This window comes from Paroedura picta, chromosome 4, assembly GCF_049243985.1.
Source record: "Paroedura picta isolate Pp20150507F chromosome 4, Ppicta_v3.0, whole genome shotgun sequence".
Lineage (NCBI taxonomy): Eukaryota > Metazoa > Chordata > Lepidosauria > Squamata > Gekkonidae > Paroedura > Paroedura picta.
Window position 1 is genome coordinate 23,652,517 of NC_135372.1, and position 72,089 is coordinate 23,724,605.

The window sequence follows — 72,089 nt, forward strand, 5'->3', positions numbered from 1 at the left end:
GAACCGTTCACTGGGCACTTATCCGTACGAAAATCCCTATTAATTTACCTGTTTTAACAAGGAAATAAAATGTGAAAAAAATATATCTACATCCCATGGCCTTTCCCAACCATTTAAATTTTTCTCTTACAGAGCTAACACTTCCGAAAAACCAATACAACACCCACCCGGAACAATATATAAAGCTAAACGAACCGTTCACTTGGTACTTATCCGTAAGAAAATCCCTATTGATTTATCTGTTTTTACAAGGAAGTAAAATGTGAAAAAAATATTTCTACATTCCATGGCCTTTCCCAACCATTTAAATTTTTCTCTTACAGGTCTAACACTTCCGAAAAACCAATACAACGCCCACCCGGAACAATATATAAAGCTAAACGAACCATTCACTGGGGACTTATCCGTACGAAAATCCCTATTGATTTACCTGTTTTTACAAGGAAATAAAATGTGAAAAAAATATTTCTACATCCCATGGCCTTTCCCAACCATTTAAATTTTTCTCTTACAGGTCTAACACTTCCAAAAAACTAATACAACGCACACCCGGAACAATATATAAAGCTAAACGAACCGTTCACTGGGCACTTATCCTTACGAAAATCCCTATTAATTTACCTGTTTTTACAAGGAAATAAAATGTGAAAAAATATTTCTACATCCCATGGCCTTTCCCAACCATTTAAATTTTTCTCTTACAGGTCTAACACTTCCGAAAAACCAATACAACGCCCACCCGGAACAATATATAAAGCTAAACGAACCGTTCACTGGGTACTTACACGTACGAAAATCCCTATTGATTTACCTGATTTTACAAGGAAATAAAATGTGAAAAAAATCTTTCTACATCCCATGGCCTTTCCCAACCATTTAAACTTTTCTCTTACAGGTCTAATACTTCCGAAAAACCAATACAACGACCACCCGGAACAATATCTAAAGCTAAACGAACCGTTCACTGGGTACATATCTGTAAGAAAATCCCTATTGATTTACCAGTTTTTACAAGGAAATAAAATGTGAAAAAATATTTCTACATCCCATGGCCTTTCCCAACCATTTACATTTTTCTCTTACAGGTCTAATACTTCCGAAAAACCAATACAACGCCCACCCGGAACAATATCTAAAACTAAACAAACCGTTCACTGGGTACTTATCCGTAAGAAAATCCCTATTGATTTACTTGTTTTTACAAGGAAATAAAATGAGAAAAAATATTTCTACATCCCATGGCCTTTCCCAACCATTTAAATTTTTCTCTTACAGTTCTAACACTTCCGAAAAACCAATACAACGCCCACCCGGAACAATATATAAAGCTAAACGAACCGTTCACTGGGCACTTATCCGTACGAAAATCCCTATTGATTTACCTGTTTTTACAAGGAAATAAAATGTGAAAAAAATATTTCTACATCCCATGGCCTTTCCCAACCATTTAAATTTTTCTCTTACAGGTCTAACACTTCCAAAAAACTAATACAACGCACACCCGGAACAATATATAAAGCTAAACGAACCGTTCACTGGGCACTTATCCTTACGAAAATCCCTATTAATTTACCTGTTTTTACAAGGAAATAAAATGTGAAAAAATATTTCTACATCCCATGGCCTTTCCCAACCATTTAAATTTTTCTCTTACAGGTCTAACACTTCCGAAAAACCAATACAACGCCCACCCGGAACAATATATAAAGCTAAACGAACCGTTCACTGGGTACTTACACGTACGAAAATCCCTATTGATTTACCTGATTTTACAAGGAAATAAAATGTGAAAAAAATCTTTCTACATCCCATGGCCTTTCCCAACCATTTAAACTTTTCTCTTACAGGTCTAATACTTCCGAAAAACCAATACAACGACCACCCGGAACAATATCTAAAGCTAAACGAACCGTTCACTGGGTACATATCTGTAAGAAAATCCCTATTGATTTACCAGTTTTTACAAGGAAATAAAATGTGAAAAAATATTTCTACATCCCATGGCCTTTCCCAACCATTTACATTTTTCTCTTACAGGTCTAATACTTCCGAAAAACCAATACAACGCCCACCCGGAACAATATCTAAAACTAAACAAACCGTTCACTGGGTACTTATCCGTAAGAAAATCCCTATTGATTTACCTGTTTTTACAAGGAAATAAAATGAGAAAAAATATTTCTACATCCCATGGCCTTTCCCAACCATTTAAATTTTTCTCTTACAGTTCTAACACTTCCGAAAAACCAATACAACGCCCACCCGGAACAATATATAAAGCTAAACGAACCGTTCACTGGGTACTTACACGTACGAAAATCCCTATTGATTTACCTGATTTTACAAGGAAATAAAATGTGAAAAAAATCTTTCTACATCCCATGGCCTTTCCCAACCATTTAAACTTTTCTCTTACAGGTCTAATACTTCCGAAAAACCAATACAACGACCACCCGGAACAATATCTAAAGCTAAACGAACCGTTCACTGGGTACATATCTGTAAGAAAATCCCTATTGATTTACCAGTTTTTACAAGGAAATAAAATGTGAAAAAATATTTCTACATCCCATGGCCTTTCCCAACCATTTACATTTTTCTCTTACAGGTCTAATACTTCCGAAAAACCAATACAACGCCCACCCGGAACAATATCTAAAACTAAACAAACCGTTCACTGGGTACTTATCCGTAAGAAAATCCCTATTGATTTACCTGTTTTTACAAGGAAATAAAATGAGAAAAAATATTTCTACATCCCATGGCCTTTCCCAACCATTTAAATTTTTCTCTTACAGTTCTAACACTTCCGAAAAACCAAAACAACGCCCACCCGGAACAATATATAAAGCTAAACGAACCGTTCACTGGGCACTTATCCGTACGAAAATCCCTATTGATTTACCTGTTTTAACAAGGAAATAAAATGTGAAAAAAATATTTCTACATCCCATGGCCTTTCCCAACCATTTAAATTTTTCTCTTACAGGGCTAACACTTCCGAAAAACCAATACAACACCCACCCGGAACAATATATAAAGCTAAACGAACCGTTCACTTGGTACTTATCCGTAAGAAAATCCCTATTGATTTATCTGTTTTTACAAGGAAGTAAAATGTGAAAAAAATATTTCTACATTCCATGGCCTTTCCCAACCATTTAAATTTTTCTCTTACAGGTCTAACACTTCCGAAAAACCAATACAACGCCCACCCGGAACAATATATAAAGCTAAACGAACCGTTCACTGGGCACTTATCCGTACGAAAATCCCTATTGATTTACCTGTTTTTACAAGGAAATAAAATGTGAAAAAAATATTTCTACATCCCATGGCCTTTCCCAACCATTTAAATTTTTCTCTTACAGGTCTAACACTTCCAAAAAACCAATACAACGCCCACCCGGAACAATATATAAAGCTAAAAGAACCGTTCACTGGGCACTTATCCGTACGAAAATCCCTATTGTTTTACCTGTTTTTACAAGGAAATAAAATGTGAAAAAAATATTTCTACATCCCATGGCCTTTCCCAACCATTTAAATTTTTCTCTTACAGGTCTAACACTTCCGAAAAACCAATACAACGCCCACCCGGAACAATATATAAAGCTAAACGAACCGTTCACTGGGCACTTATCCTTACGAAAATCCCTATTAATTTACCTGTTTTTACAAGGAAATAAAATGTGAAAAAATATTTCTACATCCCATGGCCTTTCCCAACCATTTAAATTTTTCTCTTACAGGTCTAATACTTCCGAAAAACCAATACAACGACCACCCGGAACAATATCTAAAGCTAAACGAACCGTTCACTGGGTACATATCTGTAAGAAAATCCCTATTGATTTACCAGTTTTTACAAGGAAATAAAATGTGAAAAAATATTTCTACATCCCATGGCCTTTCCCAACCATTTACATTTTTCTCTTACAGGTCTAATACTTCCGAAAAACCAATACAACGCCCACCCGGAACAATATCTAAAACTAAACAAACCGTTCACTGGGTACTTATCCGTAAGAAAATCCCTATTGATTTACCTGTTTTTACAAGGAAATAAAATGAGAAAAAATATTTCTACATCCCATGGCCTTTCCCAACCATTTAAATTTTTCTCTTACAGGCTAACACTTCCGAAAAACCAAAACAACGCCCACCCGGAACAATATATAAAGCTAAACGAACCGTTCACTGGGCACTTATCCGTACGAAAATCCCTATTGATTTACCTGTTTTAACAAGGAAATAAAATGTGAAAAAAATATTTCTACATCCCATGGCCTTTCCCAACCATTTAAATTTTTCTCCTACAGGGCTAACACTTCCGAAATACCAATACAACACCCACCCGGAACAATATATAAAGCTAAACGAACCGTTCACTTGGTACTTATCCGTAAGAAAATCCCTATTGATTTATCTGTTTTTACAAGGAAGTAAAATGTGAAAAAAATATTTCTACATTCCATGGCCTTTCCCAACCATTTAAATTTTTCTCTTACAGGTCTAACACTTCCGAAAAACCAATACAACGCCCACCCGGAACAATATATAAAGCTAAACGAACCGTTCACTGGGCACTTATCCGTACGAAAATCCCTATTGATTTACCTGTTTTTACAAGGAAATAAAATGTGAAAAAAATATTTCTACATCCCATGGCCTTTCCCAACCATTTAAATTTTTCTCTTACAGGTCTAACACTTCCAAAAAACCAATACAACGCCCACCCGGAACAATATATAAAGCTAAAAGAACCGTTCACTGGGCACTTATCCGTACGAAAATCCCTGTTGTTTTACCTGTTTTTACAAGGAAATAAAATGTGAAAAAAATATTTCTACATCCCATGGCCTTTCCCAACCATTTAAATTTTTCTCTTACAGGTCTAACACTTCCGAAAAACCAATACAACGCCCACCCGGAACAATATATAAAGCTAAACGAACCGTTCACTGGGCACTTATCCTTACGAAAATCCCTATTAATTTACCAGTTTTTACAAGGAAATAAAATGTGAAAAAATATTTCTACATCCCATGGCCTTTCCCAACCATTTAAATTTTTCTCTTACAGGTCTAATACTTCCGAAAAACCAATACAACGCCCACCCGGAACAATATCTAAAACTAAACGAACCGTTCACTGGGTACTTATCCGTAAGAAAATCCCTATTGATTTACCTGTTTTTACAAGGAAATAAAATGTGAAAAAAATATTTCTACATCCCATGGCCTTTCCCAACCATTTAAATTTTTCTCTTACAAGTCTAACACTTCCGAAAAACCAATACAACGCCCACCCGGAACAATATATAAAGCTAAACGAACCGTTCACTGGGCACTTATCTGTACGAAAATCCCTATTGATTTACCTGATTTTACAAGGAAATAAAATGTGAAAAAAATATTTCTACATCCCATGGCCTTTCCCAACCATTTAAATTGTTCTCTTACAGGTCTAACACTTCCAAAAAACCAATACAACGCCCACCCGGAACAATATATAAAGCTAAAAGAACCGTTCACTAGGCACTTATCCGTATGAAAATCCCTATGGATTTACCTGATTTTACAAGGAAATAAAATGTGAAAAAAATATTTCTACATCCCATGGCCTTTCCCATCCATTTAAATTTTTCACTTACAGGTCTAACACTTCCGAAAAACCAATACAACGCCCTCCCAGAACAATATATAAAGCTAAACGAACCGTTCACTGGGCACTTATCCGTACAAAAATCCCTACTGATTTACCTGTTTTTACAAGGAAATAAAATGTGAAAAAAATATTTCTACATCCCATGGCCTTTCCCAACCATTTAAATTTTTGTCTTACAGGTCTAACCCTTCAAAAAAACCAATACAACGCCCACCCGGAACAATATATAAAGCTAAACGAACCGTTCACTGGGCACTTATCCTTACGAAAATCCCTATTAATTTACCTGTTTTTACAAGGAAATAAAATGTGAAAAAATATTTCTACATCCCATGGCCTTTCCCAACCATTTAAATTTTTCTCTTACAGGTCTAACACTTCCGAAAAACCAATACAACGCCCACCCGGAACAATATATAAAGCTAAATGAACCGTTCACTGGGTACTTACACGTACGAAAATCCCTATTGATTTACCAGATTTTACAAGGAAATAAAATGTGAAAAAAATATTTCTACATCCCATGGCCTTTCCCAACCATTTAAACTTTTCTCTTACAGGTCTAATACTTCCGAAAAACCAATACAACGACCACCCGGAACAATATCTAAAGCTAAACTAACCGTTCACTGGGTACATATCTGTAAGAAAATCCCTATTGATTTACCAGTTTTTACAAGGAAATAAAATGTGAAAAAATATTTCTACATCCCATGGCCTTTCCCAACCATTTAAATTTTTCTCTTACAGGTCTAATACTTCCGAAAAACCAATACAACGCCCACCCGGAACAATATCTAAAACTAAACAAACCGTTCACTGGGTACTTATCCGTAAGAAAATCCCTATTCATTTACCTGTTTTTACAAGGAAATAAAATGAGAAAAAATATTTCTACATTCCATGGCCTTTCCCAACCATTTAAATTTTTCTCTTACAGGTCTAACACTTCCGAAAAACCAATACAACGCCCACCCGGAACAATATATAAAGCTAAACGAACCGTTCACTGGGGACTTATCCGTACGAAAATCCCTATTGATTTACCTGTTTTTAAAAGGAAATAAAATGTGAAAAAAATATTTCTACATCCCATGGCCTTTCCCAACCATTTAAATTTTTCTCTTACAGGTCTAACACTTCCAAAAAACCAATACAACGCCCACCCGGAACAATATATAAAGCTAAACGAACCGTTCACTGGGCACTTATCCGTACGAAAATCCCTATTGTTTTACCTGTTTTTACAAGGAAATAAAATGTGAAAAAAATATTTCTACATCCCATGGCCTTTCCCAACCATTTAAATTTTTCTCTTACAGGTCTAACACTTCCGAAAAACCAATACAACGCCCACCCGGAACAATATATAAAGCTAAACAAACCGTTCACTGGGCACTTATCCTTACGAAAATCCCTATTAATTTACCTGTTTTTACAAGGAAATAAAATGTGAAAAAATATTTCTACATCCCATGGCCTTTCCCAACCATTTAAATTTTTCTCTTACAGGTCTAACACTTCCGAAAAACCAATACAACGCCCACCCGGAACAATATATAAAGCTAAACGAACCGTTCACTGGGTACATATCTGTAAGAAAATCCCTATTGATTTACCAGTTTTTACAAGGAAATAAAATGTGAAAAAATATTTCTACATCCCATGGCCTTTCCCAACCATTTAAATTTTTCTCTTACAGGTCTAATACTTCCGAAAAACCAATACAACGCCCACCCGGAACAATATCTAAAACTAAACGAACCGTTCACTGGGTACTTATCCGTAAGAAAATCCCTATTGATTTACCTGTTTTTACAAGGACATAAAATGTGAAAAAAATATTTCTACATCCCATGGCCTTTCCCAACCATTTAAATTTTTCTCTTACAAGTCTAACACTTCCGAAAAACCAATACAACGCCCACCCGGAACAATATATAAAGCTAAACGAACCGTTCACTGGGCACTTATCTGTATGAAAATCCCTATTGATTTACCTGATTTTACAAGGAAATAAAATGTGAAAAAAATATTTCTACATCCCATGGCCTTTCCCAACCATTTAAATTGTTCTCTTACAGGTCTAACACTTCCAAAAAACCAATACAACGCCCACCCGGAACAATATATAAAGCTAAAAGAACCGTTCACTAGGCACTTATCCGTATGAAAATCCCTATGGATTTACCTGATTTTACAAGGAAATAAAATGTGAAAAAAATATTTCTACATCCCATGGCCTTTCCCATCCATTTAAATTTTTCACTTACAGGTCTAACACTTCCGAAAAACCAATACAACGCCCTCCCAGAACAATATATAAAGCTAAACGAACCGTTCACTGGGCACTTATCCGTACAAAAATCCCTACTGATTTACCTGTTTTTACAAGGAAATAAAATGTGAAAAAAATATTTCTACATCCCATGGCCTTTCCCAACCATTTAAATTTTTGTCTTACAGGTCTAACCCTTCAAAAAAACCAATACAACGCCCACCCGGAACAATATATAAAGCTAAACAAACCGTTCACTGGGCACTTATCCGTACGAAAATCCCTATTGATTTACCTGATTTTACAAGGAAATAAAAAGTGAAAAAAATATTTCTACATCCCATGGCCTTTCCCAACCATTTAAATTTTTCTCTTACAGGTCTAACCCTTCCAAAAAACCAATACAACGCCCACCTGGAACAATATATAAAGCTAAACAAACCGTTCACTGGGCAGTTATCCGTACGAAAATCCCTATTGATTTACCTGTTTTTACACGGAAATAAAATGTGAAAAAAATATTTCTACATCCCATGGCCTTTCCCAACCATTTAAATTTGTCTCTTAAAGGTCTAACACTTCCGAAAAACCAATACAACGCCCACGGGGAACAATATATAACGCTAAACGAACCGTTCACTGGGCACTTATCCGTACGAAAATCCCTATTGATTTACCTGATTTTACAAGGAAATAAAATGTGAAAAAATATTTCTACATCCCATGGCCTTTCCCAACCATTTAAATTTTTCTCTTACATGTCTAACACTTCCGAAAAACCAATACAACGCCCTCCCAGAACAATATATAAAGCTAAACGAACCGTTCACTGGGCACTTATCCGTACGAAAATCCCTATTGTTTTACCTGATTTTACAAGGAAATAAAATGTGAAAAAAATATTTCTACATCCCATGGCCTTTCCCAACCATTTAAATTGTTCTCTTACAGGTCTAACACTTCCAAAAAACCAATACAACGCCCACCCAGAACAATATATAAAGCTAAACAAACCATTCACTGGGCACTTATCCGTACGAAAATCCCTATTGATTTACCTGTTTTTACAAGGAAATAAAATGTGAAAAAAATATTTCTACATCCCATGGCCTTTCCCAACCATTTAAATTTTTCTCTTACAGGTCTAACACTTCCAAAAAACCAATACAACGCCCACCCGGAACAATATATAAAGCTAAACAAACCGTTCACTGGGCACTTATCCGTACGAAAATCCCTATTGATTTACCTGTTTTTACAAGGAAATAAAATGTGAAAAAAATATTTCTACATCCCATGGCCTTTCCCAACCATTTAAATTTGTCTCTTACAGGTCTAACACTTCCGAAAAACCAATACAACGCCCACCCGGAACAATATATAAAGCTAAACGAACCGTTCACTGGGCACTTATCCGTACGAAAATCCCTATTGATTTACCTGATTTTACAAGGAAATAAAATGTGAAAAAATATTTCTACATCCCATGGCCTTTCCCAACCATTTAAATTTTTCTCTTACAGGTCTAATACTTCCGAAAAACCAATACAACGCCCACCCGGAACAATATATAAAGCTAAACGAACCGTTCACTGGGTACTTACACGTACGAAAATCCCTATGGATTTACCTGATTTTACAAGGAAATAAAATGTGAAAAAAATATTTCTACATCCCATGGCCTTTCCCAACCATTTAAATTTTTCTCTTACAGGTCTAACACTTCCGAAAAACCAATACAACGCAAAGCCGGAACAATATATAAAGCTAAACGAACCGTTCACTGGGTACTTACACGTACGAAAATCCCTATTGATTTACCTGATTTTACAAGGAAATAAAATGTGAAAAAAATATTTCTACATCCCATGGCCTTTCCCAACCATTTAAACTTTTCTCTTACAGGTCTAACACTTCCGAAAAAACAATACAACGCAAAGCCGGAACAATATATAAAGCTAAACGAACCGTTCACTGGGTACTTACACGTACGAAAATCCCTATTGATTTACCTGATTTTACAAGGAAATAAAATGTGAAAAAATATTTCTACATCCCATGGCCTTTCCCAAGCATTTAAATTTTTCTCTTACAGGTCTAATACTTCCGAAAAACCAATACAACGCCCACCCGGAACAATATCTAAAACTAAACAAACCGTTCACTGGGTACTTATCCGTAAGAAAATCCCTATTGATTTACCTGTTTTTACAAGGAAATAAAATGAGAAAAAATATTTCTACATCCCATGGCCTTTCCCAACCATTTAAATTTTTCTCTTACAGGTCTAACACTTCCGAAAAACCAAAACAACGCCCACCCGGAACAATATATAAAGCTAAACGAACCGTTCATTGGGCACTTATCCGTACGAAAATCCCTATTGATTTACCTGTTTTAAAAAGGAAATAAAATGTGAAAAAAATATATCTACATCCCATGGCCTTTCCCAACCATTTAAATTTTTCTCTTACAGGGCTAACACTTCCGAAAAACCAATACAACACCCACCCGGAACAATATATAAAGCTAAACGAACCGTTCACTTGGTACTTATCCGTAAGAAAATCCCTATTGATTTATCTGTTTTTACAAGGAAGTAAAATGTGAAAAAAATATTTCTACATTCCATGGCCTTTCCCAACCATTTAAATTTTTCTCTTACAGGTCTAACACTTCCGAAAAACCAATACAACGCCCACCCGGAACAATATATAAAGCTAAACGAACCGTTCACTGGGTACTTACACGTACGAAAATCCCTATTGATTTACCTGATTTTACAAGGAAATAAAATGTGAAAAAAATATTTCTACATCCCATGGCCTTTCCCAACCATTTAAATTTTTCTCTTACAGGTCTAACACTTCCGAAAAACCAAAACAACGCCCACCCGGAACAATATATAAAGTTAAACGAACCGTTCACTGGGCACTTATCCGTACGAAAATCCCTATTAATTTACCTGTTTTAACAAGGAAATAAAATGTGAAAAAAATATATCTACATCCCATGGCCTTTCCCAACCATTTAAATTTTTCTCTTACAGGGCTAACACTTCCGAAAAACCAATACAACACCCACCCGGAACAATATATAAAGCTAAACGAACCGTTCACTTGGTACTTATCCGTAAGAAAATCCCTATTGATTTATCTGTTTTTACAAGGAAGTAAAATGTGAAAAAAATATTTCTACATTCCATGGCCTTTCCCAACCATTTAAATTTTTCTCTTACAGGTCTAACACTTCCGAAAAACCAATACAACGCCCACCCGGAACAATATATAAAGCTAAACGAACCGTTCACTGGGGACTTATCCGTACGAAAATCCCTATTGATTTACCTGTTTTTACAAGGAAATAAAATGTGAAAAAAATATTTCTACATCCCATGGCCTTTCCCAACCATTTAAATTTTTCTCTTACAGGTCTAACACTTCCAAAAAACCAATACAACGCCCACCCGGAACAATATATAAAGCTAAACAAACCGTTCACTGGGCAGTTATCCGTACGAAAATCCCTATTGATTTACCTGTTTTTACACGGAAATAAAATGTGAAAAAAATATTTCTACATCCCATGGCCTTTCCCAACCATTTAAATTTGTCTCTTAAAGGTCTAACACTTCCGAAAAACCAATACAACGCCCACGGGGAACAATATATAACGCTAAACGAACCGTTCACTGGGCACTTATCCGTACGAAAATCCCTATTGATTTACCTGATTTTACAAGGAAATAAAATGTGAAAAAATATTTCTACATCCCATGGCCTTTCCCAACCATTTAAATTTTTCTCTTACATGTCTAACACTTCCGAAAAACCAATACAACGCCCTCCCAGAACAATATATAAAGCTAAACGAACCGTTCACTGGGCACTTATCCGTACGAAAATCCCTATTGTTTTACCTGATTTTACAAGGAAATAAAATGTGAAAAAAATATTTCTACATCCCATGGCCTTTCCCAACCATTTAAATTGTTCTCTTACAGGTCTAACACTTCCAAAAAACCAATACAACGCCCACCCAGAACAATATATAAAGCTAAACAAAACATTCACTGGGCACTTATCCGTACGAAAATCCCTATTGATTTACCTGTTTTTACAAGGAAATAAAATGTGAAAAAAATATTTCTACATCCCATGGCCTTTCCCAACCATTTAAATTTTTCTCTTACAGGTCTAACACTTCCAAAAAACCAATACAACGCCCACCCGGAACAATATATAAAGCTAAACAAACCGTTCACTGGGCACTTATCCGTACGAAAATCCCTATTGATTTACCTGTTTTTACAAGGAAATAAAATGTGAAAAAAATATTTCTACATCCCATGGCCTTTCCCAACCATTTAAATTTGTCTCTTACAGGTCTAACACTTCCGAAAAACCAATACAACGCCCACCCGGAACAATATATAAAGCTAAACGAACCGTTCACTGGGCACTTATCCGTACGAAAATCCCTATTGATTTACCTGTTTTAAAAAGGAAATAAAATGTGAAAAAAATATATCTACATCCCATGGCCTTTCCCAACCATTTAAATTTTTCTCTTACAGGGCTAACACTTCCGAAAAACCAATACAACACCCACCCGGAACAATATATAAAGCTAAACGAACCGTTCACTTGGTACTTATCCGTAAGAAAATCCCTATTGATTTATCTGTTTTTACAAGGAAGTAAAATGTGAAAAAAATATTTCTACATTCCATGGCCTTTCCCAACCATTTAAATTTTTCTCTTACAGGTCTAACACTTCCGAAAAACCAATACAACGCCCACCCGGAACAATATATAAAGCTAAACGAACCGTTCACTGGGTACTTACACGTACGAAAATCCCTATTGATTTACCTGATTTTACAAGGAAATAAAATGTGAAAAAAATATTTCTACATCCCATGGCCTTTCCCAACCATTTAAATTTTTCTCTTACAGGTCTAACACTTCCGAAAAACCAAAACAACGCCCACCCGGAACAATATATAAAGTTAAACGAACCGTTCACTGGGCACTTATCCGTACGAAAATCCCTATTAATTTACCTGTTTTAACAAGGAAATAAAATGTGAAAAAAATATATCTACATCCCATGGCCTTTCCCAACCATTTAAATTTTTCTCTTACAGGGCTAACACTTCCGAAAAACCAATACAACACCCACCCGGAACAATATATAAAGCTAAACGAACCGTTCACTTGGTACTTATCCGTAAGAAAATCCCTATTGATTTATCTGTTTTTACAAGGAAGTAAAATGTGAAAAAAATATTTCTACATTCCATGGCCTTTCCCAACCATTTAAATTTTTCTCTTACAGGTCTAACACTTCCGAAAAACCAATACAACGCCCACCCGGAACAATATATAAAGCTAAACGAACCGTTCACTGGGGACTTATCCGTACGAAAATCCCTATTGATTTACCTGTTTTTACAAGGAAATAAAATGTGAAAAAAATATTTCTACATCCCATGGCCTTTCCCAACCATTTAAATTTTTCTCTTACAGGTCTAACACTTCCAAAAAACCAATACAACGCCCACCCGGAACAATATATAAAGCTAAACAAACCGTTCACTGGGCAGTTATCCGTACGAAAATCCCTATTGATTTACCTGTTTTTACACGGAAATAAAATGTGAAAAAAATATTTCTACATCCCATGGCCTTTCCCAACCATTTAAATTTGTCTCTTAAAGGTCTAACACTTCCGAAAAACCAATACAACGCCCACGGGGAACAATATATAACGCTAAACGAACCGTTCACTGGGCACTTATCCGTACGAAAATCCCTATTGATTTACCTGATTTTACAAGGAAATAAAATGTGAAAAAATATTTCTACATCCCATGGCCTTTCCCAACCATTTAAATTTTTCTCTTACATGTCTAACACTTCCGAAAAACCAATACAACGCCCTCCCAGAACAATATATAAAGCTAAACGAACCGTTCACTGGGCACTTATCCGTACGAAAATCCCTATTGTTTTACCTGATTTTACAAGGAAATAAAATGTGAAAAAAATATTTCTACATCCCATGGCCTTTCCCAACCATTTAAATTGTTCTCTTACAGGTCTAACACTTCCAAAAAACCAATACAACGCCCACCCAGAACAATATATAAAGCTAAACAAAACATTCACTGGGCACTTATCCGTACGAAAATCCCTATTGATTTACCTGTTTTTACAAGGAAATAAAATGTGAAAAAAATATTTCTACATCCCATGGCCTTTCCCAACCATTTAAATTTTTCTCTTACAGGTCTAACACTTCCAAAAAACCAATACAACGCCCACCCGGAACAATATATAAAGCTAAACAAACCGTTCACTGGGCACTTATCCGTACGAAAATCCCTATTGATTTACCTGTTTTTACAAGGAAATAAAATGTGAAAAAAATATTTCTACATCCCATGGCCTTTCCCAACCATTTAAATTTGTCTCTTACAGGTCTAACACTTCCGAAAAACCAATACAACGCCCACCCGGAACAATATATAAAGCTAAACGAACCGTTCACTGGGCACTTATCCGTACGAAAATCCCTATTGATTTACCTGATTTTACAAGGAAATAAAATGTGAAAAAATATTTCTACATCCCATGGCCTTTCCCAACCATTTAAATTTTTCTCTTACAGGTCTAATACTTCCGAAAAACCAATACAACGCCCACCCGGAACAATATATAAAGCTAAACGAACCGTTCACTGGGTACTTACATGTACGAAAATCCCTATGGATTTACCTGATTTTACAAGGAAATAAAATGTGAAAAAAATATTTCTACATCCCATGGCCTTTCCCAACCATTTAAATTTTTCTCTTACAGGTCTAACACTTCCGAAAAACCAATACAACGCAAAGCCGGAACAATATATAAAGCTAAACGAACCGTTCACTGGGTACTTACACGTACGAAAATCCCTATTGATTTACCTGATTTTACAAGGAAATAAAATGTGAAAAAAATATTTCTACATCCCATGGCCTTTCCCAACCATTTAAACTTTTCTCTTACAGGTCTAACACTTCCGAAAAAACAATACAACGCAAAGCCGGAACAATATATAAAGCTAAACGAACCGTTCACTGGGTACTTACACGTACGAAAATCCCTATTGATTTACCTGATTTTACAAGGAAATAAAATGTGAAAAAATATTTCTACATCCCATGGCCTTTCCCAAGCATTTAAATTTTTCTCTTACAGGTCTAATACTTCCGAAAAACCAATACAACGCCCACCCGGAACAATATCTAAAACTAAACAAACCGTTCACTGGGTACTTATCCGTAAGAAAATCCCTATTGATTTACCTGTTTTTACAAGGAAATAAAATGAGAAAAAATATTTCTACATCCCATGGCCTTTCCCAACCATTTAAATTTTTCTCTTACAGGTCTAACACTTCCGAAAAACCAAAACAACGCCCACCCGGAACAATATATAAAGCTAAACGAACCGTTCATTGGGCACTTATCCGTACGAAAATCCCTATTGATTTACCTGTTTTAAAAAGGAAATAAAATGTGAAAAAAATATATCTACATCCCATGGCCTTTCCCAACCATTTAAATTTTTCTCTTACAGGGCTAACACTTCCGAAAAACCAATACAACACCCACCCGGAACAATATATAAAGCTAAACGAACCGTTCACTTGGTACTTATCCGTAAGAAAATCCCTATTGATTTATCTGTTTTTACAAGGAAGTAAAATGTGAAAAAAATATTTCTACATTCCATGGCCTTTCCCAACCATTTAAATTTTTCTCTTACAGGTCTAACACTTCCGAAAAACCAATACAACGCCCACCCGGAACAATATATAAAGCTAAACGAACCGTTCACTGGGTACTTACACGTACGAAAATCCCTATTGATTTACCTGATTTTACAAGGAAATAAAATGTGAAAAAAATATTTCTACATCCCATGGCCTTTCCCAACCATTTAAATTTTTCTCTTACAGGTCTAACACTTCCGAAAAACCAAAACAACGCCCACCCGGAACAATATATAAAGTTAAACGAACCGTTCACTGGGCACTTATCCGTACGAAAATCCCTATTAATTTACCTGTTTTAACAAGGAAATAAAATGTGAAAAAAATATATCTACATCCCATGGCCTTTCCCAACCATTTAAATTTTTCTCTTACAGGGCTAACACTTCCGAAAAACCAATACAACACCCACCCGGAACAATATATAAAGCTAAACGAACCGTTCACTTGGTACTTATCCGTAAGAAAATCCCTATTGATTTATCTGTTTTTACAAGGAAGTAAAATGTGAAAAAAATATTTCTACATTCCATGGCCTTTCCCAACCATTTAAATTTTTCTCTTACAGGTCTAACACTTCCGAAAAACCAATACAACGCCCACCCGGAACAATATATAAAGCTAAACGAACCGTTCACTGGGGACTTATCCGTACGAAAATCCCTATTGATTTACCTGTTTTTACAAGGAAATAAAATGTGAAAAAAATATTTCTACATCCCATGGCCTTTCCCAACCATTTAAATTTTTCTCTTACAGGTCTAACACTTCCAAAAAACCAATACAACGCCCACCCGGAACAATATATAAAGCTAAACGAACCGTTCACTGGGCACTTATCCTTACGAAAATCCCTATTAATTTACCTGTTTTTACAAGGAAATAAAATGTGAAAAAATATTTCTACATCCCATGGCCTTTCCCAACCATTTAAATTTTTCTCTTACAGGTCTAACACTTCCGAAAAACCAATACAACGCCCACCCGGAACAATATATAAAGCTAAACGAACCGTTCACTGGGTACTTACACGTACGAAAATCCCTATTGATTTACCTGATTTTACAAGGAAATAAAATGTGAAAAAAATATTTCTACATCCCATGGCCTTTCCCAACCATTTAAACTTTTCTCTTACAGGTCTAATACTTCCGAAAAACCAATACAACGACCACCCGGAACAATATCTAAAGCTAAACGAACCGTTCACTGGGTACATATCTGTAAGAAAATCCCTATTGATTTACCAGTTTTTACAAGGAAATAAAATGTGAAAAAATATTTCTACATCCCATGGCCTTTCCCAACCATTTACATTTTTCTCTTACAGGTCTAATACTTCCGAAAAACCAATACAACGCCCACCCGGAACAATATCTAAAACTAAACAAACCGTTCACTGGGTACTTATCCGTAAGAAAATCCCTATTGATTTACCTGTTTTTACAAGGAAATAAAATGAGAAAAAATATTTCTACATCCCATGGCCTTTCCCAACCATTTAAATTTTTCTCTTACAGGTCTAACACTTCCGAAAAACCAAAACAACGCCCACCCGGAACAATATATAAAGCTAAACGAACCGTTCACTGGGCACATATCCGTACGAAAATCCCTATTGATTTACCTGTTTTAACAAGGAAATAAAATGTGAAAAAAATATTTCTACATCCCATGGCCTTTCCCAACCATTTAAATTTTTCTCTTACAGGGCTAACACTTCCGAAAAACCAATACAACACCCACCCGGAACAATATATAAAGCTAAACGAACCGTTCACTTGGTACTTATCCGTAAGAAAATCCCTATTGATTTATCTGTTTTTACAAGGAAGTAAAATGTGAAAAAAATATTTCTACATTCCATGGCCTTTCCCAACCATTTAAATTTTTCTCTTACAGGTCTAACACTTCCGAAAAACCAATACAACGCCCACCCGGAACAATATATAAAGCTAAACGAACCGTTCACTGGGCACTTATCCGTACGAAAATCCCTATTGATTTACCTGTTTTTACAAGGAAATAAAATGTGAAAAAAATATTTCTACATCCCATGGCCTTTCCCAACCATTTAAATTTTTCTCTTACAGGTCTAACACTTCCAAAAAACCAATACAACGCCCACCCGGAACAATATATAAAGCTAAAAGAACCGTTCACTGGGCACTTATCCGTACGAAAATCCCTATTGTTTTACCTGTTTTTACAAGGAAATAAAATGTGAAAAAAATATTTCTACATCCCATGGCCTTTCCCAACCATTTAAATTTTTCTCTTACAGGTCTAACACTTCCGAAAAACCAATACAACGCCCACCCGGAACAATATATAAAGCTAAACGAACCGTTCACTGGGCACTTATCCTTACGAAAATCCCTATTAATTTACCTGTTTTTACAAGGAAATAAAATGTGAAAAAATATTTCTACATCCCATGGCCTTTCCCAACCATTTAAATTTTTCTCTTACAGGTCTAACACTTCCGAAGAACCAATACAACGCCCACCCGGAACAATATATAAAGCTAAACGATTCGTTCACTGGGTACTTACACGTACGAAAATCCCTATTGATTTACCTGATTTTACAAGGAAATAAAATGTGAAAAAAATATTTCTACATCCCATGGCCTTTCCCAACCATTTAAACTTTTCTCTTACAGGTCTAATACTTCCGAAAAACCAATACAACGACCACCCGGAACAATATCTAAAGCTAAACTAACCGTTCACTGGGTACATATCTGTAAGAAAATCCCTATTGATTTACCAGTTTTTACAAGGAAATAAAATGTGAAAAAATATTTCTACATCCCATGGCCTTTCCCAACCATTTAAATTTTTCTCTTACAGGTCTAATACTTCCGAAAAACCAATACAACGCCCACCCGGAACAATATATAAAGCTAAACGAACCGTTCACTGGGCACTTATCCGTACGAAAATCCCTATTGATTTACCTGTTTTTACAAGGAAATAAAATGTGAAAAAAATATTTCTACATCCCATGGCCTTTCCCAACCATTTAAATTTTTCTCTTACAGGTCTAACACTTCCAAAAAACCAATACAACGCCCACCCGGAACAATATATAAAGCTAAATGAACCGTTCACTGGGCACTTATCCGTACGAAAATCCCTATTGTTTTACCTGTTTTTACAAGGAAATAAAATGTGAAAAAAATATTTCTACATCCCATGGCCTTTCCCAACCATTTAAATTTTTCTCTTACAGGTCTAACACTTCCGAAAAACCAATACAACGCCCACCCGGAACAATATATAAAGCTAAACGAACCGTTCACTGGGCACTTATCCTTACGAAAATCCCTATTAATTTACCTGTTTTTACAAGGAAATAAAATGTGAAAAAATATTTCTACATCCCATGGCCTTTCCCAACCATTTAAATTTTTCTCTTACAGGTCTAACACTTCCGAAGAACCAATACAACGCCCACCCGGAACAATATATAAAGCTAAATGAACCGTTCACTGGGTACTTACACGTACGAAAATCCCTATTGATTTACCTGATTTTACAAGGAAATAAAATGTGAAAAAAATATTTCTACATCCCATGGCCTTTCCCAACCATTTAAACTTTTCTCTTACAGTTCTAATACTTCCGAAAAACCAATACAACGACCACCCGGAACAATATCTAAAGCTAAACTAACCGTTCACTGGGTACATATCTGTAAGAAAATCCCTATTGATTTACCAGTTTTTACAAGGAAATAAAATGTGAAAAAATATTTCTACATCCCATGGCCTTTCCCAACCATTTAAATTTTTCTCTTACAGGTCTAATACTTCCGAAAAACCAATACAACGCCCACCCGGAACAATATCTAAAACTAAACAAACCGTTCACTGGGTACTTATCCGTAAGAAAATCCCTATTCATTTACCTGTTTTTACAAGGAAATAAAATGAGAAAAAATATTTCTACATTCCATGGCCTTTCCCAACAATTTAAATTTTTCTCTTACAGGTCTAACACCTCCGAAAAACCAATACAACGCCCACCCGGAACAATATATAAAGCTAAACGAACCGTTCACTGGGGACTTATCCGTACGAAAATCCCGATTGATTTACCTGTTTTTAAAAGGTAGGGACCTCACAGAAGCAGAAGAGATTAAACAAAGGTGGCAAAATTATACAGAAAAACTATACAAGAGCGAGCTTAACATCCCTGATGACCACAATGGGGTAGTTACTGACCTGGAGCCAGACATCCTGGAATGTGAAGTCAAATGGGCCTTAGGAAGTCTGAGCAACAATAAAGCTAGTGGTAGTGACAGCATTCCAGTTGAACTATTCAAAAACTTAAAGGACGATGCAGTAAAAGTGCTACACTCAATATGCCAGCAAATTTGGAAAACTCAACAATGGCCACAGGATTGGAAAAGGTCAGTTTACATTCCAATCCCAAAGAAGGGCAATGCCAAAGAATGTTCAAACTACCGCACCATTGCACTAATTTCTCATGCTAGCAAAGTTATGCTCAAAATCCTACAAGCTAGGCTCCAGCAATATGTGGACCGAGAACTTCCAGAAGTACAGGCAGGATTTCGAAGAGGCAGAGGAACTAGAGATCAAATTGCCAACATACGCTGGATCATGGAGAAAGCTAGGGAGTACCAGAAGAACGTCTACTTCTGCTTCATTGACTATGCTAAAGCCTTTGATTGTGTGGAGCACAACAAATTGTGGCAAGTTCTTAAAGAGATGGGAATACCAGAGCATCTTATTTGTCTCTTGAGAAATTTATATGCAGGTCAAGAAGCAACAGTGAGAACTGAACATGGAATCACTGACTGGTTCAAAATTGAGAAAGGAGTTCGGCAAGGCTGTATACTGTCGCCTTGCCTATTTAACTTGTATGCAGAGCACATCATGAGAAATGCGGGATTAGAGGAGTCACAAATTGGGATCAAGATTGCAGGGAGAAATATCAACAACCTCAGATATGCAGATGATACCACTCTAATGGCAGAAAGTGAAGAGGAACTAAAGAGCCTGTTGATGCGGGTGAAGGAGGAGAGTGCGAAAGTTGGCTTGAAACTCAACATCAAGAAAACAAAGATCATGGCATCCGGCCCTCTCAATTCCTGGCAAATAGAAGGGGAAGAAATGGAGATAGTGACAGATTTTATTTTCCTGGGCTCCAAGATCACTGCAGATGGAGACTGCAGCAAAGAAATTAAAAGACGCTTGCTCCTGGGGAGGAAAGCTATGGCAAATCTAGACAGCATCCTAAAAAGCAGAGACATCACCCTGCCAACAAAAGTGCGTTTAGTCAAGGCTATGGTCTTCCCAGTTGCAATGTATGGCTGCGAAAGTTGGACCATAAGGAAGGCCGAGCGTCAAAGAATTGAGGCTTTTGAACTCTGGTGCTGGAGAAGACTCTTGCGAGTCCCTTGGACTGCAAGGCGAACAAACCGGTCAGTCCTAGAGGAGATCAGCCCTGACTGCTCTTTAGAAGGCCAGATCCTGAAGATGAAACTAAAATATTTTGGCCACCTCATGAGAAGGAAGGACTCCCTGGAGAAGAGCCTAATGCTGGGAGCGATCGAGGGCAAAAGAAGAAGGGGACGACAGAGAATGAGGTGGCTGGATGGAGTCACTGAAGCAGTAGGTGCAAACTTAAATGGACTTCGGGGAATGGTAGAGGACAGGAAGGCCTGGAGGATCATTGTCCATGGGGTCGCGATGGGTCGGACACGACTTCGCACATAACAACAACAACAAAAAGGAAATAAAATGTGAAAAAAATATTTCTACATCCCATGGCCTTTCCCAACCATTTAAATTTTTCTCTTACAGGTCTAACACTTCCAAAAAACCAATACAACGCTCACCCGGAACAATATATAAAGCTAAACGAACCGTTCACTGGGCACTTATCCGTACGAAAATCCCTATTGTTTTACCTGTTTTTACAAGGAAATAAAATGTGAAAAAAATATTTCTACATCCCATGGCCTTTCCCAACCATTTAAATTTTTCTCTTACAGGTCTAACACTTCCGAAAAACCAATACAACGCCCACCCGGAACAATATATAAAGCTAAACGAACCGTTCACTGGGCACTTATCCTTACGAAAATCCCTATTAATTTACCTGTTTTTACAAGGAAATAAAATGTGAAAAAATATTTCTACATCCCATGGCCTTTCCCAACCATTTAAATTTTTCTCTTACAGGTCTAACACTTCCGAAAAACCAATACAACGCCCACCCGGAACAATATATAAAGCTAAACGAACCGTTCACTGGGTACATATCTGTAAGAAAATCCCTATTGATTTACCAGTTTTTACAAGGAAATAAAATGTGAAAAAATATTTCTACATCCCATGGCCTTTCCCAACCATTTAAATTTTTCTCTTACAGGTCTAATACTTCCGAAAAACCAATACAACGCCCACCCGGAACAATATCTAAAACTAAACAAACCGTTCACTGGGTACATATCCGTAAGAAAATCCCTATTGATTTACCTGTTTTTACAAGGAAATAAAATGTGAAAAAAATATTTCTACATCCCATGGCCTTTCCCAACCATTTAAATTTTTCTCTTACAGGTCTAACACTTCCGAAAAACCAATACAACGCCCACCCGGAACAATATATAAAGCTAAACGAACCGTTCACTGGGCACTTATCCGTACGAAAATCCCTATGGATTTACCTGATTTTACAAGGAAATAAAATGTGAAAAAAATATTTCTACATCCCATGGCCTTTCCCAACCATTTAAATTTTTCTCTTACAGTTCTAACACTTCCGAAAAACCAATACAACGCCCTCCCAGAACAATATATAAAGCTAAACGAACCGTTCACTGGGCACTTATCCGTACGAAAATCCCTATTGATTTACCTGATTTTACAAGGAAATAAAATGTGAAAAAAATATTTCTACATCCCATGGCCTTTCCCAACCATTTAAACTTTTCTCTTACAGGTCTAATACTTCCGAAAAACCAATACAACGACCACCCGGAACAATATCTAAAGCTAAACTAACCGTTCACTGGGTACATATCTGTAAGAAAATCCCTATTGATTTACCAGTTTTTACAAGGAAATAAAATGTGAAAAAATATTTCTACATCCCATGGCCTTTCCCAACCATTTAAATTTTTCTCTTACAGGTCTAATACTTCCGAAAAACCAATACAACGCCCACCCGGAACAATATATAAAGCTAAACGAACCGTTCACTGGGCACTTATCCGTACGAAAATCCCTATTGATTTACCTGTTTTTACAAGGAAATAAAATGTGAAAAAAATATTTCTACATCCCATGGCCTTTCCCAACCTTTTAAATTTTTCTCTTACAGGTCTAACACTTCCAAAAAACCAATACAACGCCCACCCGGAACAATATATAAAGCTAAATGAACAGTACACTGGGCACTTATCCGTACGAAAATCCCTATTAATTTACCTGTTTTTACAAGGAAATAAAATGTGAAAAAATATTTCTACATCCCATGGCCTTTCCCAACCATTTAAATTTTTCTCTTACAGGTCTAACACTTCCGAAAAACCAATACAACGCCCACCCGGAACAATATATAAAGCTAAACGAACCGTTCACTGGGCACTTATCCTTACGAAAATCCCTATTAATTTACCTGTTTTTACAAGGAAATAAAATGTGAAAAAATATTTCTACATCCCATGGCCTTTCCCAACCATTTAAATTTTTCTCTTACAGGTCTAACACTTCCGAAAAACCAATACAACGCCCACCCGGAACAATATATAAAGCTAAATGAACCGTTCACTGGGTACTTACACGTACGAAAATCCCTATTGATTTACCTGATTTTACAAGGAAATAAAATGTGAAAAAAATATTTCTACATCCCATGGCCTTTCCCAACCATTTAAACTTTTCTCTTACAGGTCTAATACTTCCGAAAAACCAATACAACGACCACCCGGAACAATATCTAAAGCTAAACTAACCGTTCACTGGGTACATATCTGTAAGAAAATCCCTATTGATTTACCAGTTTTTACAAGGAAATAAAATGTGAAAAAATATTTCTACATCCCATGGCCTTTCCCAACCATTTAAATTTTTCTCTTACAGGTCTAATACTTCCGAAAAACCAATACAACGCCCACCCGGAACAATATCTAAAACTAAACAAACCGTTCACTGGGTACTTATCCGTAAGAAAATCCCTATTCATTTACTGTTTTTACAAGGAAATAAAATGAGAAAAAATATTTCTACATTCCATGGCCTTTCCCAACCATTTAAATTTTTCTCTTACAGGTCTAACACTTCCGAAAAACCAATACAACGCCCACCCGGAACAATATATAAAGCTAAACGAACCGTTCACTGGGGACTTATCCGTACGAAAATCCCTATTGATTTACCTGTTTTTAAAAGGAAATAAAATGTGAAAAAAATATTTCTACATCCCATGGCCTTTCCCAACCATTTAAATTTTTCTCTTACAGGTCTAACACTTCCAAAAAACCAATACAACGCCCACCCGGAACAATATATAAAGCTAAACGAACCGTTCACTGGGCACTTATCCGTATGAAAATCCCTATTGTTTTACCTGTTTTTACAAGGAAATAAAATGTGAAAAAAATATTTCTACATCCCATGGCCTTTCCCAACAATTTAAATTTTTCTCTTACAGGTCTAACACTTCCGAAAAACCAATACAACGCCCACCCGGAACAATATATAAAGCTAAACTAACCGTTCACTGGGTACTTACACGTACGAAAATCCCTATTGTTTTACCTGTTTTTACAAGAAAATAAAATGTGAAAAAAATATTTCTACATCCCATGGCCTTTCCCAACCATTTAAATATTTCTCTTACAGGTCTAACAGTTCCGAAAAACCAATACAACGCCCACCCGGAACAATATATAAAGCTAAACGAACCGTTCACTGGGTACTTATCCTACGAAAATCCCAATTCATTTACCTGTTTTTACAAGGAAATAAAATGTGAAAAAAATATTTCTACATCCCATGGCCTTTCCCAGCCATTTAAATTTTTCTCTAAGAGGTCTAAGACTTCCGAAAAACCAATACAACGCCCACCCGGAACAATATATAAAGCTAAACGAACCGTTCACTGGGTACTTAGACGTACGAAAATCCCTATTGATTTACATGTTTTTACAAGGAAATAAAATGTGAAAAAAATATTTCTACATCCCATGGCCTTTCCCAGCCATTTAAATTTTTCTCTTACAGGTCTAACACTTCCGAAAAACCTATACAACGCCCACCCGGAACAATATATAAAGCTAAACGAACCGTTCACTGGGCACTTATCCTACGAAAATCCCTATTGATTTACCTGTTTTTACAAGGAAATAAAATATGAAAAAAATATTTCTACATCCCATGTCCTTTCCCAACCTTTTAAATTTTTCTCTTACAGGTCTAACACTTCTGAAAAACCAATACAACGCCGACCCGGAACAATATATAAAGCTAAACGAACCGTTCACTAGGTAGTTACACGTACAAAAATCCCTATTGATTTACCTGTTTTTACAAGGAAATAAAATGTGAAAAAAATATTTCTAAATCCCATGGCCTTTCCCAACCATTTAAATTTTTCTCTTACAGGTCTAACACTTCCGAAAAACCAATACAACGCCCACCCGGAACAATATATAAAGCTAAACGAACCGTTCACTGGGCACTTATTCGTACGAAAATCCCTATTGTTTAACCTGTTTTTACAAGGAAATAAAGTGTGAAAAAAATATTTCTACATCCCATGGCCTTTCCCAACTATTTAAATTTTTCACTTACAGGTCTAACACTTCCGAAAAACCAATACAACGCCCTCCCAGAACAATATATAAAGCTAAACTAACCGTTCACTGGGTACTTACACGTACGAAAATCCCTATTGTTTTACCTGTTTTTACAAGAAAATAAAATGTGAAAAAAATATTTCTACATCCCATGGCCTTTCCCAACCATTTAAATATTTCTCTTACAGGTCTAACAGTTCCGAAAAACCAATACAACGCCCACCCGGAACAATATATAAAGCTAAACGAACCGTTCACTGGGTACTTATACGTACGAAAATCCCAATTCATTTACCTGTTTTTACAAGGAAATAAAATGTGAAAAAAATATTTCTACATCCCATGGCCTTTCCCAGCCATTTAAGTTTTTCTCTAACAGGTCTAAGACTTCCGAAAAACCAATACAACGCCCACCCGGAACAATATATAAAGCTAAACGAACCGTTCACTGGGTACTTAGACGTACGAAAATCCCTATTGATTTACATGTTTTTACAAGGAAATAAAATGTGAAAAAAATATTTCTACATCCCATGGCCTTTCCCAGCCATTTAAATTTTTCTCTTACAGGTCTAACACTTCCGAAAAACCTATACAACGCCCACCCGGAACAATATATAAAGCTAAACGAACCGTTCACTGGGCACTTATCCTACGAAAATCCCTATTGATTTACCTGTTTTTACAAGGAAATAAAATGTGAAAAAAATATTTCTACATCCCATGGCCTTTCCCAACCATTTAAATTTTTCTCTTACAAGGCTAACACTTCTGAAAAACCAATACAATGCTACCCAGAACAATATATAAAGCTAAACGAACCGTTCACTGGGTACTTACATGTACGAAAATCCCTATTGATTTACCTGTTTTTACAAGGAAATAAAATGTGAAAAAAATATTTCTATATCCCATGGCCTTTCCCAACCATTTAAATTTTTCTCTTACAGGTCTAACACTTCGGAAAAACCATTACAACGCCCACCCGGAACAATATATAAAGCTAAACGAACCGTTCACTGGGCACTTATCCGTACGAAAATCCCTATTGATTTACCTGTTTTTACAAGGAAATAAAATGTGAAAAAAATATTTCTACATCCCATGGCCTTTCCCAACCATTTAAATTTTTCTCTTACATGTCTAACACTTCCGAAAAACCAATACAACGCCCACCCGGAACAATATATAAAGCTAAACGAACCGTTCACTGGGTACTTACACGTACGAAAATCCCTATTGATTTACCTGTTTTTACAAGGAAATAAAATGTGAAAAAAATATTTCTACATCCCATGGCCATTCCCAACCATTTAAATTTTTCTCTTACAGGTCTAACACTTCCGAAAAACCAATACAACGCCCACCCGGAACAATATATAAAGCTAACCGAACCGTTCACTGGGTACTTATACGTACAAAAATCCCTATTGATTTACCTGTTTTTACAAGGAAATAAAATGTGAAAAAAATATTTCTACATCCCATGGCCTTTCCCAACCATTTAAATTTTTCTCTTACAGGTCTAACACTTCGGAAAAACCAATACAACGCCCACCCGGAACAATATATAAAGCTAAAGGAACCGTTCACTGGGCACTTATCCGTACGAAAATCCCTATTGATTTACCTGTTTTTACAAGGAAATAAAATGTGAAAAAAATATTTCTACATCCCATGGTCTTTCCCAACAATTAAAATTTTTCTCTTACAGGTCTAACACTTCCGAAAAACCAATACAATGCCCACCCGGAACAATATATAAAGCTAAACGAACCGTTCACTGGGCACTTATCCGTACGAAAATCCCTATTGATTTACCTGTTTTTACAAGGAAATAAAATATGAAAAAAATATTTCTACATCCCATGGCCTTTCCCAACCATTTAAATTATTCTCTTACAGGTCTAACACTTCTGAAAAACCAATACAACGCCCACCAGGAACAATATATAAAGCTAAACGAACCGTTCACTGGGCACTTATCCGTACGAAAATCCCTATTGATTTACCTGTTTTTACAAGGAAATAAAATGTGAAAAAAATATTTCTACATCCCATGGCCTTTCCCAACCATTTAAATTTTTCTCTTACACGTCTAACACTTCTGAAAAACCAATACAACCCCCACCCGGAACAATATATAAAGCTAAACGAACCGTTCACTGGGTAGTTACACGTACGAAAATCCCTATTGATTTACCTGTTTTTACAAGGAAATAAAATGTGAAAAAAATATTTCTACATCCCATGGCCTTTCCCAACCATTTACATTTTTCTCTACCAGGTCTAACACTTCCGAAAAACCAATACAACGCCCACCCGGAACAATATATAAAGCTAAACGAACCGTTCACTGGGTACTTACACGTACGAAAATCCCTATTGATTTACCTGTTTTTACAAGGAAATAAAATGTGAAAAAAATATTTCTACATCCCATGGCCATTCCCAACCATTTAAATTTTTCTCTTACAGGTCTAACACTTCCGAAAAACCAATACAACGCCCACCCGGAACAATATATAAAGCTAACCGAACCGTTCACTGGGTACTTATACGTACAAAAATCCCTATTGATTTACCTGTTTTTACAAGGAAATAAAATGTGAAAAAAATATTTCTACATCCCATGGCCTTTCCCAACCATTTAAATTTTTCTCTTACAGGTCTAACACTTCCGAAAAACCAATACAACGCCCTCCCAGAACAATATATAAAGCTAAACGAACCGTTCACTGGGCACCTATCCGTACGAAAATCCCTATTGATTTACCTAATTTTACAAGGAAATAAAATGTGAAAAAAATATTTCTACATCCCATGGCCTTTCCCAACCATTTAAATTGTTCTCTTACAGGTCTAACACTTCCAAAAAAAAATACAACGCCCACCCGGAACAATATATAAAGCTAAACAAACCGTTCACTGGGCACTTCTCCATACGAAAATCCCTATTGATTTACCTGTTTGTACAAGGAATTAAAATGTGAAAAAAATATTTCTACATCCCATGGCCTTTCCCAACCATTTAAATTTTTCTCTTACAGGTCTAACACTTCCGAAAAACCAATACAACGCCCACCCGGAACAATATATAAAGCTAAACGAACCGTTCACTGGGCACTTATCCGTAAGAAAATCCCTATTGATTTATCTGTTTTTACAAGGAAGTAAAATGTGAAAAAAATATTTCTACATTCCATGGCCTTTCCCAACCATTTAAATTTTTCTCTTACAGGTCTAACACTTCCGAAAAACCAATACAATGCCCACCCGGAACAATATATAAAGCTAAATGAACCGTTCACTGCGCACTTATCTGTACGAAAATCCCTATTGATTTACCTATTTTTACAAGGAAATAAAATGTGAAAAAAATATTTCTACATCCCATGGCCATTCCCAACCATTTAAATTTTTCTCTTACAGGTCTAACACTTCCGAAAAACCAATACAACGCCCACCCGGAACAATATATAAAGCTAACCGAACCGTTCACTGGGTACTTATACGTACAAAAATCCCTATTGATTTACCTGTTTTTACAAGGAAATAAAATGTGAAAAAAATATTTCTACATCCCATGGCCTTTCCCAACCATTTAAATTTTTCTCTTACAGGTCTAACACTTCGGAAAAACCAATACAACGCCCACCCGGAACAATATATAAAGCTAAAGGAACCGTTCACTGGGCACTTATCCGTACGAAAATCCCTATTGATTTACCTGTTTTTACAAGGAAATAAAATGTGAAAAAAATATTTCTACATCCCATGGTCTTTCCCAACAATTAAAATTTTTCTCTTACAGGTCTAACACTTCCGAAAAACCAATACAATGCCCACCCGGAACAATATATAAAGCTAAACGAACCGTTCACTGGGCACTTATCCGTACGAAAATCCCTATTGATTTACCTGTTTTTACAAGGAAATAAAATATGAAAAAAATATTTCTACATCCCATGGCCTTTCCCAACCATTTAAATTATTCTCTTACAGGTCTAACACTTCTGAAAAACCAATACAACGCCCACCAGGAACAATATATAAAGCTAAACGAACCGTTCACTGGGCACTTATCCGTACGAAAATCCCTATTGATTTACCTGTTTTTACAAGGAAATAAAATGTGAAAAAAATATTTCTACATCCCATGGCCTTTCCCAACCATTTAAATTTTTCTCTTACACGTCTAACACTTCTGAAAAACCAATACAACCCCCACCCGGAACAATATATAAAGCTAAACGAACCGTTCACTGGGTAGTTACACGTACGAAAATCCCTATTGATTTACCTGTTTTTACAAGGAAATAAAATGTGAAAAAAATATTTCTACATCCCATGGCCTTTCCCAACCATTTACATTTTTCTCTACCAGGTCTAACACTTCCGAAAAACCAATACAACGCCCACCCGGAACAATATATAAAGCTAAACGAACCGTTCACTGGGTACTTACACGTACGAAAATCCCTATTGATTTACCTGTTTTTACAAGGAAATAAAATGTGAAAAAAATATTTCTACATCCCATGGCCATTCCCAACCATTTAAATTTTTCTCTTACAGGTCTAACACTTCCGAAAAACCAATACAACGCCCACCCGGAACAATATATAAAGCTAACCGAACCGTTCACTGGGTACTTATACGTACAAAAATCCCTATTGATTTACCTGTTTTTACAAGGAAATAAAATGTGAAAAAAATATTTCTACATCCCATGGCCTTTCCCAACCATTTAAATTTTTCTCTTACAGGTCTAACACTTCCGAAAAACCAATACAACGCCCTCCCAGAACAATATATAAAGCTAAACGAACCGTTCACTGGGCACCTATCCGTACGAAAATCCCTATTGATTTACCTAATTTTACAAGGAAATAAAATGTGAAAAAAATATTTCTACATCCCATGGCCTTTCCCAACCATTTAAATTGTTCTCTTACAGGTCTAACACTTCCAAAAAAAAATACAACGCCCACCCGGAACAATATATAAAGCTAAACAAACCGTTCACTGGGCACTTCTCCATACGAAAATCCCTATTGATTTACCTGTTTGTACAAGGAATTAAAATGTGAAAAAAATATTTCTACATCCCATGGCCTTTCCCAACCATTTAAATTTTTCTCTTACAGGTCTAACACTTCCGAAAAACCAATACAACGCCCACCCGGAACAATATATAAAGCTAAACGAACCGTTCACTGGGCACTTATCCGTAAGAAAATCCCTATTGATTTATCTGTTTTTACAAGGAAGTAAAATGTGAAAAAAATATTTCTACATTCCATGGCCTTTCCCAACCATTTAAATTTTTCTCTTACAGGTCTAACACTTCCGAAAAACCAATACAATGCCCACCCGGAACAATATATAAAGCTAAATGAACCGTTCACTGCGCACTTATCTGTACGAAAATCCCTATTGATTTACCTATTTTTACAAGGAAATAAAATGTGAAAAAAATATTTCTACATCCCATGGCCTTTCCCAACCATTTAAATTTTTGTCTTACATGTCTAACACTTCCGAAAAACCAATACAACGCCCACCCGGAACAATATATAAAGCTAAACGAACCGTTCACTGGGTACTTACACGTACGAAAATCCCTATTGATTTACCTGTTTTTACAAGGAAATAAAATGTGAAAAAAATATTTCTATATCCCATGGCCTTTCCCAACCATTTAAATTTTTCTCTTACAGGTCTAACACTTCGGAAAAACCAATACAACGCCCACCCGGAACAATATATAAAGCTAAACGAACCGTTCACTGGGCACATATCCGTACGAAAATCCCTATTGATTTACCTGTTTTTACAAGGAAATAAAATGTGAAAAAAATATTTCTACATCCCATGGCCTTTCCCAACCATTTAAATTTTTCTCTTACACGTCTAACACTTCTGAAAAACCAATACAACGCCCACCCGGAACAATATATAAAGCTAACCGAACCGTTCACTGGGTACTTATACGTACGAAAATCCCTATTGATTTACCTGTTTTTACAAGGAAATAAAATGTGAAAAAAATATTTCTACATCCCATGGCCTTTCCCAACCATTTAAATTTTTCTCTTACAGGTCTAACACTTCGGAAAAACCAATACAACGCCCACCCGGAACAATATATAAAGCTAAACGAACCGTTCACTGGGCACTTATCCGTACGAAAATCCCTATTGATTTACCTGTTTTTACAAGGAAATAAAATGTGGAAAAAAATATTTCTACATCCCATGGTCTTTCCCAACAATTAAAATTTTTCTCTTACAGGTCTAACACTTCCGAAAAACCAATACAACGCCCACCCGGAACAATATATAAAGCTAAACGAACCGTTCATTGGGCACTTATCCGTACGAAAATCCCTATTGATTTACCTGTTTTTACAAGGAAATAAAATATGAAAAAAATATTTCTACATCCCATGGCCTTTCCCAACCATTTAAATTATTCTCTTACAGGTCAAACACTTCTGAAAAACCAATACAACGCCCACCAGGAACAATATATAAAGCTAAACGAACCGTTCACTGGGCACTTATCCGTACAAAAATCCCTATTGTTTTCCCTGTTTTTACAAGGAAATAAAATGTGAAAAAAATATTTCTACATCCCATGGCCTTTCCCAACCATTTAAATTTTTGTCTTACATGTCTAACACTTCCGAAAAACCAATACAACGCCCACCCGGAACAATATATAAAGCTAAACGAACCGTTCACTGGGTACTTACACGTACGAAAATCCCTATTGATTTACCTGTTTTTACAAGGCAATAAAATGTGAAAAAAATATTTCTACACCCCATGGCCATTCCCAACCATTTAAATTTTTCTCTTACAGGTCTAACACTTCCGAAAAACCAATACAACGCCCACCCGGAACAATATATAAAGCTAAACGAACCGTTCACTGGGTACTTACACGTACGAAAATCCCTATTGATTTACCTGTTTTTACAAGGAAATAAAATGTGAAAAAAATATTTCTATATCCCATGGCCTTTCCCAACCATTTAAATTTTTCTCTTACAGGTCTAACACTTCGGAATAACCAATACAACGCCCACCCGGAACAATATATAAAGCTAAACGAACCGTTCACTGGGCACTTATCCGTACGAAAATCCCTATTGATTTACCTGTTTTTACAAGGAAATAAAATGTGAAAAAAATATTTCTACATCCCATGGCCTTTCCCAACCATTTAAATTTTTCTCTTACACGTCTAACACTTCTGAAAAACCAATACAACGCCCACCCGGAACAATATATAAAGCTAAACGAACCGTTCACTGGGTAGTTACACGTACGAAAATCCCTATTGATTTACCTGTTTTTACAAGGAAATAAAATGTGAAAAAAATATTTCTACATCCCATGGCCTTTCCCAACCATTTACATTTTTCTCTAACAGGTCTAACACTTCCGAAAAACCAATACAACGCCCACCAGGAACAATATATAAAGCTAAACAAACCGTTCACTGGGCACTTATCCGTACGAAAATCCCTATTGATTTACGTGTTTTTATAAGGAAATAAAATGTGAAAAAAATATTTCTACATCCCATGGCCTTTCCCAACCATTTAAATTTTTGTCTTACATGTCTAACACTTCCGAAAAATCAATACAACGCCCACCCGGAACAATATATAAAGCTAAACGAACCGTTCACTGGGTACTTACACGTACGAAAATCCCTATTGATTTACCTGTTTTTACAAGGAAATAAACTGTGAAAAAAATATTTCTACATCCCATGGCCATTCCCAACCATTTAAATTTTTCTCTTACAGGTTTAACACTTCCGAAAAACCAATACAACGCCCACCCGGAACAATATATAAAGCTAACCGAACCGTTCACTGGGTACTTATACGTACGAAAATCCCTATTGATTTACCTGTTTTTACAAGGAAATAAAATGTGAAAAAAATATTTCTACATCCCATGGCCTTTCCCAACCATTTAAATTTTTTTCTTACAGGTCTAACACTTCGGAAAAACCAATACAACGCCCACCCGGAACAATATATAAAGCTAAACGAACCGTTCACTGGGCACTTATCCGTACGAAAATCCCTTTTGATTTACCTGTTTTTACAAGGAAATAAAATGTGAAAAAAATATTTCTACATCCCATGGCCATTCCCAACCATTTAAATTTTTCTCTTACAGGTCTAACACTTCCAAAAAACCAATACAACGCCCACCCGGAACAATATATAAAGCTAAACGAACCGTTCACTGGGCACTTATCCGTACGAAAATCCCTATTGATTTACCTGTTTTTACAAGGAAATAAAATGTGAAAAAAATATTTCTACATCCCATGGTCTTTCCCAACAATTAAAATTTTTCTCTTACAGGTCTAACACTTCCGAAAAACCAATACAACGCCCACCCGGAACAATATATAAAGCTAAACGAACCGTTCATTGGGCACTTATCCGTACGAAAATCCCTATTGATTTACCTGTTTTTACAAGGAAATAAAATATGAAAAAAATATTTCTACATCCCATGGCCTTTCCCAACCATTTAAATTATTCTCTTACAGGTCTAACACTTCTGAAAAACCAATACAACGCCCACCAGGAACAATATATAAAGCTAAACGAACCGTTCACTGGGCACTTATCCGTACAAAAATCCCTATTGTTTTCCCTGTTTTTACAAGGAAATAAAATGTGAAAAAAATATTTCTACATCCCATGGCCTTTCCCAACCATTTAAATTTTTGTCTTACATGTCTAACACTTCCGAAAAACCAATACAACGCCCACCCGGAACAATATATAAAGCTAAACGAACCGTTCACTGGGTACTTACACGTACGAAAATCCCTATTGATTTACCTGTTTTTACAAGGAAATAAAATGTGAAAAAAATATTTCTACATCCCATGGCCATTCCCAACCATTTAAATTTTTCTCTTACAGGTCTAACACTTCCGAAAAACCCATACAACGCCCACCCGGAACAATATATAAAGCTAAACGAACCGTTCACTGGGCACATATCCGTACGAAAATCCCTATTGATTTACCTGTTTTTACAAGGAAATAAAATGTGAAAAAAATATTTCTACATCCCATGGCCTTTCCCAACCATTTAAATTTTTCTCTTACACGTCTAACACTTCTGAAAAACCAATACAACGCCCACCCGGAACAATATATAAAGCTAACCGAACCGTTCACTGGGTACTTATACGTACGAAAATCCCTATTGATTTACCTGTTTTTACAAGGAAATAAAATGTGAAAAAAATATTTCTACATCCCATGGCCTTTCCCAACCATTTAAATTTTTCTCTTACAGGTCTAACACTTCGGAAAAACCAATACAACGCCCACCCGGAACAATATATAAAGCTAAACGAACCGTTCACTGGGCACTTATCCGTACGAAAATCCCTATTGATTTACCTGTTTTTACAAGGAAATAAAATGTGAAAAAAATATTTCTACATCCCATGGCCATTCCCAACTATTTAAATTTTTCTCTTACAGGTCTAACACTTCCAAAAAACCAATACAACGCCCACCCGGAACAATATATAAAGCTAAACGAACCGTTCACTGGGCACTTATCCGTACGAAAATCCCTATTGATTTACCTGTTTTTACAAGGAAATAAAATGTGGAAAAAAATATTTCTACATCCCATGGTCTTTCCCAACAATTAAAATTTTTCTCTTACAGGTCTAACACTTCCGAAAAACCAATACAACGCCCACCCGGAACAATATATAAAGCTAAACGAACCGTTCATTGGGCACTTATCCGTACGAAAATCCCTATTGATTTACCTGTTTTTACAAGGAAATAAAATATGAAAAAAATATTTCTACATCCCATGGCCTTTCCCAACCATTTAAATTATTCTCTTACAGGTCAAACACTTCTGAAAAACCAATACAACGCCCACCAGGAACAATATATAAAGCTAAACGAACCGTTCACTGGGCACTTATCCGTACAAAAATCCCTATTGTTTTCCCTGTTTTTACAAGGAAATAAAATGTGAAAAAAATATTTCTACATCCCATGGCCTTTCCCAACCATTTAAATTTTTGTCTTACATGTCTAACACTTCCGAAAAACCAATACAACGCCCACCCGGAACAATATATAAAGCTAAACGAACCGTTCACTGGGTACTTACACGTACGAAAATCCCTATTGATTTACCTGTTTTTACAAGGCAATAAAATGTGAAAAAAATATTTCTACACCCCATGGCCATTCCCAACCATTTAAATTTTTCTCTTACAGGTCTAACACTTCCGAAAAACCAATACAACGCCCACCCGGAACAATATATAAAGCTAAACGAACCGTTCACTGGGTACTTACACGTACGAAAATCCCTATTGATTTACCTGTTTTTACAAGGAAATAAAATGTGAAAAAAATATTTCTATATCCCATGGCCTTTCCCAACCATTTAAATTTTTCTCTTACAGGTCTAACACTTCGGAATAACCAATACAACGCCCACCCGGAACAATATATAAAGCTAAACGAACCGTTCACTGGGCACTTATCCGTACGAAAATCCCTATTGATTTACCTGTTTTTACAAGGAAATAAAATGTGAAAAAAATATTTCTACATCCCATGGCCTTTCCCAACCATTTAAATTTTTCTCTTACACGTCTAACACTTCTGAAAAACCAATACAACGCCCACCCGGAACAATATATAAAGCTAAACGAACCGTTCACTGGGTAGTTACACGTACGAAAATCCCTATTGATTTACCTGTTTTTACAAGGAAATAAAATGTGAAAAAAATATTTCTACATCCCATGGCCTTTCCCAACCATTTACATTTTTCTCTAACAGGTCTAACACTTCCGAAAAACCAATACAACGCCCACCAGGAACAATATATAAAGCTAAACAAACCGTTCACTGGGCACTTATCCGTACGAAAATCCCTATTGATTTACGTGTTTTTATAAGGAAATAAAATGTGAAAAAAATATTTCTACATCCCATGGCCTTTCCCAACCATTTAAATTTTTGTCTTACATGTCTAACACTTCCGAAAAATCAATACAACGCCCACCCGGAACAATATATAAAGCTAAACGAACCGTTCACTGGGTACTTACACGTACGAAAATCCCTATTGATTTACCTGTTTTTACAAGGAAATAAACTGTGAAAAAAATATTTCTACATCCCATGGCCATTCCCAACCATTTAAATTTTTCTCTTACAGGTTTAACACTTCCGAAAAACCAATACAACGCCCACCCGGAACAATATATAAAGCTAACCGAACCGTTCACTGGGTACTTATACGTACGAAAATCCCTATTGATTTACCTGTTTTTACAAGGAAATAAAATGTGAAAAAAATATTTCTACATCCCATGGCCTTTCCCAACCATTTAAATTTTTTTCTTACAGGTCTAACACTTCGGAAAAACCAATACAACGCCCACCCGGAACAATATATAAAGCTAAACGAACCGTTCACTGGGCACTTATCCGTACGAAAATCCCTTTTGATTTACCTGTTTTTACAAGGAAATAAAATGTGAAAAAAATATTTCTACATCCCATGGCCATTCCCAACCATTTAAATTTTTCTCTTACAGGTCTAACACTTCCAAAAAACCAATACAACGCCCACCCGGAACAATATATAAAGCTAAACGAACCGTTCACTGGGCACTTATCCGTACGAAAATCCCTATTGATTTACCTGTTTTTACAAGGAAATAAAATGTGAAAAAAATATTTCTACATCCCATGGTCTTTCCCAACAATTAAAATTTTTCTCTTACAGGTCTAACACTTCCGAAAAACCAATACAACGCCCACCCGGAACAATATATAAAGCTAAACGAACCGTTCATTGGGCACTTATCCGTACGAAAATCCCTATTGATTTACCTGTTTTTACAAGGAAATAAAATATGAAAAAAATATTTCTACATCCCATGGCCTTTCCCAACCATTTAAATTATTCTCTTACAGGTCTAACACTTCTGAAAAACCAATACAACGCCCACCAGGAACAATATATAAAGCTAAACGAACCGTTCACTGGGCACTTATCCGTACAAAAATCCCTATTGTTTTCCCTGTTTTTACAAGGAAATAAAATGTGAAAAAAATATTTCTACATCCCATGGCCTTTCCCAACCATTTAAATTTTTGTCTTACATGTCTAACACTTCCGAAAAACCAATACAACGCCCACCCGGAACAATATATAAAGCTAAACGAACCGTTCACTGGGTACTTACACGTACGAAAATCCCTATTGATTTACCTGTTTTTACAAGGAAATAAAATGTTAAAAAAATATTTCTACATCCCATGGCCATTCCCAACCATTTAAATTTTTCTCTTACAGGTCTAACACTTCCGAAAAACCCATACAACGCCCACCCGGAACAATATATAAAGCTAAACGAACCGTTCACTGGGTACTTACACGTACGAAAATCCCTATTGATTTACCTGTTTTTACAAGGAAATAAAATGTGAAAAAAATATTTCTACATCCCATAGCCATTCCCAACCATTTAAATTTTTCTCTTACAGGTCTAACATTTCCGAAAAACCAATACAACGCCCACCCGGAACAATATATAAAGCTAACCGAACCGTTCACTGGGTACTTATACGTACGAAAATCCCTATTGATTTACCTGTTTTTACAAGGAAATAAAATGTGAAAAAAATATTTCTACATCCCATGGCCTTTCCCAACAATTTAAATTTTTCTCTTACAGGTCTAACACTTCCGAAAAACCAATACAACGCCCACCCGGAACAATATATAAAGCTAAACGAACCGTTCACTGGGCACTTATCCGTACGAAAATCCCTATTGATTTACCTGTTTTTACAAGGAAATAAAATATGAAAAAAATATTTCTACATCCCATGGCCTTTCCCAACCATTTAAAATATTCTCTTACAGGTCTAACACTTCTGAAAAACCAATACAACGCCCACCAGGAACAATATATAAAGCTAAACGAACCGTTCACTGGGCACTTATCCGTACGAAAATCCCTATTGTTTTCCCTGTTTTTACAAGGAAATAAAATGTGAAAAAAATATTTCTACATCCCATGGCCTTTCCCAACCATTTAAATTTTTGTCTTACATGTCTAACACTTCCGAAAAACCAATACAACGCCCACCCGGAACAATATATAAAGCTAAACGAACCGTTCACTGGGTACTTACACGTACGAAAATCCCTATTGATTTACCTGTTTTTACAAGGAAATAAAATGTGAAAAAAATATTTCTACATCCCATGGCCTTTCCCAACCATTTAAATTTTTTTCTTACAGGTCTAACACTTCGGAAAAACCAATACAACGCCCACCCGGAACAATATATAAAGCTAAACGAACCGTTCACTGGGCACTTATCCGTACGAAAATCCCTTTTGATTTACCTGTTTTTACAAGGAAATAAAATGTGAAAAAAATATTTCTACATCCCATGGCCATTCCCAACCATTTAAATTTTTCTCTTACAGGTCTAACACTTCCAAAAAACCAATACAACGCCCACCCGGAACAATATATAAAGCTAAACGAACCGTTCACTGGGCACTTATCCGTACGAAAATCCCTATTGATTTACCTGTTTTTACAAGGAAATAAAATGTGAAAAAAATATTTCTACATCCCATGGCCTTTCCCAACCATTTAAATTTGTCTCTTACAGGTCTAACACTTCCGAAAAACCAATACAACGCCCACCCGAAACAATATATAAAGCTAAACGAACCGTTCACTGGGCACTTATCCGTACGAAAATCCCTATTGATTTACCTGATTTTACAAGGAAATAAAATGTGAAAAAAATATTTCTACATCCCATGGCCTTTCCCAACCATTTAAATTTTTCTCTTACAGGTCTAACACTTCCAAAAAACCAATACAACGCCCACCCGGAACAATATATAAAGCTAAACGAACCGTTCACTGGGCACTTATCCGTACGAAAATCACTATTGATTTACCTGTTTTTACAAGGAAATAAAATGTGAAAAAAATATTTCTACATCCCATGGCCTTTCCCAACCATTTAAATTTTTCTCTTACAGGTCTAACACTTCCGAAAAACCGATACAACACCCACCTGGAACAATATATAAAGCTAAACGAACCGTTCAATGGGCACTTATCCTTACGAAAATCCCTATTGATTTATCTGTTTTTACAAGGAAATATAATGTGAAAAAAATATTTCTACATCCCATGGCCTTTCCCAACCATTTAAATTTGTCTCTTACAGGTCTAACACTTCCGAAAAACCAATACAACGCCCACCCGAAACAATATATAAAGCTAAACGAACCGTTCACTGGGCACTTATCCGTACGAAAATCCCTATTGATTTACCTGATTTTACAAGGAAATAAAATGTGAAAAAAATATTTCTACATCCCATGGCCTTTCCCAACCATTTCAATTTTTCTCTTACAGGTCTAACACTTCCAAAAAACCAATACAACGCCCACCCGGAACAATATATAAAGCTAAACGAACCGTTCACTGGGTAGTTACACGTACGAAAATCCCTAATGATTTACCTGTTTTTACAAGGAAATAAAATGTGAAAAAAATATTTCTACATCCCATGGCCTTTCCCAACCATTTAAATCTTTCTCTTACACGTCTAACACTTCTGAAAAACCAATACAACGCCCACCCGGAACAATATATAAAGCTAAACGAACCGTTCACTGGGTAGTTACACGTACAAAAATCCCTATTGTTTTACCTGTTTTTACAAGGAAATAAAATGTGAAAAAAATATTTCTACATCCCATGGCCTTTCCCAACCATTTAAATTTTTCTCTTACAGGTCTAACACTTCCGAAAAACCGATACAACGCCCACCTGGAACAATATATAAAGCTAAACGAACCGTTCAATGGGCACTTATCCTTATGAAAATCCCTATTGATTTATCTGTTTTTACAAGGAAATAAAATGTGAAAAAAATATTTCTACATCCCATGGCCTTTCCCAACCATTTAAATTTGTCTCTTACAGGTCTAACACTTCCGAAAAACCAATACAACGCCCACCCGAAACAATATATAAAGCTAAACGAACCGTTCACTGGGCACTTATCCGTACGAAAATCCCTATTGATTTATCTGTTTTTACAAGGAAATAAAATGTGAAAAAAATATTTCTACATCCCATGGCCTTTCCCAACCATTTAAATTTGTCTCTTACAGGTCTAACACTTCCGAAAAACCAATACAACGCCCACCCGAAACAATATATAAAGCTAACCGAACCGTTCACTGGGTACTTATACGTACGAAAATCCCTATTGATTTACCTGTTTTTACAAGGAAATAAAATGTGAAAAAAATATTTCTACATCCCATGGCCTTTCCCAACCATTTAAATTTTTCTCTTACAGGTCTAACACTTCAGAAAAACCAATACAACGCCCACCCGGAACAATATATAAAGCTAAACGAACCGTTCACTGGGCACTTATCCGTACGAAAATCCCTATTGATTTACCTGTTTTTACAAGGAAATAAAATGTGAAAAAAATATTTCTACATCCCATGGCCTTTCCCAACCATTTAAATTTTTCTCTTACAGGTCTAACACTTCCAAAAAACCAATACAACGCCCACCCGGAACAATATATAAAGCTAAACGAACCGTTCACTGGGCACTTATCCGTACGAAAATCCCTATTGATTTACCTGTTTTTACAAGGAAATAAAATGTGAAAAAAATATTTCTACATCCCATGGTCTTTCCCAACAATTAAAATTTTTCTCTTACAGGTCTAACACTTCCGAAAAACCAATACAACGCCCACCCGGAACAATATATAAAGCTAAACGAACCGTTCAATGGGCACTTATCCTTACGAAAATCCCTATTGATTTATCTGTTTTTACAAGGAAATAAAATGTGAAAAAAATATTTCTACATCCCATGGCCTTTCCCAACCATTTAAATTTGTCTCTTACAGGTCTAACACTTCCGAAAAACCAATACAACGCCCACCCGAAACAATATATAAAGCTAAACGAACCGTTCACTGGGCACTTATCCGTACGAAAATCCCTATTGATTTACCTGATTTTACAAGGAAATAAAATGTGAAAAAAATATTTCTACATCCCATGGCCTTTCCCAACCATTTAAATTTTTCTCTTACAGGTCTAACACTTCCAAAAAACCAATACAACGCCCACCCGGAACAATATATAAAGCTAAACGAACGGTTCACTGGGCACTTATCCGTACGAAAATCCCTATTGATTTACCTGTTTTTACAAGGAAATAAAATATGAAAAAAATATTTCTACATCCCATGGCTTTTCCCAACCATTTAAATTTTTCTCTTACAGGTCTAACACTTCTGAAAAACCAATACAACGCCCACCCGGAACAATATATAAAGCTAAACGAACCGTTCACTGGGCACTTATCCGTACAAAAATCCCTATTGTTTTACCTGTTTTTACAAGGAAATAAAATGTGAAAAAAATATTTCTACATCCCATGGCCTTTCCCAACCATTTAAATTTTTCTCTTACAGGTCTAACACTTCCGAAAAACCAATACAACACCCACCTGGAACAATATATAAAGCTAAACGAACCGTTCAATGGGCACTTATCCTTATGAAAATCCCTATTGATTTATCTGTTTTTACAAGGAAATAAAATGTGAAAAAAATATTTCTATATCCCATGGCCTTTCCCAACCATTTAAATTTTTCTCTTACAGGTCTAACACTTCCGAAAAACCAATACAACGCCCACTCGGAACAATATATAAAGCTAAACGAACGGTTCACTGGGCACTTATCCGTACGAAAATCCCTATTGATTTACCTTTTTTTACAAGGAAATAAAATGTGAAAAAAATATTTCTACATCCCATGGCCTTTCCCAACCATTTAAATTTTTCTCTTACAGGTCTAACACTTCTGAAAAACCAATACAACGCCCACCCGGAACAATATATAAAGCTAAACGAACCGTTCACTGGGCACTTATCCGTACAAAAATCCCTATTGTTTTACCTGTTTTTACAAGGAAATAAAATGTGAAAAAAATATTTCTACATCCCATGGCCTTTCCCAACCATTTAAATTTTTCTCTTACAGGTCTAACACTTCCGAAAAACCGATACAACACCCACCTGGAACAATATATAAAGCTAAACGAACCGTTCAATGGGCACTTATCCTTATGAAAATCCCTATTGATTTATCTGTTTTTACAAGGAAATAAAACGTGAAAAAAATATTTCTACATCCCATGGCCTTTCCCAACCATTTAAATTTGTCTCTTACAGGTCTAACACTTCCGAAAAACCAATACAACGCCCACCCGAAACAATATATAAAGCTAAACGAACCGTTCACTGGGCACTTATCCGTACGAAAATCCCTATTGATTTACCTGATTTTACAAGGAAATAAAATGTGAAAAAAATATTTCTACATCCCATGGCCTTTCCCAACCATTTAAATTTTTCTCTTACAGGTCTAACACTTCCGAAAAACCAATACAACGCCCACCCGGAACAATATATAAAGCTAAACGAACCGTTCACTGGGCACTTATCCGTACAAAAATCCCTATTGTTTTACCTGTTTTTACAAGGAAATAAAATGTGAAAAAAATATTTCTACATCCCATGGCCTTTCCCAACCATTTAAATTTTTCTCTTACAGGTCTAACACTTCCGAAAAACCAATACAACACCCACCTGGAACAATATATAAAGCTAAACGAACCATTCAATGGGCACTTATCCTTATGAAAATCCCTATTGATATATCTGTTTTTACAAGGAAATAAAATGTGAAAAAAATATTTCTACATCCCATGGCCTTTCCCAACCATTTAAATTTTTCTCTTACAGGTCTAACACTTCCGAAAAACCAATACAACGCCCACTCGGAACAATATATAATGCTAAACGAACGGTTCACTGGGCACTTATCCGTACGAAAATCCCTATTGATTTACCTTTTTTTACAAGGAAATAAAATGTAAAAAAAATATTTCTACATCCCATGGCCTTTCCCAACCATTAAAATTTTTCTCTTAGAGGTCTAACACTTCCGAAAAACCAATACAACGCCCTGCCAGAACAATATATAAAGATAAACGAACAGTTCACTGGGTACTTACACGTACGAAAATCCCTATTGATTTACCTGTTTTTACAAGGAAATAAAATGTGAAAAAAATATTTCTACATCCCATGGCCTTTCCCAACCATTTAAATTTGTCTCTTACAGGTCTAACACTTCCGAAAAACCAATACAACGCCCACCTGAAACAATATATAAAGCTAAACGAACCGTTCACTGGGCACTTATCCTTACGAAAATCCCTATTGATTTACCTGTTTTTACAAGGAAATAAAATGTGAAAAAAATATTTCTACATCCCATGGCCTTTCCCAACCATTTAAATTTTTCTCTTACAGGTCTAACACTTCCGAAAAACCAATACAACGCCCACCCGGAACAATATATAAAGCTAAACGAACCGTTCACTGGGCACTTCTCCGTATGAAAATCCCTATTGATTTACCTGTTTTAACAAGGAAATAAAATGTGAAAAAAATATTTCTACATCCCATGGCCTTTCCCAACCATTTAAATTTTTCTCTTACAGGGCTAACACTTCCGAAAAACCAATACAACGCCCACCCGGAACAATATATAAAGCTAAACGAACCGTTCACTGGGTACTTATCCGTAAGAAAATCCCTATTGATTGACCTGTTTTTACAAGGAAATAAAATGTGAAAAAAATATTTCTACATCCCATGGCCTTTCCCAACCATTTAAATTTTTCTCTTAGGGGTCTAACACTTCGGAAAAACCAATACAACGCCCACCCGGAACAATATATAAAGCTAAACGAACCGTTCACTGGGTACTTACACGTACGAAAATCCCTATTGATTTACCTGTTTTTACAAGGAAATAAAATATGAAAAAAATATTTCTACATCCCATGGCCTTTCCCAACCATTTAAATTTTTCTCTTACAGGTCTAACACTTCTGAAAAACTGATACAACGCCCACCTGGAACAATATATAAAGCTAAACGAACCGTTCACTGGGCACTTATCCTTACGAAAATCCCTATTGATTTACCTGTTTTTACAAGGAAATAAAATGTGAAAAAAATATTTCTACATCCAATGGCCTTTCCCAACCATTTAAATTTTTCTCTTACAGGTCTAACACTTCCGAAAAACCAATACAACGCCCACCCGGAACAATATATAAAGCTAAACGAACCGTTCACTGGGCACTTATTCGTACGAAAATCCCTATTGATTTACCTGTTTTAACAAGGAAATAAAATGTGAAAAAAATATTTCTACATCCAATGGCCTTTCCCAACCATTTAAAATTTTCTCTTACAGGTCTTACACTTCTGAAAAACCAATACAACGCCCACCCGGAACAATATATGAAGCTAAACGAACCGTTCATTGGGTACTTACACGTGCGAAAATCCCTATTGATTTACCTGATTTTACAAGGAAATAAAAGGTGAAAAAAATATTTCTACATCCCATGGCCTTTCCCAACCATTTACATTTTTCTCTTACAGGTCTAACACTTCCGGAAAACCAATACAACGCCCACCCGGAACAATATATAAAGCTAAACGAACCGTTCACTGGGCACTTATCCGTATGAAAATCCCTATTGATTTACCTGTTTTAACAAGGAAATAAAATGTGAAAAAAATATTTCTACATCCCATGGCCTTTCCCAACCATTTAAATTTTTCTCTTACAGGTCTAACACTTCCGAAAAACCAATACAACGCCCACCCGGAACAATATATAAAGCTAACCGAACCGTTCACTGGGCACTTACCCGTACGAAAATCCCTATTGTTTTACCTGTTTTTACAAGGAAATAAAATATGAAAAAAAATATTTCTACATCCCATGGCCTTTCCCAACCATTTAAATTTTTCTCTTACAGGTCTAACACTTCTGAAAAACTGATACAACGCCCACCCGGAACAATATATAAAGCTAAACGAACCGTTCACTGGGCACTTATCCGTACGAAAATCCCTATTGTTTTACCTGTTTTTACAAGGAAATAAAATGTGAAAAAAATATTTCTACATCCCATGGCCTTTCCCAACCATTAAAATTTTTCTCTTACAGGTCTAACACTTCTGCAAAACCAATACAACGCCCACCCGGAACAATATATAAAGCTAAACGAACCGTTCACTGGTTACTTACACGTACGAAAATACCTAATGATTTACCTGATTTTACAAGGAAATAAAATGTGAAAAAAATATTTCTACATCCCAAGGCCTTTCACAACCATTTAAATTTTTCTCTTACAGGTCTAACACTTCCGAAAAACCAATACAACGCCCAACCGGAACAATATATAAAGCTAAACGAACCGTTCACTGGGCACTTATCCTTACGAAAATCCCTATTGATTTACCTGTTTTTACAAGGAAATAAAATATGAAAAAAAATATTTCTACATCCCATGGCCTTTCCCAACCATTTAAATTTTTCTCTTACAGGTCTAACACTTCCGAAAAACCAATACAACGCCCACCCGGAACAATATATAAAGCTAAACGAACCGTTCACTTGGCACTTATCCGTATGAAAATCCCTATTGATTTACCTGTTTTAACAAGGAAATAAAATGTGAAAAAAATATTTCTACATCCCATGGCCTTTCCCAACCATTTAAATTTTTCTCTTACAGGGCTAACACTTCCGAAAAACCAATACAACACCCACCCGGAACAATATATAAAGCTAAACGAACCGTTCACTGGGTACTTATCCGTAAGAAAATCCCTATTGATTTATCTGTTTTTACAAGGAAGTAAAATGTGAAAAAAATATTTCTACATCCCATGGCCTTTCCCAACCATTTAAATTTTTCTCTTACAGGTCTAACACTTCTGAAAAACCAATACAACGCCCACCCGGAACAATATATAAAGCTAAACGAACCGTTCACTGGGTACTTACACGTACGAAAATCCCTATTGATTTACCTGTTTTTACAAGGAAATAAAATATGAAAAAAAAAATTTCTACATCCCATGGCCTTTCCCAACCATTTAAATTTTTCTCTTACAGGTCTAACACTTCCGAAAAACCAATACAACGCCCACCCGGAACAATATATAAAGCTAAACGAACCGTTCACTGGGCACTTATCCTTACGAAAATCCCTATTGATTTACCTGTTTTTACAAGGAAATAAAATATGAAAAAAAATATTTCTACATCCCATGGCCTTTCCCAACCATTTACATTTTTCTCTTACAGGTCTAACACTTCTGAAAAACTGATACAACGCCCACCCGGAACAATATATAAAGCTAAACGAACCGTTCACTGGGCACTTATCCGTACGAAAATCCCTATTGTTTTACCTGTTTTTACAAGGAAATAAAATGTGAAAAAAATATTTCTACATCCCATGGCCTTTCCCAACCCTTTAAATTTTTCTCTTACAGGTCTAACACTTCCGAAAAACCAATACAACGCCCATCCGGAACAATATATAAAGCTAAACGAACCGTTCACTGGGTACTTATCCGTACGAAACTCCCTATTGATTTATCTGTTTTTACAGGGAATTAAAATGTGAAAAAAATATTTCTACATCCCATGGCCTTTCCCAACCATTTAAATTTTTCTCTTACAGGTCTAACACTTCCGAAAAACCAATACAACGCCCACCTGGAACAATATATAAAGCTAAACGAACCGTTCACTGGGCACTTATCCTTACGAAAATCCCTATTGATTTACCTGTTTTTACAAGGAAATAAAATGTGAAAAAAATATTTCTACATCCAATGGCCTTTCCCAACCATTTAAAATTTTCTCTTACAGGTCTTACACTTCTGAAAAACCAATACAACGCCCACCCGGAACAATATATAAAGCTAAAGGAACCGTTCACTGGGTACTTACACGTACGAAAATCCCTATTGATTTACCTGATTTTACAAGGAAATAAAATGTGAAAAAAATATTTCTACATCCCATGGCCTTTCCCAACCATTTAAATTTTTCTCTTACAGGTCTAACACTTCCGAAAAACCAATACAACGCCCACCCGGAACAATATATAAAGCTAAACGAACCGTTCACTGGGCACTTATCCGTATGAAAATAGCTATTGATTTACCTGTTTTAACAAGGAAATAAAATGTGAAAAAAATATTTCTACATCCCATGGCCATTCCCAACCATTTAAATTTTTCTCTTACAGGTCTAACACTTCCGAAAAACCAATACAACGCCCACCCGGAACAATATATAAAGCTAAACGAACCGTTCACTGGGCACTTACCCGTACGAAAATCCCGATTGTTTTACCTGTTTTAACAAGGAAATAAAATGTGAAAAAAATATTTCTACATCCCATGGCCTTTCCCAACCATTTAAATTTTTCTCTTAAAGGTCTAACACTTCCGAAAAACCAATACAACGCCCACCCGGAACAATATATAAAGCTAACCGAACCGTTCACTGGGCACTTACCCGTACGAAAATCCCTATTGTTTTACCTGTTTTTACAAGGAAATAAAATATGAAAAAAAATATTTCTACATCCCATGGCCTTTCCCAACCATTTAAATTTTTCTCTTACAGGTCTAACACTTCTGAAAAACTGATACAACGCCCACCCGGAACAATATATAAAGCTAAACGAACCGTTCACTGGGCACTTATCCGTACGAAAATCCCTATTGTTTTACCTGTTTTTACAAGGAAATAAAATGTGAAAAAAATATTTCTACATCCCATGGCCTTTCCCAACCATTAAAATTTTTCTCTTACAGGTCTAACACTTCTGCAAAACCAATACAACGCCCACCCGGAACAATATATAAAGCTAAACGAACCGTTCACTGGTTACTTACACGTACGAAAATCCCTAATGATTTACCTGATTTTACAAGGAAATAAAATGTGAAAAAAATATTTCTACATCCCATGGCCTTTCCCAACCATTTAAATTTTTCTCTTACAGGTCTAACACTTCTGAAAAACCAATACAACGCCCACCTGAAACAATATATAAAGCTAAACGAACCGTTCACTGGGCACTTATCCTTACGAAAATCCCTATTGATTTACCTGTTTTTACAAGGAAATAAAATGTGAAAAAAATATTTCTACATCCCATGGCCTTTCCCAACCATTTAAATTTTTCTCTTACAGGTCTAACACTTCCGAAAAACCAATACAACGCCCACCCGGAACAATATATAAAGCTAAACGAACCGTTCACTTGGCACTTATCCGTATGAAAATCCCTATTGATTTACCTGTTTTAACAAGGAAATAAAATGTGAAAAAAATATTTCTACATCCCATGGCCTTTCCCAACCATTTAAATTTTTCTCTTACAGGGCTAACACTTCCGAAAAACCAATACAACACCCACCCGGAACAATATATAAAGCTAAACGAACCGTTCACTGGGTACTTATCCGTAAGAAAATCCCTATTGATTTATCTGTTTTTACAAGGAAGTAAAATGTGAAAAAAATATTTCTACATCCCATGGCCTTTCCCAACCATTTAAATTTTTCTCTTACAGGTCTAACACTTCTGAAAAACCAATACAACGCCCACCCGGAACAATATATAAAGCTAAACGAACCGTTCACTGGGTACTTACACGTACGAAAATCCCTATTGATTTACCTGTTTTTACAAGGAAATAAAATATGAAAAAAAAATTTCTACATCCCATGGCCTTTCCCAACCATTTAAATTTTTCTCTTACAGGTCTAACACTTCCGAAAAACCAATACAACGCCCAACCGGAACAATATATAAAGCTAAACGAACCGTTCACTGGGCACTTATCCTTACGAAAATCCCTATTGATTTACCTGTTTTTACAAGGAAATAAAATATGAAAAAAAATATTTCTACATCCCATGGCCTTTCCCAACCATTTAAATTTTTCTCTTACAGGTCTAACACTTCTGAAAAACTGATACAACGCCCACCCGGAACAATATATAAAGCTAAACGAACCGTTCACTGGGCACTTATCCGTACGAAAATCCCTATTGTTTTACCTCTTTTTACAAGGAAATAAAATGTGAAAAAAATATTTCTACATCCCATGGCCTTTCCCAACCCTTTAAATTTTTCTATTACAGGTCTAACACTTCCGAAAAACCAATACAACGCCCATCCGGAACAATATATAAAGCTAAACGAACCGTTCACTGGGTACTTATCCGTACGAAACTCCCTATTGATTTATCTGTTTTTACAGGGAATTAAAATGTGAAAAAAATATTTCTACATCCCATGGCCTTTCCCAACCATTTAAATATTTCTCTTACAGGTCTAACACTTCCGAAAAACCAATACAACGCCCACCTGGAACAATATATAAAGCTAAACGAACCGTTCACTGGGCACTTATCCTTACGAAAATCCCTATTGATTTACCTGTTTTTACAAGGAAATAAAATGTGAAAAAAATATTTCTACATCCAATGGCCTTTCCCAACCATTTAAAATTTTCTCTTACAGGTCTTACACTTCTGAAAAACCAATACAACGCCCACCCGGAACAATATATAAAGCTAAAGGAACCGTTCACTGGGTACTTACACGTACGAAAATCCCTATTGATTTACCTGATTTTACAAGGAAATAAAATGTGAAAAAAATATTTCTACATCCCATGGCCTTTCCCAACCATTTAAATTTTTCTCTTACAGGTCTAACACTTCCGAAAAACCAATACAACGCCCACCCGGAACAATATATAAAGCTAAACGAACCGTTCACTGGGCACTTATCCGTATGAAAATAGCTATTGATTTACCTGTTTTAACAAGGAAATAAAATGTGAAAAAAATATTTCTACATCCCATGGCCATTCCCAACCATTTAAATTTTTCTCTTACAGGTCTAACACTTCCGAAAAACCAATACAACGCCCACCCGGAACAATATATAAAGCTAAACGAACCGTTCACTGGGCACTTACCCGTACGAAAATCCCGATTGTTTTACCTGTTTTTACAAGGAAATAAAATGTGAAAAAAATATTTCTACATCCCATGACCTTTCCCAACCATTTAAATTTTTCTCTTACAGGTCTAACACTTCCGAAAAACCAATACAACGCCCACCCGGAACAATACATAAAGCTAAACGAACCGTTCACTGGGTACTTATCCGTACGTAAATCCCTATTGATTTATCTGTTTTTACAGGGAATTAAAATGTGAAAAAAATATTTCTACATCCCATGGCCTTTCCCAACCATTTAAATTTTTCTCTTACAGGGCTAACACGTCCGAAAAACCAATACAACACCCACCCGGAACAATATATAAAGCTAAACGAACCGTTCACTGGGTACTTACACGTACGAAAATCCCTAATGATTTACCTGATTTTACAAGGAAATAAAATGTGAAAAAATATTTCTACATCCCATGGCCTTTCCCAACCATTAAAATTTTTCTCTTACAGGTCTAACACTTCCGAAAAACCAATACAACGCCCACCTGGAACAATATATAAAGCTAAACGAACCGTTCACTGGGCACTTATCCTTACGAAAATCCCTATTGATTTACCTGTTTTTACAAGGAAATAAAATGTGAAAAAAATATTTCTACATCCAATGGCCTTTCCCAACCATTTAAAATTTTCTCTTACAGGTCTAACACTTCCAAGAAACCAATACAACGCCCACCCGGAACAATATATAAAGCTAAACGAACCGTTCACTGGGTACTTACACTTACGAAAATCCCTATTGATTTACCTGATTTCACAAGGAAATAAAATGTGAAAAAAATATTTCTACATCCCATGGCCTTTCCCAACCATTTAAATTTTTCTCTTACAGGTCTAACACTTCCGAAAAACCAATACAACGCCCACCCGGAACAATATATAAAGCTAAACGAACCGTTCACTGGGCACTTATCCGTATGAAAATAGCTATTGATTTACCTATTTTAACAAGGAAATAAAATGTGAAAAAAATATTTCTACATCCCATGGCCTTTCCCAACCATTTAAATTTTTCTCTTACAGGTCTAACACTTCCGAAAAACCAATACAACGCCCACCCGGAACAATACATAAAGCTAAACGAACCGTTCACTGGGTACTTATCCGTACGAAAATCCCTATTGATTTATCTGTTTTTACAGGGAATTAAAATGTGAAAAAAATATTTCTACATCCCATGGCCTTTCCCAACCATTTAAATTTTTCTCTTACAGGGCTAACACGTCCGAAAAACCAATACAACACCCACCCGGAACAATATATAAAGCTAAACGAACCGTTCACTGGGTACTTACACGTACGAAAATCCCTAATGATTTACCTGATTTTACAAGGAAATAAAATGTGAAAAAAATATTTCTACATCCCATGGCCTTTCCCAACCGTTTAAATTTTTCTCTTACAGGTCTAACACTTCCGAAAAACCAATACAACGCCCACCCGGAACAATATATAAAGCTAAACGAACCGTTCACTGGGCACTTATCCGTATGAAAATAGCTATTGATTTACCTGTTTTAACAAGGAAATAAAATGTGAAAAAAATATTTCTACAACCCATGGACATCCCCAACCATTTAAATTTTTCTCTTACAGGTCTAACACTTCCGAAAAACCAATACAACGCCCACCCGGAACAATATATAAAGCTAAACGAACCGTTCACTGGGCACTTACCCGTACGAAAATCCCGATTGTTTTACCTGTTTTTACAAGGAAATAAAATGTGAAAAAAATATTTCTACATCCCATGACCTTTCCCAACCATTTAAATTTTTCTCTTACAGGTCTAACACTTCCGAAAAACCAATACAACGCCCACCCGGAACAATACATAAAGCTAAACGAACCGTTCACTGGGTACTTATCCGTACGAAAATCCCTATTGATTTATCTGTTTTTACAGGGAATTAAAATGTGAAAAAAATATTTCTACATCCCATGGCCTTTCCCAACCATTTAAATTTTTCTCTTACAGGGCTAACACGTCCGAAAAACCAATACAACACCCACCCGGAACAATATATAAAGCTAAACGAACCGTTCACTGGGTACTTACACGTACGAAAATCCCTAATGATTTACCTGATTTTACAAGGAAATAAAATGTGAAAAAAATATTTCTACATCCCATGGCCTTTCCCAACCATTAAAATTTTTCTCTTACAGGTCTAACACTTCCGAAAAACCAATACAACGCCCACCTGGAACAATATATAAAGCTAAACGAACCGTTCACTGGGCACTTATCCTTACGAAAATCCCTATTGATTTACCTGTTTTTACAAGGAAATAAAATGTGAAAAAAATATTTCTACATCCAATGGCCTTTCCCAACCATTTAAAATTTTCTCTTACAGGTCTAACACTTCCAAGAAACCAATACAACGCCCACCCGGAACAATATATAAAGCTAAACGAACCGTTCACTGGGTACTTACACTTACGAAAATCCCTATTGATTTACCTGATTTCACAAGGAAATAAAATGTGAAAAAAATATTTCTACATCCCATGGCCTTTCCCAACCATTTAAATTTTTCTCTTACAGGTCTAACACTTCCGAAAAACCAATACAACGCCCACCCGGAACAATATATAAAGCTAAACGAACCGTTCACTGGGCACTTATCCGTATGAAAATAGCTATTGATTTACCTGTTTTAACAAGGAAATAAAATGTGAAAAAAATATTTCTACATCCCAGGGCCTTTCCCAACCATTTAAATTTTTCTCTTACAGGTCTAACACTTCCGAAAAACCAATACAACGCCCACCCGGAACAATATATAAAGCTAAACGAACCGTTCACTGGGCACTTATCCGTATGAAAATAGCTATTGATTTACCTGTTTTAACAAGGAAATAAAATGTGAAAAAAATATTTCTACATCCCATGGCCATTCCCAACCATTTAAATTTTTCTCTTACAGGTCTAACACTTCCGAAAAACCAATACAACGCCCACCCGGAACAATATATAAAGCTAAACGAACCGTTCACTGGGCACTTACCCGTACGAAAATCCCGATTGTTTTACCTGCTTTTACAAGGAAATAAAATGTGAAAAAAATATTTCTACATCCCATGACCTTTCCCAACCATTTAAATTTTTCTCTTACAGGTCTAACACTTCCGAAAAACCAATACAACGCCCACCCGGAACAATACATAAAGCTAAACGAACCGTTCACTGGGTACTTATCCGTACGAAAATCCCTATTGATTTATCTGTTTTTACAGGGAATTAAAATGTGAAAAAAATATTTCTACATCCCATGGCCTTTCCCAACCATTTAAATTTTTCTCTTACAGGGCTAACACGTCCGAAAAACCAATACAACACCCACCCGGAACAATATATAAAGCTAAACGAACCGTTCACTGGGTACTTACACGTACGAAAATCCCTAATGATTTACCTGATTTTACAAGGAAATAAAATGTGAAAAAAATATTTCTACATCCCATGGCCTTTCCCAACCATTAAAATTTTTCTCTTACAGGTCTAACACTTCCGAAAAACCAATACAACGCCCACCTGGAACAATATATAAAGCTAAACGAACCGTTCACTGGGCACTTATCCTTACGAAAATCCCTATTGATTTACCTGTTTTTACAAGGAAATAAAATGTGAAAAAAATATTTCTACATCCAATGGCCTTTCCCAACCATTTAAAATTTTCTCTTACAGGTCTAACACTTCCAAGAAACCAATACAACGCCCACCCGGAACAATATATAAAGCTAAACGAACCGTTCACTGGGTACTTACACTTACGAAAATCCCTATTGATTTACCTGATTTCACAAGGAAATAAAATGTGAAAAAAATATTTCTACATCCCATGGCCTTTCCCAACCATTTAAATTTTTCTCTTACAGGTCTAACACTTCCGAAAAACCAATACAACGCCCACCCGGAACAATATATAAAGCTAAACGAACCGTTCACTGGGCACTTATCCGTATGAAAATAGCTATTGATTTACCTGTTTTAACAAGGAAATAAAATGTGAAAAAAATATTTCTACATCCCATGGCCTTTCCCAACCATTTAAATTTTTCTCTTACAGGTCTAACACTTCCGAAAAACCAATACAACGCCCACCCGGAACAATATATAAAGCTAAACGAACCGTTCACTGGGCACTTACCCGTACGAAAATCCCGATTGTTTTACCTGTTTTTACAAGGAAATAAAATGTGAAAAAATATTTCTACATCCCATGACCTTTCCCAACCATTTAAATTTTTCTCTTACAGGTCTAACACTTCCGAAAAACCAATACAACGCCCACCCGGAACAATACATAAAGCTAAACGAACCGTTCACTGGGTACTTATCCGTACGAAAATCCCTATTGATTTATCTGTTTTTACAGGGAATTAAAATGTGAAAAAAATATTTCTACATCCCATGGCCTTTCCCAACCATTTAAATTTTTCTCTTACAGGTCTAACACTTCCGAAAAACCAATACAACGCCCACCCGGAAAAATATATAAAGCTAAACGAACCGTTCACTGGGTACTTATCCGTACGAAAATCCCTATTGATTTACCTGTTTTTACAAGGAAATAAAATGTGAAAAAAATATTTCTACATCCCATGGCCTTTCCCAACCATTTAAATTTTTCTCTTACAGGGCTAACATGTCCGAAAAACCAATACAACACCCACCCGGAACAATATATAAAGCTAAACGAACCGTTCACTGGGTACTTACACGTACGAAAATCCCTAATGATTTACCTGATTTTACAAGGAAATAAAATGTGAAAAAAATATTTCTACATCCCATGGCCTTTCCCAACCATTAAAATTTTTCTCTTACAGGTCTAACACTTCCGAAAAACCAATACAACGCCCACCTGGAACAATATATAAAGCTAAACGAACCGTTCACTGGGCACTTATCCTTACGAAAATCCCTATTGATTTACCTGTTTTTACAAGGAAATAAAATGTGAAAAAAATATTTCTACATCCAATGGCCTTTCCCAACCATTTAAAATTTTCTCTTACAGGTCTAACACTTCCAAGAAACCAATACAACGCCCACCCGGAACAATATATAAAGCTAAACGAACCGTTCACTGGGTACTTACACTTACGAAAATCCCTATTGATTTACCTGATTTCACAAGGAAATAAAATGTGAAAAAAATATTTCTACATCCCATGGCCTTTCCCAACCATTTAAATTTTTCTCTTACAGGTCTAACACTTCCGAAAAACCAATACAACGCCCACCCGGAATAATATATAAAGCTAAACGAACCGTTCACTGGGCACTTATCCGTATGAAAATCCCTATTGATTTACCTGTTTTAACAAGGAAATAAAATGTGAAAAAAATATTAATACATCCCATGGCCTTTCCCAACCATTTAAATTTTTCTCTTACAGGGCTAACACTTCCGAAAAACCAATACAACACCCACCCGGAACAATATATAAAGCTAAACGAACCGTTCACTCGGTACTTACACGTACGAAAATTCCTATTGATTTACCTGTTTTTACAAGGAAATAAAATATGAAAAAAAATATTTCTACATCCCATGGCCTTTCCCAACCATTTAAATTTTTCTCTTACAGGTCTAACACTTCCGAAAAACCAATACAACACCCACCCGGAACAATATATAAAGCTAAACGAACCGTTCACTGGGCACTTATCCGTACGAAAATCCCTATTGTTTTACCTGTTTTTACAAGGAAATAAAATGTGAAAAAAATATTTCTACATCCCATGGCCTTTCCCAACCATTTAAATTTTTCTCTTACAGGTCTAACACTTCCGAAAAACCAATACAACGCCCACCCGGAACAATATATAAAGCTAAACGAACCGTTCACTGGGTACTTACACGTACGAAAATCTCTAATGATTTACCTGATTTTACAAGGAAATAAAATGTGAAAAAAATATTTCTACATCCAATGGCCTTTCCCAACCATTTAAAATTTTCTCTTACAGGTCTAACACTTCCAAGAAACCAATACAACGGCCACCCGGAACAATATATAAAGCTAAACGAACCGTTCACTGGGTACTTACACTTACGAAAATCCCTATTGATTTACCTGATTTCACAAGGAAATAAAATGTGAAAAAAATATTTCTACATCCCATGGCCTTTCCCAACCATTTAAATTTTTCTCTTACAGGTCTAACACTTCCGAAAAACCAATACAACGCCCACCCGGAATAATATATAAAGCTAAACGAACCGTTCACTGGGCACTTATCCGTATGAAAATCCCTATTGATTTACCTGTTTTAACAAGGAAATAAAATGTGAAAAAAATATTAATACATCCCATGGCCTTTCCCAACCATTTAAATTTTTCTCTTACAGGGCTAACACTTCCGAAAAACCAATACAACACCCACCCGGAACAATATATAAAGCTAAACGAACCGTTCACTGGGTACTTACACGTACGAAAATTCCTATTGATTTACCTGTTTTTACAAGGAAATAAAATATGAAAAAAAATATTTCTACATCCCATGGCCTTTCCCAACCATTTAAATTTTTCTCTTACAGGTCTTACACTTCCGAAAAACCAATACAACACCCACCCGGAACAATATATAAAGCTAAACGAACCGTTCACTGGGCACTTATCCGTACGAAAATCCCTATTGTTTTACCTGTTTTTACAAGGAAATAAAATGTGAAAAAAATATTTCTACATCCCATGGCCTTTCCCAACCATTTAAATTTTTCTCTTACAGGTCTAACACTTCCGAAAAACCAATACAACGCCCACCCGGAACAATATATAAAGCTAAACGAACCGTTCACTGGGTACTTACACGTACGAAAATCCCTAATGATTTACCTGATTTTACAAGGAAATAAAATGTGAAAAAAATATTTCTACATCCCATGGCCTTTCCGAACCATTAAAATTTTTCTCTTACAGGTCTAACACTTCCGAAAAACCCATACAACGCCCACCTGGATCAATATATAAAGCTAAACGAACCGTTCACTGGGCACTTATCCTTACGAAAATCCCTATTGATTTACCTGTTTTTACAAGGAAATAAAATGTGAAAAAAATATTTCTACATCCAATGGCCTTTCCCAACCATTTAAAATTTTCTCTTACAGGTCTAACACTTCTAAGAAACCAATACAACGCCCACCCGGAACAATATATAAAGCTAAACGAACCGATCACTGGGTACTTACACGTACGAAAATCCCTATTGATTTACCTGATTTTACAAGGAAATAAAATGTGAAAAAAATATTTCTACATCCAATGGCCTTTCCCAACCATTTAAATTTTTCTATTACAGGTCTAACACTTCCGAAAAACCAATACAACGCCCACCCGGAACAATATATAAAGCTAAACGAACCGTTCACTGGGCACTTATCCGTATGAAAATCCCTATTGATTTACCTGTTTTAACAAGGAAATAAAATGTGAAAAAAATATTTCTACATCCCATGGCCTTTCCCAACCATTTAAATTTTTCTCTTACAGGGCTAACACTTATGAAAAACCAATACAACACCCACCCGGAACAATATATAAAGCTAAACGAACCGTTCACTGGGTACTTATCCGTAAGAAAATCCCTATTGATTTATCTGTTTTTACAAGGAAGTAAAATGTGAAAAAAATATTTCTACATCCCATGGCCTTTCCCACCCATTTAAATTTTTCTCTTACAGGTCTAACACTTCCGAAAAACCAATACAACGCCGACCCGGAACAATATATAAAGCTAAACGAACCGTTCACTGGGCACTTATCCGTATGAAAATCCCTATTGATTTACCTGTTTTTACAAGGAAATAAAATATGAAAAAAAATATTTCTACATCCCATGGCCTTTCCCAACCATTTAAATTTTTCTCTTACAGGTCTAACACTTCTAAAAAACCGATACAACGCCCACCCGGAACAATATATAAAGCTAAATGAACCGTTCACTGGGCACTTATCCTTACGAAAATCCCTATTGTTTTACCTGTTTTTACAAGGAAATAAAATGTGAAAAAAATATTTCTACATCCTATGGCCTTTCCCAACCATTTAAATTTTTCTCTTACAGGTCTAACACTTCCGAAAAACCAATACAACGCCCACCCGGAACAATATATAAAGCTAAACGAACCGTTCACTGGGTACTTATCCGTACGAAACTCCCTATTGATTTATCTGTTTTTACAAGGAACTAAAATGTGAAAAAAATATTTCTACATCCCATGGCCTTTCCCAACCATTTAAATTTTTCTCTTACAGGTCTAACACTTCTGAAAAACCAATACAACGCCCACCCGGAACAATATATAAAGCTAAACGAACCGTTCACTGGGTACTTAGACGTACGAAAATCCCTATAGATTTACCTGTTTTTACAAGGAAATAAAATATGAAAAAAAATATTTCTACATCCCATGGCCTTTCCCAACCATTTAAATTTTTCTCTTACAGGTCTAACACTTCCGAAAAACCAATACAACGCCCAACCGGAACAATATATAAAGCTAAACGAACCGTTCACTGGGCACTTATCCGTACAAAAATCCCTATTGTTTTACCTGATTTTACAAGGAAATAAAATGTGAAAAAAATATTTCTACATCCCATGGCCTTTTCCAACCATTTAAATGTTTCTCTTACAGGTCTAACACTTCTGAAAAACCAATACAACGCCCACCTGGAACAATATATAAAGCTAAACGAACCGTTCACTGGGCACTTATCCTTACGAAAATCCCTATTGATTTACCTGTTTTTACAAGGAAATAAAATGTGAAAAAAATATTTCTACATCCCATGGCCTTTCCCAACCATTTAAATATTTCTCTTACAGGGCTAACACTTCCGAAAAACCAATACAACACCCACCCGGAACAATATATAAAGCTAAACGAACCGTTCACTGGGTACTTAGACGTACGAAAATCCCTATAGATTTACCTGTTTTTACAAGGAAATAAAATATGAAAAAAAATATTTCTACATCCCATGGCCTTTCCCAACCATTTAAATTTTTCTCTTACAGGTCTAACACTTCCGAAAAACCAATACAACGCCCAACCGGAACAATATATAAAGCTAAACGAACCGTTCACTGGGCACTTATCCGTACGAAAATCCCTATTGTTTTACCTGATTTTACAAGGAAATAAAATGTGAAAAACATATTTCTACATCCCATGGCCTTTTCCAACCATTTAAATGTTTCTCTTACAGGTCTAACACTTCTGAAAAACCAATACAACGCCCACCTGGAACAATATATAAAGCTAAACGAACCTTTCACTGGGCACTTATCCTTACGAAAATCCCTATTGATTTACCTGTTTTTACAAGGAAATAAAATGTGAAAAAAATATTTCTACATCCCATGGCCTTTCCCAACCATTTAAATTTTTCTCTTACAGGGCTAACACTTATGAAAAACCAATACAACACCCACCCGGAACAATATATAAAGCTAAACGAACCGTTCACTGGGCACTTATCCTTACGAAAATCCCTATTGTTTTACCTGTTTTTACAAGGAAATAAAATGTGAAAAAAATATTTCTACATCCTATGGCCTTTCCCAACCATTTAAATTTTTCTCTTACAGGTCTAACACTTCCGAAAAACCAATACAACGCCCACCCGGAACAATATATAAAGCTAAACGAACCGTTCACTGGGTACTTATCCGTACGAAACTCCCTATTGATTTATCTGTTTTTACAAGGAACTAAAATGTGAAAAAAATATTTCTACATCCCATGGCCTTTCCCAACCATTTAAATTTTTCTCTTACAGGGCTAACACTTATGAAAAACCAATACAACACCCACCCGGAACAATATATAAAGCTAAACGAACCGTTCACTGGGCACTTATCCTTACGAAAATCCCTATTGATTTACCTGTTTTTACAAGGAAATAAAATGTGAAAAAAATATTTCTACATCCCATGGCCTTTCCCAACCATTTAAATTTTTCTCTTACAGGGCTAACACTTATGAAAAACCAATACAACACCCACCCGGAACAATATATAAAGCTAAACGAACCGTTCACTGGGCACTTATCCTTACGAAAATCCCTATTGTTTTACCTGTTTTTACAAGGAAATAAAATGTGAAAAAAATATTTCTACATCCTATGGCCTTTCCCAACCATTTAAATTTTTCTCTTACAGGTCTAACACTTCCGAAAAACCAATACAACGCCCACCCGGAACAATATATAAAGCTAAACGAACCGTTCACTGGGTACTTATCCGTACGAAACTCCCTATTGATTTATCTGTTTTTACAAGGAACTAAAATGTGAAAAAAATATTTCTACATCCCATGGCCTTTCCCAACCATTTAAATTTTTCTCTTACAGGGCTAACACTTATGAAAAACCAATACAACGCCCAACCGGAACAATATATAAAGCTAAACGAACCGTTCACTGGGCACTTATCCGTACGAAAATCCCTATTGTTTTACCTGATTTTACAAGGAAATAAAATGTGAAAAACATATTTCTACATCCCATGGCCTTTTCCAACCATTTAAATGTTTCTCTTACAGGTCTAACACTTCTGAAAAACCAATACAACGCCCACCTGGAACAATATATAAAGCTAAACGAACCGTTCACTGGGCACTTATCCTTACGAAAATCCCTATTGTTTTACCTGATTTTACAAGGAAATAAAATGTGAAAAACATATTTCTACATCCCATGGCCTTTTCCAACCATTTAAATGTTTCTCTTACAGGTCTAACACTTCTGAAAAACCAATACAACGCCCACCTGGAACAATATATAAAGCTAAACGAACCGTTCACTGGGCACTTATCCTTACGAAAATCCCTATTGATTTACCTGTTTTTACAAGGAAATAAAATGTGAAAAAAATATTTCTACATCCCATGGCCTTTCCCAACCATTTAAATTTTTCTCTTACAGGGCTAACACTTATGAAAAACCAATACAACACCCACCCGGAACAATATATAAAGCTAAACGAACCGTTCACTGGGCACTTATCCTTACGAAAATCCCTATTGTTTTACCTGTTTTTACAAGGAAATAAAATGTGAAAAAAATATTTCTACATCCTATGGCCTTTCCCAACCATTTAAATTTTTCTCTTACAGGTCTAACACTTCCGAAAAACCAATACAACGCCCACCCGGAACAATATATAAAGCTAAACGAACCGTTCACTGGGTACTTATCCGTACGAAACTCCCTATTGATTTATCTGTTTTTACAAGGAACTAAAATGTGAAAAAAATATTTCTACATCCCATGGCCTTTCCCAACCATTTAAATTTTTCTCTTACAGGGCTAACACTTATGAAAAACCAATACAACACCCACCCGGAACAATATATAAAGCTAAACGAACCGTTCACTGGGCACTTATCCTTACGAAAATCCCTATTGATTTACCTGTTTTTACAAGGAAATAAAATGTGAAAAAAATATTTCTACATCCCATGGCCTTTCCCAACCATTTAAATTTTTCTCTTACAGGGCTAACACTTATGAAAAACCAATACAACACCCACCCGGAACAATATATAAAGCTAAACGAACCGTTCACTGGGCACTTATCCTTACGAAAATCCCTATTGTTTTACCTGTTTTTACAAGGAAATAAAATGTGAAAAAAATATTTCTACATCCTATGGCCTTTCCCAACCATTTAAATTTTTCTCTTACAGGTCTAACACTTCCGAAAAACCAATACAACGCCCACCCGGAACAATATATAAAGCTAAACGAACCGTTCACTGGGTACTTATCCGTACGAAACTCCCTATTGATTTATCTGTTTTTACAAGGAACTAAAATGTGAAAAAAATATTTCTACATCCCATGGCCTTTCCCAACCATTTAAATTTTTCTCTTACAGGGCTAACACTTATGAAAAACCAATACAACACCCACCCGGAACAATATATAAAGCTAAACGAACCGTTCACTGGGTACTTATCCGTAAGAAAATCCCTATTGATTTATCTGTTTTTACAAGGAAGTAAAATGTGAAAAAAATATTTCTACATCCCATGGCCTTTCCCACCCATTTAAATTTTTCTCTTACAGGTCTAACACTTCCGAAAAACCAATACAACGCCCACCCGGAACAATATATAAAGCTAAACGAACCGTTCACTGGGCACTTATCCGTATGAAAATCCCTATTGATTTACCTGTTTTTACAAGGAAATAAAATATGAAAAAAAATATTTCTACATCCCATGGCCTTTCCCAACCATTTAAATTTTTCTCTTACAGATCTAACACTTCTAAAAAACCGATACAACGCCCACCCGGAACAATATATAAAGCTAAACGAACCGTTCACTGGGCACTTATCCTTACGAAAATCCCTATTGTTTTACCTGTTTTTACAAGGAAATAAAATGTGAAAAAAATATTTCTACATCCTATGGCCTTTCCCAACCATTTAAATTTTTCTCTTACAGGTCTAACACTTCCGAAAAACCAATACAACGCCCACCCGGAACAATATATAAAGCTAAACGAACCGTTCACTGGGTACTTATCCGTACGAAACTCCCTATTGATTTATCTGTTTTTACAAGGAACTAAAATGTGAAAAAAATATTTCTACATCCCATGGCCTTTCCCAACCATTTAAATTTTTCTCTTACAGGTCTAACACTTCTGAAAAACCAATACAACGCCCACCCGGAACAATATATAAAGCTAAACGAACCGTTCACTGGGTACTTAGACGTACGAAAATCCCTATAGATTTACCTGTTTTTACAAGGAAATAAAATATGAAAAAAAATATTTCTACATCCCATGGCCTTTCCCAACCATTTAAATTTTTCTCTTACAGGTCTAACACTTCCGAAAAACCAATACAACGCCCAACCGGAACAATATATAAAGCTAAACGAACCGTTCACTGGGCACTTATCCGTACGAAAATCCCTATTGTTTTACCTGATTTTACAAGGAAATAAAATGTGAAAAAAATATTTCTACATCCCATGGCCTTTTCCAACCATTTAAATGTTTCTCTTACAGGTCTAACACTTCTGAAAAACCAATACAACGCCCACCTGGAACAATATATAAAGCTAAACGAACCGTTCACTGGGCACTTATCCTTACGAAAATCCCTATTGATTTACCTGTTTTTACAAGGAAATAAAATGTGAAAAAAATATTTCTACATCCCATGGCCTTTCCCAACCATTTAAATATTTCTCTTACAGGGCTAACACTTCCGAAAAACCAATACAACACCTACCCGGAACAATATATAAAGCTAAACGAACCGTTCACTGGGTACTTAGACGTACGAAAATCCCTAAAAATTTACCTGTTTTTACAAGGAAATAAAATATGAAAAAAAATATTTCTACATCCCATGGCCTTTCCCAACCATTTAAATTTTTCTCTTACAGGTCTAACACTTCCGAAAAACCAATACAACGCCCAACCGGAACAATATATAAAGCTAAACGAACCGTTCACTGGGCACTTATCCGTACGAAAATCCCTATTGTTTTACCTGATTTTACAAGGAAATAAAATGTGAAAAAAATATTTCTACATCCCATGGCCTTTTCCAACCATTTAAATGTTTCTCTTACAGGTCTAACACTTCTGAAAAACCAATACAACGCCCACCTGGAACAATATATAAAGCTAAACGAACCGTTCACTGGGCACTTATCCTTACGAAAATCCCTATTGATTTACCTGTTTTTACAAGGAAATAAAATGTGAAAAAAATATTTCTACATCCCATGGCCTTTCCCAACCATTTAAATTTTTCTCTTACAGGGCTAACACTTATGAAAAACCAATACAACACCCACCCGGAACAATATATAAAGCTAAACGAACCGTTCACTGGGTACTTATCCGTAAGAAAATCCCTATTGATTTATCTGTTTTTACAAGGAAGTAAAATGTGAAAAAAATATTTCTACATCCCATGGCCTTTCCCACCCATTTAAATTTTTCTCTTACAGGTCTAACACTTCCGAAAAACCAATACAACGCCCACCCGGAACAATATATAAAGCTAAACGAACCGTTCACTGGGCACTTATCCGTATGAAAATCCCTATTGATTTACCTGTTTTTACAAGGAAATAAAATATGAAAAAAAATATTTCTACATCCCATGGCCTTTCCCAACCATTTAAATTTTTCTCTTACACGTCTAACACTTCTAAAAAACCGATACAACGCCCACCCGGAACAATATATAATGCTAAACGAACCGTTCACTGGGCACTTATCCTTACGAAAATCCCTATTGTTTTACCTGTTTTTACAAGGAAATAAAATGTGAAAAAAATATTTCTACATCCTATGGCCTTTCCCAACCATTTAAATTTTTCTCTTACAGGTCTAACACTTCCGAAAAACCAATACAACGCCCACCCGGAACAATATATAAAGCTAAACGAACCGTTCACTGGGTACTTATCCGTACGAAACTCCCTAATGATTTATCTGTTTTTACAAGGAACTAAAATGTGAAAAAAATATTTCTACATCCCATGGCCTTTCCCAACCATTTAAATGTTTCTCTTACAGGTCTAACACTTCTGAAAAACCAATACAACGCCCACCTGGAACAATATATAAAGCTAAACGAACCGTTCACTGGGCACTTATCCTTACGAAAATCCCTATTGATTTACCTGTTTTTACAAGGAAATAAAATGTGAAAAAAATATTTCTACATCCCATGGCCTTTCCCAACCATTTAAATATTTCTCTTACAGGGCTAACACTTCCGAAAAACCAATACAACACCTACCCGGAACAATATATAAAGCTAAATGAACCGTTCACTGGGTACTTATGCGTACGAAAATCCCTATTGATTTACCTGTTTTTACAAGGAAATAAAATATGAAAAAAAAATATTTCTACATCCCATGGCCTTTCCCAACCATTTAAATTTTTCTCTTACAGGTCTAACACTTCTGAAAAACCAATACAACGCCCACCCAGAACAATATATAAAGCAAAACGAACCGTTCACTGGGTACTTATCCGTACGAAAATCCCTATTGATTTACCTGTTTTTACAAGGAAATAAAATGTGAAAAAAATATTTCTACATCCCATGGCCTTTCCCAACCATTTAAATTTTTCTCTTACAGGGCTAACACTTCCGAAAAACCAATACAACACCCACCCGGAACAATATATAAAGCTAAACGAACCGTTCACTGGGTACTTATCCGTAAGAAAATCCCTATTGATTTACCTCTTTTTACAAGGAAATAAAATGTGAAAAAATATTTCTACATCCCATGGCCTTTCCCAACCATTTAAATTTTTCTCTTACAGGTCTAACACTTCCGAAAAACCAATACAACACCCACCCGGAACAATATATAAAGCTAAACGAACCGTTCACTGGGTACTTATCCGTAAGAAAATCCCTATTGATTTACCTGTTTTTACAAGGAAATAAAATGTGAAAAAATATTTCTACATCCCATGGCCTTTCCCAACCATTTAAATTTTTCTCTTACAGGTCTAACACTTCTGAAAAACCAATACAACGCCCACCCGGAACAATATATAAAGCTAAACGAACCGTTCACTGGGTACTTACACGTACGAAAATCCCTATTGATTTACCTGATTTTACAATGAAATAAAATGTGAAAAAAATATTTCTACATCCCATGGCCTTTCCCAACCATTTAAATTTTTCTCTTACAGGTCTAACACTTCCGAAAAACCAATACAAAGCCCACCCGGAACAATATATAAAGCTAAACGAACCGTTCACTGGGTACTTATCTGTACGAAAATCCCTATTGATTTATCTGTTTTTACAGGGAATTAAAATGTGAAAAAATATTTCTACATCCCATGGCCTTTCCCAACCATTTAAATTTTTCTCTTACAGGGCTAACACTTATGAAAAACCAATACAACACCCACCCGGAACAATATATAAAGCTAAACGAACCGTTCACTGGGTACTTATCCGTAAGAAAATCCCTATTGATTTATCTGTTTTTACAAGGAAGTAAAATGTGAAAAAAATATTTCTACATCCCATAGCCTTTCCCACCCATTTAAATTTTTCTCTTACAGGTCTAACACTTCCGAAAAACCAATACAACGCCCACCCGGAACAATATATAAAGCTAAACGAACCGTTCACTGGGTACTTATCCGTAAGAAAATCCCTATTGATTTATCTGTTTTTACAAGGAAGTAAAATGTGAAAAAAATATTTCTACATCCCATGGCCTTTCCCACCCATTTAAATTTTTCTCTTACAGGTCTAACACTTCCGAAAAACCAATACAACGCCCACCCGGAACAATATATAAAGCTAAACGAACCGTTCACTGGGCACTTATCCGTATGAAAATCCCTATTGATTTACCTGTTTTTACAAGGAAATAAAATATGAAAAAAATATTTCTACATCCCATGGCCTTTCCCAACCATTTAAATTTTTCTCTTACAGGTCTAACACTTCTAAAAAACCGATACAACGCCCTCCCGGAACAATATATAAAGCTAAACGAACCGTTCACTGGGCACTTATCCTTACGAAAATCCCTATTGTTTTACCTGTTTTTACAAGGAAATAAAATGTGAAAAAAATATTTCTACATCCTATGGCCTTTCCCAACCATTTAAATTTTTCTCTTACAGGTCTAACACTTCCGAAAAACCAATACAACGCCCACCCGGAACAATATATAAAGCTAAACGAACCGTTCACTGGGTACTTATCCGTACGAAACTCCCTATTGATTTATCTGTTTTTACAAGGAACTAAAATGTGAAAAAAATATTTCTACATCCCATGGCCTTTCCCAACCATTTAAATTTTTCTCTTACAGGTCTAACACTTCTGAAAAACCAATACAACGCCCACCCGGAACAATATATAAAGCTAAACGAACCGTTCACTGGGTACTTAGACGTACGAAAATCCCTATAGATTTACCTGTTTTTACAAGGAAATAAAATATGAAAAAAAATATTTCTACATCCCATGGCCTTTCCCAACCATTTAAATTTTTCTCTTACAGGTCTAACACTTCCGAAAAACCAATACAACGCCCAACCGGAACAATATATGAAGCTAAACGAACCGTTCACTGGGCTCTTATCCGTACGAAAATCCCTATTGTTTTACCTGATTTTACAAGGAAATAAAATGTGAAAAAAATATTTCTACATCCCATGGCCTTTTCCAACCATTTAAATGTTTCTCTTACAGGTCTAACACTTCTGAAAAACCAATACAACGCCCACCTGGAATAATATATAAAGCTAAACGAACCGTTCACTGGGCACTTATCCTTACGAAAATCCCTATTGATTTACCTGTTTTTACAAGGAAATAAAATGTGAGAAAAATATTTCTACATCCCATGGCCTTTCCCAACCATTTAAATATTTCTCTTACAGGGCTAACACTTCCGAAAAACCAATACAACACCTACCCGGAACAATATATAAAGCTAAATGAACCGTTCACTGGGTACTTATGCGTACGAAAATCCCTATTGATTTACCTGTTTTTACAAGGAAATAAAATATGAAAAAAAAATATTTCTACATCCCATGGCCTTTCCCAACCATTTAAATTTTTCTCTTACAGGTCTAACACTTCTGAAAAACCAATACAATGCCCACCCAGAACAATATATAAAGCAAAACGAACCGTTCACTGGGTACTTATCCGTACGAAAATCCCTATTGATTTACCTGTTTTTACAAGGAAATAAAATGTGAAAAAAATATTTCTACATCCCATGGCCTTTCCCAACCATTTAAAATTTTCTCTTACAGGGCTAACACTTCCGAAAAACCAATACAACACCCACCCGGAACAATATATAAAGCTAAACGAACCGTTCACTGGGTACTTATCCGTAAGAAAATCCCTATTGATTTACCTCTTTTTACAAGGAAATAAAATGTGAAAAAATATTTCTACATCCCATGGCCTTTCCCAACCATTTAAATTTTTCTCTTACAGGTCTAACACTTCCGAAAAACCAATACAACACCCACCCGGAACAATATATAAAGCTAAACGAACCGTTCACTGGGTACTTATCCGTAAGAAAATCCCTATTGATTTACCTGTTTTTACAAGGAAATAAAATGTGAAAAAATATTTCTACATCCCATGGCCTTTCCCAACCATTTAAATTTTTCTCTTACAGGTCTAACACTTCTGAAAAACCAATACAACGCCCACCCGGAACAATATATAAAGCTAAACGAACCGTTCACTGGGTACTTACACGTACGAAAATCCCTATTGATTTACCTGATTTTACAATGAAATAAAATGTGAAAAAAATATTTCTACATCCCATGGCCTTTCCGAACCATTTAAATTTTTCTCTTACAGGGCTAACACTTATGAAAAACCAATACAACACCCACCCGGAACAATATATAAAGCTAAACGAACCGTTCACTGGGTACTTATCCGTAAGAAAATCCCTATTGATTTATCTGTTTTTACAAGGAAGTAAAATGTGAAAAAAATATTTCTACATCCCATGGCCTTTCCCACCCATTTAAATTTGTCTCTTACAGGTCTAACACTTCCGAAAAACCAATACAACGTCCACCCGGAACAATATATAAAGCTAAACGAACCGTTCACTGGGCACTTATCCGTATGAAAATCCCTATTGATTTACCTGTTTTTACAAGGAAATAAAATATGAAAAAAAATATTTCTACATCCCATGGCCTTTCCCAACCATTTAAATTTTTCTCTTACAGGTCTAACACTTCTAAAAAACCGATACAACACCCACCTGGAACAATATATAAAGCTAAACGAACCGTTCACTGGGCACTTATCCTTACGAAAATCCCTATTGTTTTACCTGTTTTTACAAGGAAATAAAATGTGAAAAAAATATTTCTACATCCTATGGCCTTTCCCAACCATTTAAATTTTTCTCTTACAGGTCTAACACTTCCGAAAAACCAATACAACGCCCACCCGGAACAATATATAAAGCTAAACGAACCGTTCACTGGGTACTTACACGTACGAAAATCCCTAATGATTTACCTGATTTTACAAGGAAATAAAATGTGAAAAAAATATTTCTACATCCCATGGCCTTTCCCAACCATTTAAATTTTTCTCTTACAGGTCTAACACTTCCGAAAAACCAATACAAAGCCCACCCGGAACAATATATAAAGCTAAACGAACCGTTCACTGGGTACTTATCTGTACGAAAATCCCTATTGATTTATCTGTTTTTACAGGGAATTAAAATGTGAAAAAATATTTCTACATCCCATGACCTTTCCCAACCATTTAAATTTTTCTCTTACAGGGCTAACACTTATGAAAAACCAATACAACACCCACCCGGAACAATATATAAAGCTAAACGAACCGTTCACTAGGTACTTATCCGTAAGAAAATCCCTATTGATTTATCTGTTTTTACAAGGAAGTAAAATGTGAAAAAAATATTTCTACATCCCATGGCCTTTCCCACCCATTTAAATTTTTCTCTTACAGGTCTAACACTTCTGAAAAACCAATACAATGCCCACCCAGAACAATATATAAAGCAAAACGAACCGTTCACTGGGTACTTATCCGTACGAAAATCCCTATTGATTTACCTGTTTTTACAAGGAAATAAAATGTGAAAAAAATATTTCTACATCCCATGGCCTTTCCCAACCATTTAAAATTTTCTCTTACAGGGCTAACACTTCCGAAAAACCAATACAACACCCACCCGGAACAATATATAAAGCTAAACGAACCGTTCACTGGGTACTTATCCGTAAGAAAATCCCTATTGATTTACCTCTTTTTACAAGGAAATAAAATGTGAAAAAATATTTCTACATCCCATGGCCTTTCCCAACCATTTAAATTTTTCTCTTACAGGTCTAACACTTCCGAAAAACCAATACAACACCCACCCGGAACAATATATAAAGCTAAACGAACCGTTCACTGGGTACTTATCCGTAAGAAAATCCCTATTGATTTACCTGTTTTTACAAGGAAATAAAATGTGAAAAAATATTTCTACATCCCATGGCCTTTCCCAACCATTTAAATTTTTCTCTTACAGGTCTAACACTTCTGAAAAACCAATACAACGCCCACCCGGAACAATATATAAAGCTAAACGAACCGTTCACTGGGTACTTACACGTACGAAAATCCCTATTGATTTACCTGATTTTACAATGAAATAAAATGTGAAAAAAATATTTCTACATCCCATGGCCTTTCCCAACCATTTAAATTTTTCTCTTAAAGGTCTAACACTTCCGAAAAACCAATACAAAGCCCACCCGGAACAATATATAAAGCTAAACGAACCGTTCACTGGGTACTTATCTGTACGAAAATCCCTATTGATTTATCTGTTTTTACAGGGAATTAAAATGTGAAAAAATATTTCTACAGTCCATGGCCTTTCCCAACCATTTAAATTTTTCTCTTACAGGGCTAACACTTATGAAAAACCAATACAACACCCACCCGGAACAATATATAAAGCTAAACGAACCGTTCACTGGGTACTTATCCGTAAGAAAATCCCTATTGATTTATCTGTTTTTACAAGGAAGTAAAATGTGAAAAAAATATTTCTACATCCCATGGCCTTTCCCACCCATTTAAATTTTTCTCTTACAGGTCTAACACTTCCGAAAAACCAATACAACGCCCACCCGGAACAATATATAAAGCTAAACGAACCGTTCACTGGGCACTTATCCGTATGAAAATCCCTATTGATTTACCTGTTTTTACAAGGAAATAAAATATGAAAAAAAATATTTCTACATCCCATGGCCTTTCCCAACCATTTAAATTTTTCTCTTACAGGTCTAACACTTCTAAAAAACCGATACAACACCCACCTGGAACAATATATAAAGCTAAACGAACCGTTCACTGGGCACTTATCCTTACGAAAATCCCTATTGTTTTACCTGTTTTTACAAGGAAATAAAATGTGAAAAAAATATTTCTACATCCTATGGCCTTTCCCAACCATTTAAATATTTCTCTTACAGGTCTAACACTTCCGAAAAACCAATACAACGCCCACCCGGAACAATATATAAAGCTAAACGAACCGTTCACTGGGTACTTACACGTACGAAAATCCCTAATGATTTACCTGATTTTACAAGGAAATAAAATGTGAAAAAAATATTTCTACATCCCATGGCCTTTCCCAACCATTTAAATTTTTCTCTTACAGGTCTAACACTTCCGAAAAACCAATACAAAGCCCACCCGGAACAATATATAAAGCTAAA